This window comes from Oncorhynchus kisutch, linkage group LG30 (genome assembly GCF_002021735.2).
Source record: "Oncorhynchus kisutch isolate 150728-3 linkage group LG30, Okis_V2, whole genome shotgun sequence".
In the NCBI taxonomy this organism is placed as follows: Eukaryota; Metazoa; Chordata; class Actinopteri; order Salmoniformes; family Salmonidae; genus Oncorhynchus; species Oncorhynchus kisutch.
In genome coordinates this window covers 45234941-45307029 of record NC_034203.2, presented here as the reverse complement: position 1 = coordinate 45307029, position 72089 = coordinate 45234941, and the positions used below count along the sequence as shown (strand labels likewise).

The 72089-nt window shown below is 40.9% G+C and overlaps 2 protein-coding genes across 4 annotated transcripts; both read left to right on the top strand.

The window, feature by feature from the left end:
* The first annotated feature begins 25363 nt into the window (after window positions 1-25363).
* Window positions 25364-37432, top strand: clul1 (clusterin-like 1 (retinal)). 2 transcript variants are annotated; one of them, XM_020475797.2, is made up of 11 exons: window positions 25364-25496; window positions 31699-31826; window positions 31993-32141; window positions 32556-32726; window positions 32794-32943; window positions 34699-34993; window positions 35134-35256; window positions 35350-35432; window positions 35521-35652; window positions 36880-37058; window positions 37163-37432. In XM_020475797.2, the coding sequence occupies exons 2-11, from the start codon at window positions 31724-31726 to the stop codon at window positions 37176-37178; spliced, it is 1401 nt and encodes a 466-aa protein (XP_020331386.2). In that variant the 5' UTR covers window positions 25364-25496; window positions 31699-31723; the 3' UTR covers window positions 37179-37432. The 2 variants fall into 2 exon arrangements, with proteins under 2 accessions (XP_020331386.2, XP_020331385.2); XM_020475796.2 differs by lacking the exon at window positions 25364-25496 and adding an exon at window positions 25499-25610.
* Window positions 37433-52339: 14907 nt separating this feature from the next.
* On the top strand, window positions 52340-68058 carry adcyap1b (adenylate cyclase activating polypeptide 1b). 2 transcript variants are annotated; one of them, XM_031809896.1, is made up of 4 exons: window positions 52340-52443; window positions 62182-62313; window positions 65730-65834; window positions 67574-68058. In XM_031809896.1, exons 1-4 carry the CDS (start codon window positions 52340-52342, stop codon window positions 67755-67757), a joined length of 525 nt encoding a protein of 174 aa, XP_031665756.1. In that variant the 3' UTR covers window positions 67758-68058. The 2 variants fall into 2 exon arrangements, with proteins under 2 accessions (XP_031665756.1, XP_031665758.1); XM_031809898.1 differs by lacking the exon at window positions 65730-65834.
* The last annotated feature ends 4031 nt before the right edge of the window (window positions 68059-72089 follow it).

Genomic DNA, 72089 nt, shown 5'->3' with positions numbered 1-72089 from the left:
CTGGTCTGTCATAATATAATAGAGACAGTAGATCTAGCTGGTCTGTCATAATATAATAGAGACAGTAGATCTAGCTGGTCTGTCATAATATAATAGAGACAGTAGATCTAGCTGGTCTGTCATAATAATAGAGACAGTAGATCTAGCTGGTCTGTCATAATATAATAGAGACAGTAGATCTAGCTGGTCTGTCATAATATAATAGAGACAGTAGATCTAGCTGGTCTGTCATAATAATAGAGACAGTAGATCTAGCTGGTCTGTCATAATATATAGAGACAGTAGATCTAGCTGGTCTGTCATAATATAATAGAGACAGTAGATCTAGCTGGTCTGTCATAATATAATAGAGACAGTAGATCTAGCTGGTCTGTCATAATATAATAGAGACAGTAGATCTAGCTGGTCTGTCATAATATAATAGAGACAGTAGATCTAGCTGGTCTGTCATAATATAATAGAGACAGTAGATCTAGCTGGTCTGTCATAATATAATAGAGACAGTAGATCTAGCTGGTCTGTCATAATATAATAGAGACAGTAGATCTAGCTGGTCTGTCATAATATAATAGAGACAGTAGATCTAGCTGGTCTGTCATAATATAATAGAGACAGTAGATCTAGCTGGTCTGTCATAATATAATAGAGACAGTAGATCTAGCTGGTCTGTCATAATATAATAGAGACAGTAGATCTAGCTGGTCTGTCATAATATAATAGAGACAGTAGATCTAGCTGGTCTGTCATAATATAATAGAGACAGTAGATCTAGCTGGTCTGTCATAATATAATAGAGAGTAGATCTAGCTGGTCTGTCATAATATAATAGAGACAGTAGATCTAGCTGGTCTGTCATAATATAATAGAGACAGTAGATCTAGCTGGTCTGTCATAATATAATAGAGACAGTAGATCTAGCTGGTCTGTCATAATATAATAGAGACAGTAGATCTAGCTGGTCTGTCATAATATAATAGACAGTAGATCTAGCTGGTCTGTCATAATATAATAGAGACAGTAGATCTAGCTGGTCTGTCATAATATAATAGAGACAGTAGATCTAGCTGGTCTGTCATAATATATATAGAGACAGTAGATCTAGCTGGTCTGTCATAATATAATAGAGACAGTAGATCTAGCTGGTCTGTCATAATATAATAGAGACAGTAGATCTAGCTGGTCTGTCATAATATAATAGAGACAATAGATCTAGCTGTCTGTCATAATATAATAGAGACAGTAGATCTAGCTGGTCTGTCATAATATAATAGAGACAGTAGATCTAGCTGGTCTGTCATAATATAATAGAGACAGTAGATCTAGCTGGTCTGTCATAATATAATAGAGACAGTAGATCTAGCTGGTCTGTCATAATATAATAGAGACAGTAGATCTAGCTGGTCTGTCATACAATAGAGACAGTAGATCTAGCTGGTCTGTCATAATATAATAGAGACAGTAGATCTAGCTGGTCTGTCATAATATAATAGAGACAGTAGATCTATCTGGTCTGTCAAAATATCATAGAGACAGAATATCTACCTGGTCTGTCATAATATAATAGAGACAGTAGATCTAGCTGGTCTGTCATAATATAATAGAGACAGTAGATCTAGCTGGTCTGTCATATATAATAGAGACAGTAGATCTAGCTGGTCTGTCATAATATAATAGAGACAGTAGATCTAGCTGGTCTGTCATAATATAATAGAGACAGTAGATCTAGCTGGTCTGTCATAATATAATAGAGACAGTAGATCTAGCTGGTCTGTCATAATATAATAGAGACAGTAGATCTAGCTGGTCTGTCATAATATAATAGAGACAGTAGATCTAGCTGGTCTGTCATAATATAATAGAGACAGTAGATCTAGCTGGTCTGTCATAATATAATAGAGACAGTAGATCTAGCTGGTCTGTCATAATATAATAGAGACAGTAGATCTAGCTGGTCTGTCATAATATAATAGAGACAGTAGATCTAGCTGGTCTGTCATAATATAATAGAGACAGTAGATCTAGCTGGTCTGTCATAATATAATAGAGACAGTAGATCTAGCTGGTCTGTCATAATATAATAGAGACAGTAGATCTAGCTGGTCTGTCATAATATAATAGAGACAGTAGATCTAGCTGGTCTGTCATAATAATAGAGACAGTAGATCTAGCTGGTCTGTCATAATATAATAGAGACAGTAGATCTAGCTGGTCTGTCATAATATAATAGAGACAGTAGATCTAGCTGGTCTGTCATAATATAATAGAGACAGTAGATCTAGCTGGTCTGTCATAATATAATAGAGACAGTAGATCTAGCTGGTCTGTCATAATATAATAGAGACAGTAGATCTAGCTGGTCTGTCATAAATAATAGAGACAGTAGATCTAGCTGGTCTGTCATAATATAATAGAGACAGTAGATCTAGCTGGTCGGTCATAATATAATAGAGACAGTAGATCTAGCTGGTCTGTCATAATATAATAGAGACAGTAGATCTAGCTGGTCTGTCATAATATAATAGAGACAGTAGATCTAGCTGGTCTGTCATAATATAATAGAGACAGTAGATCTAGCTGGTCTGTCATAATATAATAGAGACAGTAGATCTAGCTGGTCTGTCATAATATAATAGAGACAGTAGATCTAGCTGGTCTGTCATAATATAATAGAGACAGTAGATCTAGCTGGTCTGTCATAATATAATAGAGACAGTAGATCTAGCTGGTCTGTCATAATATAATAGAGACAGTAGATCTAGCTGGTCTGTCATAATATAATAGAGACAGTAGATCTAGCTGGTCTGTCATAATATAATAGAGACAGTAGATCTAGCTGGTCTGTCATAATATAATAGAGACAGTAGATCTAGCTGGTCTGTCATAATATAATAGAGACAGTAGATCTAGCTGGTCTGTCATAATATAATAGAGACAGTAGATCTAGCTGGTCTGTCATAATATAATAGAGACAGTAGATCTAGCTGGTCTGTCATAATATAATAGAGACAGTAGATCTAGCTGGTCTGTCATAATATAATAGAGACAGTAGATCTAGCTGGTCTGTCATAATATAATAGAGACAGTAGATCTAGCTGGTCTGTCATAATATAATAGAGACAGTAGATCTAGCTGGTCTGTCATAATATAATAGAGACAGTAGATCTAGCTGGTCTGTCATAATATAATAGAGACAGTAGATCTAGCTGGTCTGTCATAATATAATAGAGACAGTAGATCTAGCTGGTCTGTCATAATATAATAGAGACAGTAGATCTAGCTGGTCTGTCATAATATAATAGAGACAGTAGATCTAGCTGGTCTGTCATATATAATAGAGACAGTAGATCTAGCTGGTCTGTCATAATATAATAGAGACAGTAGATCTAGCTGGTCTGTCATAATATAATAGAGACAGTAGATCTAGCTGGTCTGTCATAATATAATAGAGACAGTAGATCTAGCTGGTCTGTCATAATATAATAGAGACAGTAGATCTAGCTGGTCTGTCATAATATAATAGAGACAGTAGATCTAGCTGGTCTGTCATAATATAATAGAGACAGTAGATCTAGCTGGTCTGTCATAATATAATAGAGACAGTAGATCTAGCTGGTCTGTCATAATATAATAGAGACAGTAGATCTAGCTGGTCTGTCATAATATAATAGAGACAGTAGATCTAGCTGGTCTGTCATAATATAATAGAGACAGTAGATCTAGCTGGTCTGTCATAATATAATAGAGACAGTAGATCTAGCTGGTCTGTCATAATATAATAGAGACAGTAGATCTAGCTGGTCTGTCATAATATAATAGAGACAGTAGATCTAGCTGGTCTGTCATAATATAATAGACAGTAGATCTAGCTGGTCTGTCATAATATAATAGAGACAGTAGATCTAGCTGGTCTGTCATAATATAATAGAGACAGTAGATCTAGCTGGTCTGTCATAATATAATAGAGACAGTAGATCTAGCTGGTCTGTCATAATATAATAGAGACAGTAGATCTAGCTGGTCTGTCATAATATAATAGAGACAGTAGATCTAGCTGGTCTGTCATAATATAATAGAGACAGTAGATCTAGCTGGTCTGTCATAATATAATAGAGACAGTAGATCTAGCTGGTCTGTCATAATATAATAGAGACAGTAGATCTAGCTGGTCTGTCATAATATAATAGAGACAGTAGATCTAGCTGGTCTGTCATAATATAATAGAGACAGTAGATCTAGCTGGTCTGTCATAATATAATAGAGACAGTAGATCTAGCTGGTCTGTCATAATATAATAGAGACAGTAGATCTAGCTGGTCTGTCATAATATAATAGAGACAGTAGATCTAGCTGGTCTGTCATAATATAATAGAGACAGTAGATCTAGCTGGTCTGTCATAATATAATAGAGACAGTAGATCTAGCTGGTCTGTCATAATATAATAGAGACAGTAGATCTAGCTGGTCTGTCATAATATAATAGAGACAGTAGATCTAGCTGGTCTGTCATAATATAATAGAGACAGTAGATCTAGCTGGTCTGTCATAATATAATAGAGACAGTAGATCTAGCTGGTCTGTCATAATATAATAGAGACAGTAGATCTAGCTGGTCTGTCATAATATAATAGAGACAGTAGATCTAGCTGGTCTGTCATAATATAATAGAGACAGTAGATCTAGCTGGTCTGTCATAATATAATAGAGACAGTAGATCTAGCTGGTCTGTCATAATATAATAGAGACAGTAGATCTAGCTGGTCTGTCATAATATAATAGAGACAGTAGATCTAGCTGGTCTGTCATAATATAATAGAGACAGTAGATCTAGCTGGTCTGTCATAATATAATAGAGACAGTAGATCTAGCTGGTCTGTCATAATATAATAGAGACAGTAGATCTAGCTGGTCTGTCATAATATAATAGAGACAGTAGATCTAGCTGGTCTGTCATAATATAATAGAGACAGTAGATCTAGCTGGTCTGTCATAATATAATAGAGACAGTAGATCTAGCTGGTCTGTCATAATATAATAGAGACAGTAGATCTAGCTGGTCTGTCATAATATAATAGAGACAGTAGATCTAGCTGGTCTGTCATAATATAATAGAGACAGTAGATCTAGCTGGTCTGTCATAATATAATAGAGACAGTAGATCTAGCTGGTCTGTCATAATATAATAGAGACAGTAGATCTAGCTGGTCTGTCATAATATAATAGAGACAGTAGATCTAGCTGGTCTGTCATATATAATAGAGACAGTAGATCTAGCTGGTCTGTCATAATATAATAGAGACAGTAGATCTAGCTGGTCTGTCATAATATAATAGAGACAGTAGATCTAGCTGGTCTGTCATAATATAATAGAGACAGTAGATCTAGCTGGTCTGTCATAATATAATAGAGACAGTAGATCTAGCTGGTCTGTCATAATATAATAGAGACAGTAGATCTAGCTGGTCTGTCATAATATAATAGAGACAGTAGATCTAGCTGGTCTGTCATAATATAATAGAGACAGTAGATCTAGCTGGTCTGTCATAATATAATAGAGACAGTAGATCTAGCTGGTCTGTCATAATATAATAGAGACAGTAGATCTAGCTGGTCTGTCATAATATAATAGAGACAGTAGATCTAGCTGGTCTGTCATAATATAATAGAGACAGTAGATCTAGCTGGTCTGTCATAATATAATAGAGACAGTAGATCTAGCTGGTCTGTCATAATATAATAGAGACAGTAGATCTAGCTGGTCTGTCATAATATAATAGAGACAGTAGATCTAGCTGGTCTGTCATAATATAATAGAGACAGTAGATCTAGCTGGTCTGTCATAATATAATAGAGACAGTAGATCTAGCTGGTCTGTCATAATATAATAGAGACAGTAGATCTAGCTGGTCTGTCATAATATAATAGAGACAGTAGATCTAGCTGGTCTGTCATAATATAATAGAGACAGTAGATCTAGCTGGTCTGTCATAATATAATAGAGACAGTAGATCTAGCTGGTCTGTCATAATATAATAGAGACAGTAGATCTAGCTGGTCTGTCATAATATAATAGAGACAGTAGATCTAGCTGGTCTGTCATAATATAATAGAGACAGTAGATCTAGCTGGTCTGTCATAATATAATAGAGACAGTAGATCTAGCTGGTCTGTCATAATATAATAGAGACAGTAGATCTAGCTGGTCTGTCATAATATAATAGAGACAGTAGATCTAGCTGGTCTGTCATAATATAATAGAGACAGTAGATCTAGCTGGTCTGTCATAATATAATAGAGACAGTAGATCTAGCTGGTCTGTCATAATATAATAGAGACAGTAGATCTAGCTGGTCTGTCATAATATAATAGAGACAGTAGATCTAGCTGGTCTGTCATAATATAATAGAGACAGTAGATCTAGCTGGTCTGTCATAATATAATAGAGACAGTAGATCTAGCTGGTCTGTCATAATATAATAGAGACAGTAGATCTAGCTGGTCTGTCATAATATAATAGAGACAGTAGATCTAGCTGGTCTGTCATAATATAATAGAGACAGTAGATCTAGCTGGTCTGTCATAATATAATAGAGACAGTAGATCTAGCTGGTCTGTCATAATATAATAGAGACAGTAGATCTAGCTGGTCTGTCATAATATAATAGAGACAGTAGATCTAGCTGGTCTGTCATAATATAATAGAGACAGTAGATCTAGCTGGTCTGTCATAATATAATAGAGACAGTAGATCTAGCTGGTCTGTCATAATATAATAGAGACAGTAGATCTAGCTGGTCTGTCATAATATAATAGAGACAGTAGATCTAGCTGGTCTGTCATAATATAATAGAGACAGTAGATCTAGCTGGTCTGTCATAATATAATAGAGACAGTAGATCTAGCTGGTCTGTCATAATATAATAGAGACAGTAGATCTAGCTGGTCTGTCATAATATAATAGAGACAGTAGATCTAGCTGGTCTGTCATAATATAATAGAGACAGTAGATCTAGCTGGTCTGTCATAATATAATAGAGACAGTAGATCTAGCTGGTCTGTCATAATATAATAGAGACAGTAGATCTAGCTGGTCTGTCATAATATAATAGAGACAGTAGATCTAGCTGGTCTGTCATAATATAATAGAGACAGTAGATCTAGCTGGTCTGTCATAATATAATAGAGACAGTAGATCTAGCTGGTCTGTCATAATATAATAGAGACAGTAGATCTAGCTGGTCTGTCATAATATAATAGAGACAGTAGATCTAGCTGGTCTGTCATAATATAATAGAGACAGTAGATCTAGCTGGTCTGTCATAATATAATAGAGACAGTAGATCTAGCTGGTCTGTCATAATATAATAGAGACAGTAGATCTAGCTGGTCTGTCATAATATAATAGAGACAGTAGATCTAGCTGGTCTGTCATAATATAATAGAGACAGTAGATCTAGCTGGTCTGTCATAATATAATAGAGACAGTAGATCTAGCTGGTCTGTCATAATATAATAGAGACAGTAGATCTAGCTGGTCTGTCATAATATAATAGAGACAGTAGATCTAGCTGGTCTGTCATAATATAATAGAGACAGTAGATCTAGCTGGTCTGTCATAATATAATAGAGACAGTAGATCTAGCTGGTCTGTCATAATATAATAGAGACAGTAGATCTAGCTGGTCTGTCATAATATAATAGAGACAGTAGATCTAGCTGGTCTGTCATAATATAATAGAGACAGTAGATCTAGCTGGTCTGTCATAATATAATAGAGACAGTAGATCTAGCTGGTCTGTCATAATATAATAGAGACAGTAGATCTAGCTGGTCTGTCATAATATAATAGAGACAGTAGATCTAGCTGGTCTGTCATAATATAATAGAGACAGTAGATCTAGCTGGTCTGTCATAATATAATAGAGACAGTAGATCTAGCTGGTCTGTCATAATATAATAGAGACAGTAGATCTAGCTGGTCTGTCATAATATAATAGAGACAGTAGATCTAGCTGGTCTGTCATAATATAATAGAGACAGTAGATCTAGCTGGTCTGTCATAATATAATAGAGACAGTAGATCTAGCTGGTCTGTCATAATATAATAGAGACAGTAGATCTAGCTGGTCTGTCATAATATAATAGAGACAGTAGATCTAGCTGGTCTGTCATAATATAATAGAGACAGTAGATCTAGCTGGTCTGTCATAATATAATAGAGACAGTAGATCTAGCTGGTCTGTCATAATATAATAGAGACAGTAGATCTAGCTGGTCTGTCATAATATAATAGAGACAGTAGATCTAGCTGGTCTGTCATAATATAATAGAGACAGTAGATCTAGCTGGTCTGTCATAATATAATAGAGACAGTAGATCTAGCTGGTCTGTCATAATATAATAGAGACAGTAGATCTAGCTGGTCTGTCATAATATAATAGAGACAGTAGATCTAGCTGGTCTGTCATAATATAATAGAGACAGTAGATCTAGCTGGTCTGTCATAATATAATAGAGACAGTAGATCTAGCTGGTCTGTCATAATATAATAGAGACAGTAGATCTAGCTGGTCTGTCATAATATAATAGAGACAGTAGATCTAGCTGGTCTGTCATAATATAATAGAGACAGTAGATCTAGCTGGTCTGTCATAATATAATAGAGACAGTAGATCTAGCTGGTCTGTCATAATATAATAGAGACAGTAGATCTAGCTGGTCTGTCATAATATAATAGAGACAGTAGATCTAGCTGGTCTGTCATAATATAATAGAGACAGTAGATCTAGCTGGTCTGTCATAATATAATAGAGACAGTAGATCTAGCTGGTCTGTCATAATATAATAGAGACAGTAGATCTAGCTGGTCTGTCATAATATAATAGAGACAGTAGATCTAGCTGGTCTGTCATAATATAATAGAGACAGTAGATCTAGCTGGTCTGTCATAATATAATAGAGACAGTAGATCTAGCTGGTCTGTCATAATATAATAGAGACAGTAGATCTAGCTGGTCTGTCATAATATAATAGAGACAGTAGATCTAGCTGGTCTGTCATAATATAATAGAGACAGTAGATCTAGCTGGTCTGTCATAATATAATAGAGACAGTAGATCTAGCTGGTCTGTCATAATATAATAGAGACAGTAGATCTAGCTGGTCTGTCATAATATAATAGAGACAGTAGATCTAGCTGGTCTGTCATAATATAATAGAGACAGTAGATCTAGCTGGTCTGTCATAATATAATAGAGACAGTAGATCTAGCTGGTCTGTCATAATATAATAGAGACAGTAGATCTAGCTGGTCTGTCATAATATAATAGAGACAGTAGATCTAGCTGGTCTGTCATAATATAATAGAGACAGTAGATCTAGCTGGTCTGTCATAATATAATAGAGACAGTAGATCTAGCTGGTCTGTCATAATATAATAGAGACAGTAGATCTAGCTGGTCTGTCATAATATAATAGAGACAGTAGATCTAGCTGGTCTGTCATAATATAATAGAGACAGTAGATCTAGCTGGTCTGTCATAATATAATAGAGACAGTAGATCTAGCTGGTCTGTCATAATATAATAGAGACAGTAGATCTAGCTGGTCTGTCATAATATAATAGAGACAGTAGATCTAGCTGGTCTGTCATAATATAATAGAGACAGTAGATCTAGCTGGTCTGTCATAATATAATAGAGACAGTAGATCTAGCTGGTCTGTCATAATATAATAGAGACAGTAGATCTAGCTGGTCTGTCATAATATAATAGAGACAGTAGATCTAGCTGGTCTGTCATAATATAATAGAGACAGTAGATCTAGCTGGTCTGTCATAATATAATAGAGACAGTAGATCTAGCTGGTCTGTCATAATATAATAGAGACAGTAGATCTAGCTGGTCTGTCATAATATAATAGAGACAGTAGATCTAGCTGGTCTGTCATAATATAATAGAGACAGTAGATCTAGCTGGTCTGTCATAATATAATAGAGACAGTAGATCTAGCTGGTCTGTCATAATATAATAGAGACAGTAGATCTAGCTGGTCTGTCATAATATAATAGAGACAGTAGATCTAGCTGGTCTGTCATAATATAATAGAGACAGTAGATCTAGCTGGTCTGTCATAATATAATAGAGACAGTAGATCTAGCTGGTCTGTCATAATATAATAGAGACAGTAGATCTAGCTGGTCTGTCATAATATAATAGAGACAGTAGATCTAGCTGGTCTGTCATAATATAATAGAGACAGTAGATCTAGCTGGTCTGTCATAATATAATAGAGACAGTAGATCTAGCTGGTCTGTCATAATATAATAGAGACAGTAGATCTAGCTGGTCTGTCATAATATAATAGAGACAGTAGATCTAGCTGGTCTGTCATAATATAATAGAGACAGTAGATCTAGCTGGTCTGTCATAATATAATAGAGACAGTAGATCTAGCTGGTCTGTCATAATATAATAGAGACAGTAGATCTAGCTGGTCTGTCATAATATAATAGAGACAGTAGATCTAGCTGGTCTGTCATAATATAATAGAGACAGTAGATCTAGCTGGTCTGTCATAATATAATAGAGACAGTAGATCTAGCTGGTCTGTCATAATATAATAGAGACAGTAGATCTAGCTGGTCTGTCATAATATAATAGAGACAGTAGATCTAGCTGGTCTGTCATAATATAATAGAGACAGTAGATCTAGCTGGTCTGTCATAATATAATAGAGACAGTAGATCTAGCTGGTCTGTCATAATTGAGTAGAGACAGTAGATCTAGCTGGTCTGTCATAATATAATAGAGACAGTAGATCTAGCTGGTCTGTCATAATATAATAGAGACAGTAGATCTAGCTGGTCTGTCATAATATAATAGAGACAGTAGATCTAGCTGGTCTGTCATAATATAATAGAGACAGTAGATCTAGCTGGTCTGTCATAATATAATAGAGACAGTAGATCTAGCTGGTCTGTCATAATATAATAGAGACAGTAGATCTAGCTGGTCTGTCATAATATAATAGAGACAGTAGATCTAGCTGGTCTGTCATAATATAATAGAGACAGTAGATCTAGCTGGTCTGTCATAATATAATAGAGACAGTAGATCTAGCTGGTCTGTCATAATATAATAGAGACAGTAGATCTAGCTGGTCTGTCATAATATAATAGAGACAGTAGATCTAGCTGGTCTGTCATAATATAATAGAGACAGTAGATCTAGCTGGTCTGTCATAATATAATAGAGACAGTAGATCTAGCTGGTCTGTCATAATATAATAGAGACAGTAGATCTAGCTGGTCTGTCATAATATAATAGAGACAGTAGATCTAGCTGGTCTGTCATAATATAATAGAGACAGTAGATCTAGCTGGTCTGTCATAATATAATAGAGACAGTAGATCTAGCTGGTCTGTCATAATATAATAGAGACAGTAGATCTAGCTGGTCTGTCATAATATAATAGAGACAGTAGATCTAGCTGGTCTGTCATAATATAATAGAGACAGTAGATCTAGCTGGTCTGTCATAATATAATAGAGACAGTAGATCTAGCTGGTCTGTCATAATATAATAGAGACAGTAGATCTAGCTGGTCTGTCATAATATAATAGAGACAGTAGATCTAGCTGGTCTGTCATAATATAATAGAGACAGTAGATCTAGCTGGTCTGTCATAATATAATAGAGACAGTAGATCTAGCTGGTCTGTCATAATATAATAGAGACAGTAGATCTAGCTGGTCTGTCATAATATAATAGAGACAGTAGATCTAGCTGGTCTGTCATAATATAATAGAGACAGTAGATCTATATGGTCTGTCATAATATAATAGAGACAGTAGATTAGCTGGTCTTGTCATAATATAATAGAGACAGTAGATCTAGCTGGTCTGTCATAATATATAGAGACAGTAGATCTAGCTGGTCTGTCATAATACAATAGAGCAGTAGATTTACGTGGTCTGTATAATACTAATAGAGACAGTAGATCTAGCTGGTCTGTCATAATATAATAGAGACAGTAGATCTAGCTGGTCTGTCATAATATAATAGAGACAGTAGAGCTCGCTGTCGAATATATAGAGATCGTATATCTAGGTGTCTTCATAATATAATAGAGACAGTAGATAGCTGGTCTGTCATAATTAATAGAGACAGTAGATTTAGCTGGTCTGTCATAATATAATGAGAGACAGTAGGATCTAGATGGTCTGTCATAATATAATAGAGACAGTAGATCTAGCTGGTCTGTTAGAATATAATAGAGACAGTAGATCTAGCTGGTCTGTCTAATATATAAAGACAGTAGATTTGGCTGGTCTGTCATAATATAATAGAGAAAGTAGATCTAGCTGGTCTGTCATAATATAATAGAGGACAGTAGATTTAGCTGGTCTGTCAAATGTAATAGAGACAGTAGATCTAGCTGGTCTGTCATAATATAATAGAGACAGTAGATCTAGGCTGGTCTGTCATAATATAATAGAGACAGTAGATCTAGCTGGTCTGTCATAATATAATAGAGACAGTAGATCTAGCTGGTCTGTCATAATATAATAGAGACAGTAGATCTAGCTGGTCTGTCATAATATAATAGAGACAGTAGATCTAGCTGGTCTGTCATAATATAATAGAGACAGTAGATCTAGCTGGTCTGTCATAATATAATAGAGACAGTAGATCTAGCTGGTCTGTCATAATATAATAGAGACAGTAGATCTAGCTGGTCTGTCATAATATAATAGAGACAGTAGATCTAGCTGGTCTGTCATAATATAATAGAGACAGTAGATCTAGCTGGTCTGTCATAATATAATAGAGACAGTAGATCTAGCTGGTCTGTCATAATATAATAGAGACAGTAGATCTAGCTGGTCTGTCATAATATAATAGAGACAGTAGATCTAGCTGGTCTGTCATAATATAATAGAGACAGTAGATCTAGCTGGTCTGTCATAATATAATAGAGACAGTAGATCTAGCTGGTCTGTCATAATCTAATGAGGACAGTAGATACTATCTGGTCTGTATAATAGCTAGAGAGACAGTAGATCTAGCTGGTTCTGTCATAATATAATAGAGACAGTAGATCTAGCTGTTCTGTCATAATACAATAGAGACAGTAGATCTAGCTGGTCTGTCATAATATAATAGAGACAGTAGATTAGCTGGTCTGTCATAATATAATAGAGACAGTAGATCTAGCTGGTCTGTATAAATAATTAGAGACAGTAGATCCAGCTGGTCTGTCATAATATAATAGAGACAGTAGATATAGCTGGTCTGTCATAATAATAATAGAGACAGTAATCCCTAGTGGTCTGTCATAATATAATAGAGACAGTAGATCTAGCTGGTCTGTCATAAACTAATAGAGACAGTAGATCTAGCTGGTCTGTCATAATATAATAGAGACCGTAGATCTAGCTGGTCGTCATAATACAATAGAGAAGTAGATCTAGCGTGGTCTGTCCTAATATAATAGAGACAGTAGATCTAGCTGGTCTGTCATAATACAATAGAGACAGTAGATCTAGCTGGTCTGTCATAATATATAGAGACAGTAGATCTAGCTGGTCTGTCATAATACAAAGAGACAGTAGATCGAGCTGGTCTGTCATACGATTAATAGAGACAGTAGATCTAGCTGGTCTGTCATAATACAATAGAGACAGTAGATCTAAGCTGGTCTTCATATAAATAGAGACAGTAGATCTAGCTGGTCTGTCAATAATATAATATAGAACAAGTAGATCTAGCTGGTCGGTCATAATATAATAGAGACAGTAGATCTAGCTGGTCTGTCATAATATAATAGAGACAGTAGATCTAGCTGGTCTGTCATAATATAATAGAACGTGTCTAGGTTGAAAAAAATATAGACAGTGATCTAGCTGGTCTGTCTATAGAAGATTATATATATGAGACGTAGATAGGTTGTATAATACAATAGCATAGGCTGTCTGTCATAATATAATAGAGACAGTAGATCTAGCTGGTCTGTCATAATAAATAGAGACAACAGATCTAGCTGGTCTGTCATAATATAATAGAGACAGTAGATCTAGCGGTCTGTCAAAATATAATAGAGACAGTAGATCTAGTGGTCGTCATAATACAATAGAGGACAGTAGATCTAAGTGTTGTCTGTCATAATAAATAGAGACCAGTAGATCTAGCTGGTCTGTCGTAATAAAATAGAGACAGTAGATTAGCTGGTCTGTCATATTTAATAAAGACAGTAGATTGCTGGTCTGTCATAATATAATAGAGAAGTAGATCTAGCTGGTCTGTATGTAATAGAAATCAGTGGATTAGTGTCTGCAGAGTTAACAGTAGATCTAGCTGGTCTGTCATAATACAATAGAGACAGTATATCTAGCTGGTCTGTTATAATACAATAGAGACAGTAGATCTAGCTGGTCTGTCATAATATAATAGAGACAGTATATCTAGCTGGTCTGTCATAATATAATAGAGACAGTAGATCTAGCTGGTCTGTCATAATATAGTAGAGACAGTAGATATAGCTGGTCTGTCATAATTTTATAGAGACAGTAGATTTAGCTGGTCTGTCATAATATAATAGAGAAAGTAGGTCAAGCTGGTCTGTCATAATATAATAGAGACAGTAGATCTAGCTGGTCTGTTAGAATATAATAGAGACAGTAGATCTAGCTGGTCTGTCAAAATTTAATAGAGACAGTAGATCTAGCTGGTCTGTCATAATATAACAAAGACAGTAGATATATCTGGTCTGTCATTATATAATAGAGACAGTAAATTTCGCTGGTCTGTCATAATGTAATAGAGACAGTAGATCTAGCTGGTCTGTCGTAATAAAATAGGGACAGTAGATCTAGCTGGTCTGTCATAATATAATAAAGACAGTAGATTTGGCTGGTCTGTCATAATATAATAGAGACAGTAGATCTAGCTGGTCTGTCATAATATAATAGAGACAGTAGATTTAGCTGGTCTGTCATAACATACTAGAGAAAGTAGATCTATCTGGTCTGTCATAATATAATAGAGACAGTGGATCTGGCCGGTCTGTCATAATGTAATAGAGAATCAGTAGATTTAGCTGTTCTGTCATAATTTAATAGAGACAGTAGATCTAGCTGGTCTGTCATAATACAATAGAGACAGTAGATCTAGCTGGTTTGTCATAATATAATAGAGACAGTATATCTAGCTGGTCTGTTATAATACAATAGAGACAGTAGATCTAGCTGGTCTGTCATAATATAATAGAGACAGTAGCTATATCTGGTCTGTCATAATATAATCGAGACAGTAGATTAAGCTGGTCTGTCATAATACAATAGAGACAGTATTTATTTTTATTTTTATTTCACCTTTATTTAACCAGGTAGGCTAGTTGAGAACAAGTTCTCATTTGCAACTGCGACCTGGCCAAGATAAAGCATAGCAGTGTGAACAGACAACACAGAGTTACACATGGAGTAAACAATTAACAAGTCAATAACACAGTACAAAAAAAGGGGAGTCTATATACATTGTGTGCAAAAGGCATGAGGAGGTAGGCGAATAATTACAATTTTGCAGATTAACACTGGAGTGATAAATGATCAGATGGTCATGTAAAGGTAGAGATATTGGTGTGATAGTAGATCTAGCTGGTCTGTCATAATACAATAGAGACAGTAGATCTAGCTGGTCTGTCATAACATAATAGAGACAGTAGCTATATCTGGTCTGTCATAATATAATAGAGACAGTAGATCTAGCTTTGTCTGCCATAATATAAGAGACACAGAGACAGTAGATCTAGCTGGTCTGTCATAATATAATAGAGACAGTAGACAATCACACACACACACACTCACTCACTCACTCACTCACTCACACACACACACACACTCACACACACATAGATGTCAGATATGAAATTAGTCACCTAGAGTGGTTAGGTTTGGTGTTAGGGGTTAGGGGTTAGGGGTTAGGGTTACGTTTGGGGGTTAAGGATTAAGTTAGCCAAGTTATCAATTACCCCTATTCTATGTTCTGAACTAACCTAAACAAATTCTAATATGAGGGCTGCATTAGAACTAGGATTGTTACCTGTTCAATTCAAAATGTAGTAGTTCTAAGTCTTGGCTGGCTATTCTCTTTAGGGTTACAGAATAGAGACTGTGTGGCTTTTATATGGCTCTTCAAACATTGTCCCAATCTCACTCACTGTTTTTTGCTAACTCAAGTATATTTCCAACATCTGTTGTGGATCTGCCAACAGTGAGATCTATCTCCATCCCAAGAGCTGACGGCTTCCCAAAATAACCAATTACTCAACAACCCACAGTACCACCCCTTCCCCGCCTCCTTAACTGTGGGCCTGAAAGTCTCCCCAGTACCACCCCTTCCCCTCCTCCTTCCCTGTGGAACTGAAAGTCTCCCCAGTACCACCCCTTCCCTGTGAGCCTGAATGTCTCCCCCTGTACCACCCCTTCCCCTCCTCCTTCCCTGTGGGCCTGAAAGTCTCCCCAGTACCACACCTTCCCCCCTCCTTCCCTGTGGGCCTGAAAGTCTCCCCAGTACCACACCTTCCCCCCTCCTTCCCTGTGGGCCTGAAAGTCTCACCAGTACCACACCTTACCCCCTCCTTCCCTGTGGGCCTGAAAGTCTCCCCAGTACCACCCCTTCCCCTCCTCCTTCCCTGTCGGCCTGAAAGTCTCCCCTGTACCACCCCTTCCCCTCCTCCCTGTGGGCCCGAAAGTCTCCCCAGTACCACCCCTCCCCCTCCTTCCCTGTGGGCCTGAATGTCTCCCCCGTACCACCCCTTCCCCGCCTCCTTAACTGTGGGCCTGAAAGTCTCCCCAGTACCACACTTTCCCCTCCTCCTTCCCTGTGGGCCTGAAAGTCTCCCCAGTACCACCCCTTCCCCCCTCCTTCCCTGTGAGCCTGAAAGTCTCCCCAGTACCACCCCTCCCCCATCCTTCCCTGTGGGCCTGAAAGTCTCCCCAGTACCACCCCCTTCCCCTCCTTCACTGTGGGCCTGAAAGTCTTCCCAGTACCACCCCCTTTCCCCTCCTTCCCTGTGGGCCTGAAAGTCTCCCCAGTACCACCCCCTCCCTGTGGGCCTGAAAGTCTCCTCAGTACCACCCCTTCCCTGTGGGCCTGAAAGTCTCCCCAGTACCACCACTTCCCTGTGGGCCTGAAAGTCTCCCCAGTACCACCCCCTTCCCCTCCTTCACTGTGGGCCTGAAAGTCTTCCCAGTACCACCCCCTTTCCCCTCCTTCCCTGTGGGCCTGAAAGTCTCCCCAGTACCACCCCCTCCCTGTGGGCCTGAAAGTCTCCTCAGTACCACCCCTTCCCTGTGGGCCTGAAAGTCTCCCCAGTACCACCCCCTTCCCCTCCTTCACTGTGGGCCTGAAAGTCTTCCCAGTACCACCCCCTTTCCCCTCCTTCCCTGTGGGCCTGAAAGTCTCCCCAGTACCACCCCCTCCCTGTGGGCCTGAAAGTCTCCTCAGTACCACCCCTTCCCTGTGGGCCTGAAAGTCTCCCCAGTACCACCACTTCCCTGTGGGCCTGAAAGTCTCCCCAGTACCACCCCTTCCCTGTGGGCCTGACTTTAGAAAGGCAGGGCAGGATGGATAAAGGTCTGTAACAGTTTGAGTCTAGAGTGACTCCCCCTTTGAAGAGGGGGATGACCGCTGCAGCTTTCCAATCTTTAGGAATCTCAGACGATACGAAAGAGAGGTTGAACAGACTAGTAATAGGGGTTGCAAAAATGGCGGCGGATAATTTTAGAAAGCGAGGGTCCAGATTGTCTTGCCCAGCTGATTTGTACGAGTCCAGGTTTTTCAGAACATCTGCTGTCTGGATTTGGGTGAAGGAGAAGCTGGGGAGGCTTGGGCAAGTAGCTGTGGGGGGTGCGGAGCTGCTGGCAGGGCTTGGGGTACATGGCTTGGGGTACAGTTGGAAAACATGGCCAGCAGTAGAGAAATGCTTATTGAAATTCTCGATTATCGTGGATTTGTCGGTGGTGACAGTGTTTCCTCAGTGCAGTGGGCACCTGTGCTTTTTTTTCTCCATGGACTTTGCAGTGTCCCAAAACATTTTGGAGTTAGAGCTACAGGATGCACATTTCTGTTTTATAAAGCTAGCCTTTGCTTTCCTAACTGACTGTGTATATTGGTTCCTAACTTCCCTGATAAATTGCATATCACGGGGGCTATTTGATGCATGGTACGTTTACAAACATATATCATAATAAATGGTAAATTGTGAATTAAGTATAGCCAGTTATAGTTTTAGTGGCGTAGCAGATAATAAGAAAAGACTATCAATATTTACCTGGCTAAAAGAGAGGGAATATAATATCTATTGTTGGAGCATCAGCATTTGTGGGTTCGATTACAGGCTCAAAATGGCCAGAAACAAAGCACTTTCTTCTGAAACCTGTCAGTCTGTTCTTGATCTGAGAAATGAAGGCTATTCCATGCGAGAAATTGCCAAGAAACTGAAGAGCTAATATTAATAATATAGATGTCAATCTCTCCTGGCTCAAAGTGGAGGAGAGATTGACTTCATCACTACTTGTATTTAAGAGAGGTAATGACATGTTGAATGCACTGAGCTGTCTGTTTGAACGACTGGCACACAGCTCAGACATCCATGCATATCACACCAGACATGCAACATGAGGTCTCTTCACAGTCCCCAAGTCCAGAACAGACTATAGGAGGCACACAGTACTACATAGAGCCATGACTACATGGAACTCTGTTCCACATCAAGTAACTGATGAAAGCAGTAAAATTTGATTTTAAAAACAGATACCAAAAACATGTTATGGAACAGCAGGGACTGTGAAACAACACAAACATTAGCACAGACACACACACATACGGATTTAGTACTGTAGATATGCGGTAGTGGTGGAGTAGGGGCCTGAGGGCACACAGTGTGTTGTGAAATCTGTGAATGTATTGTAATATTTTTTAAATTGTATAAACTGCCTTCATTTTGCTGGACCCCAGAAAGAGTAGATGCTGCTTGTTTTGATCATGCAGACTGGAACATGTTTTGGGTAGCCTCAGGGAATAATATAGATTTATATGCTAATTCGGTGAGTGAGTTTATAAGGAAGTGCATAGGAGATGTTGTACCCACCCTAACCAGAAATTGTGGATAGATGTCTGCATTTGAGCAAAACTGAAAGCGCAAACCATAGCATTTAACCATGGAAAGATGACTGGGAGTATGACTGAATATAAACAGTGTAGTTATTCCCTCCGCAAGGCAATCAAACAAGCGAAATGTCAGAATAGGGACAAATTCAGTCACAATTCAACGGCTCAGACACAAGACGTATGTGAAAGGGTCTACAGACAATCACGGACTACAAAACTAAAATCTGCCACATCACGGACATCAACGTCTTGCTTCCAGACAAGCTCAACACCTTCTTTGCCCACTTTGAGGATAATACAGTGCCACCGACGCAACCCGCTACCAGGGACTGTGGGCTCTCCTTCTCCGTGGCCGAAGTGAGTAAGACATTTAAATGTGTTAACCCTCGCAAGGCTGCCAGCCCAGACGGCATCCCTAGCCGCATCCTCAGAGCATGCACAGACCAGCTGGCTGGTGTGTTTCAATCAATCCCTATCCCAGTCTGCTGTCCCCACATGCTTCAAGATGGCCACTGTTGTTCCTGTACCCAATAAGGCAAAGGTAACTGAATTGAATGACTATCGCCCCGTAGAACTCACTCCTGTTATTATGATGTGCTTTGAGAGACTTGTTAAGGACCATATCACCTCCACCTTACCTAGCACCCTAGACCCTAGACCCACTGCAATTTGCATTCCACCCCAATAGGGGCGGCAGCGTAGCCTAGTGGTTAGAGCGTTGACAAGGTCAGCTCGGGGGTTTGTCGTTCTGCCCCTGAACAGGCAGTTAACCCACTGTTCCTAGGCCGTCATTGAAAATAAGAATTTGTTCTTAACTGACTTGCCTAGTTAAATAAAGGTTAAAAAAAGACAATACAATCACCACCACACTGCCCTATCATTCTGGACAAGAGGAATACCTATGTAAGAATACTGTTCATTGACTACAGCTCGGCATTCAACTCCAAGCTCATCATTAAGCTTGAGGCCCTGAGTCTCAACCCCACCGTGTGTGATTGGGTCCTGGACTTCCTGACGGGCTGCCTCCGGTGGTGAAGGTAGGAAACACCATCACCACTTCGCTGATCCTCAACACTGGGGCCCCACAAGGGTGCGTGCTCAGCCCCCTCCTGTACTCTCTGTTCACCCATGACTGCTTGATCACCAACAACGATGAGACAGCCTATAGCGAGAAGGTGAGTGCACTCGGAGTGTGGTGTTAGGACAACAACCTCTCACTCAACAAAACAAAGGAGATGATGGTGGACTTCAGGAAACAGTGGAGTGCAACAGTGCCACCCCAAAATCCACATCGACAGGGACAGCAGTGGAAAAGGTGAAACGTTTTAAGTTCCTCGGCGTACACATCATGGACAAACTGAAATGGTCCACCCACACAGACAGCGTGGTGAAGAAGGTGCAACAGTGCCTCTTCAACCTCAGGAGGCTGAAGAAATGTGGCTTGTCTCCTCACAAACTTTTATAGATGCACAATTGAGAGCATCCTGTCAGGCTGTATCACCACCTGGTACGACAACAGCACCTAACCCTACCGCAGGGTTCTCTAGAGGGTGTTGAGGTCTGCACAACGCATCACCGGGGGAAAACTATCTGCCCTCCAGGACACCTACAGCACCCGATGTCACAGGAAGGCCAAAAAGATCATCAGAGACAACAACCACCCGAGCCACTGCCTTTTCACCTTGCTACCATCCAGATGGCAAGGTCAGTACAGGTGCATCAAAGCTGGGACTGAGAGACTGAAAAACAGCTTCTATCTCAAGGCCATCAGACTGTTCAACAGCCATCACTAACTCAGAGAGACTGCTGCCTACATACAGACCTGAAATCATTGGCCACTCTAACAAATGGAGTCACTTTATTAATGCCACTTTAATCATGATGTTTACATATATTTCATAACTAATCCCATATGTATATTGTATTTTATACCATCTACTGCATCTTGCCTGTGCCACTCGGTCATTGCTCATCCATATATTCATATGTACATATTCTTATTCATTCCCTTTACTTAGATTTGAGTGTATTCGGTAGTTGTTGTGGAATTGTTAGATTACTTGTTGATATTGCTGCACTTTAGGAACTAGAAGCACAAGCATTTGGCTACACTCGCATTAACATCTGCTAACCATGTGTATGTGACCAATACAATTTGATTTGATAAAAATGGTAACATATAACAGCCTAGGAACAGGGGCAGAACGACAGATTTCTACCTTGTCAGCTCGGGGATTCGATCTAGTACTGACCCAATGCTCTAACCACCTGCCGCCCCTATCTAGGAGGCTGTGGAGGGATCCAAATGGTGGATTTAAAAGAAAACCTGAATCATCAACGTACAATGACACCTTTGTTTTTAAGCTCTGGATTTCTAGGCCCTTGATTTTATTGTTGGATCTGATTTTAATAGCCATCATTTCGATGGCCATAATAAATAGATATGCCGATTGTGGACAACCTTGTTTTACTCCTCTTGACAGTTTAAAACGTTCTTAGAAGTAGCCATTATTTACTACTTTACACCTCGGGTTACTGTATATAACTTTAACCCATTGTATAAGAGATTCTCTAAAATGGAAATATTACAGGCATTTAAATACAGTATACATTCCAGCCGTACTTTATCAAAGTCAGCTATGAATTTCAGGCCTGGTTTCCCAGATTTTTCATAGTGTTCTTTTCACACCCTGATCTGTTTCACCTGTCTTGTGCTTGTCTCCCCCCACCACCAGGTGTCTCCTATTTATCCCCATTATCCCTGTGTATTTATACCTGCGTTCTCTGTTCGTCTGTTGCCACTTCATCTTGTTTTGTCAGGTCTTACCAACATGTTTCCCTTTTCTAAAGTTCTTGTTTCTAGTCTTTCCGGTGCTGACCTTTATGCCTGTCCTGACCCTGAGCCTTCCTGCCCTTCTGTCCCTTATTGACTATAACTTGGATTAAGAACCTCTGCCTGCCCTCGACCTGCCCAATGGTGTCAAGAAATATTCCGAGAATCAAACTATCCACCTCCTGTGTCTGCATCTGGGTCAAATCTGGAGTCGTGATAGTTCTATTGTTTCCAGTACTTGTCTTATATTATCTCCAAAGTATCGTCCAAAACTTGTCCGATTAGGATGAATAATATCCAACAATAGCTTTTAAATTCTAAGCGCTATGCACTTTGCTAGAATTGTTGCATCACAACACTGAAGTGTAAGGGGCCTCCAATTTTTTTATTTGATTGATTTACCACTAGGGTCCTGATTCAGTGATAATGAAATAAGATGTTCTTGTTGAGTATCTGATAATCTACCATTTTTATAGGAATGGTTAAAACATGCTCATAACACTTGATCTTTCTTAAATAAGTTCCTCCAATCCTCCAATATATATTTTTTCTCCTAATGCATTCTGTGCATCTATGGTACTGTTTTATTGCTATCTCTATGTACTGTTAATCTCTATTTCCTTTCTCAATATGGATTATTTTCACCTTAATGTATTTTGTTTTAAAGATGAGTATTGAATTGCATGGCCTCTAAAGACAGATGTAAAAGTGTCCCATACAATAAGGGGATCTGCTGTACCTACAGTATGTTATGTAGGAAAAAGTCAGTTATAAATTATTCTGTCCTAGTGAAACAAGTTATCATCCAATAGGCTTTGATTACATTTCCAATATCCTCGCCCATGTGGAAATTCTGTAGGAATAATGTATATGCCAATTATTTTATGGTCCGACCGCATTCTGTCCCCTATCAACACTTTTTAAACTTTTGTTGCCAGAGAGAATTACCTAAGAGAGTAGTCAAGACGACTAGCATTATTGAGCCTTTGCCATGTTTATCTCACTAGGTCAGGATATTTAAGCCTCCATATGTCCACTGGTTCCAATATATCCATGATATTCATGATTTTTAAGTGCATGAGGTTGATAGTTTGTAGTGTGATTTTCTTTACGGTCCATTGAGGTATTTAAAACCGTATTAATTATTCCCACCATAATAATAGAGTCTTGTATTGTTTGTAGGCTTGATAAATTATTATATATATTTTCAAAGTAGCGTGCATCATTATTATTTGGACCGTATAGATTAATGAGCATATCTGTTTAGGGTCCAGTAATGTATTTAAAATAATCCATCTACCTTGGGACTCACGAGTAGCTCAGCAGTCTAAGGCACTGCATCTCAGTGCTAGAGGAGTCACTACAGATCTTGGTTTGATTCCAGGCTGTATCACAGCCGGCCATGATTGGGAGTCCCACAGGGTGGCGCACAAATTGGCCCAGCGTCTTCTGCGTTATGGTTTGGCCGGGGTAGGCTGTCATTTTAAATAAGAATTTGTTCTTAACTGTCTTGTTAAATTAAGGTAAAACAAAAACAACCTTGCAGATCTGTTTGAACAATTTGCATTCGGATCCAAATGTTTTTTAATTATTATCATCACCCCTTTTGAGTTTCTTTGGAGAATAATATTTTACCACCCCAGTCCTTTTTCCACACAACTTCATCTAAAATTCTTGAATGAGTTTCGGATCTTTTCTCTTATTTATATTGTGACTGTCACATTCTGACCTTAGTTCCTTTGTTATGTCTTTGTTTTAGTTTAGTCAGGGCGTGAGTTGGGATGGGTAGTCTATGTTCTTTTTTCTATGTTGTGGTTTTGTGTTTGGCCTGGTATGGTTCTCAATCAGAGGCAGGGGTCGTTCGTTGTCTCTGATTGAGAATCATACTTAGGCAGCCTTTTCCCGCCTATGTTTTGTGGGTGATTATTTCCTGTTTAGTGATTTTTCCATTCACCTTATGGGTCTGTTCATTTGTCGGTTATTGTTTTGTTCAGTATTCAGTTATTTTATAAAAAATATGAACACTTACCACGCTGCGCTTTGGTCCTCACCTTCTTCCACCACAGACGATCGTTACAGTGACAGACCAGCAATATCCACAATCTCAATTTTATTATTACAGACCAACTACATCTATAGTCTATATTAAATTACGACAGCCCAGATAGATCTACTGTCTCTATTATATTATGACAGATTTGCTAGATCTACTGTCTCAATTATGTTATGGGACTCATCTAGTCGAAATAATGACTGTTTTATTGCTTCTTTAATTAGGACAACAGTTTCCATCTGTGCTAACATAATTGCAAAAGGGTTTTCTAATAATCAATTAGCCTTTTAAAATTATCAACTTGGATTAGCTAACACAATTGGAAAACAGTAGTGATGGTTGCTGATAATGGGCCTCTGGACGCCTATGTAGATATTCCATTTAAAAAATCTGCCTTTTCCAGCTACAATAGTCATTTACAACATTAACAATGTCTACACTGTATTTCTGATGATTTTGATGTTATTTTAATGGACAATTAGCTTTTCTTTCAAAAAGAAGGATATTTCTAAATGACCCCAAACTTTGAACAGTAGTGGAAATACCGTACCAGACAAAGGTTTTAGCACACTTACTCGTTCAAGTGTTTTCTTTATTTGTACTATTTTCTCAATTGTAGAATAATAGCGAAGACATAAAACTATGAAAAACTACCTCATGAAGCTGGTGGGGGGAGAATGCCAAGAGTGTGCAAAGCTGTCATCTAGGAAAGGGTGCTACTTTGAAGATTCTCAAATATCAGATATATTTTCTTTAACACTATTTTGGTTACTACATGATTCCATATGTGTTATTTCATAGTTGTGATGCCTTCACTATTGTTCTACAATGTAGAAAATAGTAAAAAGTAATGAACAACCCTTAAACTGGTACTGTATTTAGAAAAATATATATGGCTGCTTTTGTCTTGGATTTAATGTTTGACAGCCGGTTTAAATTGGAGAAGGCGATATATTTGAGTAGCGATGCTTTTAAGTTGATTATGTTGTGCAATGGAAGTTATTTTCTGTTGGTTGTGATAATATATGGTATATTTGTTGTCGTAAGGGGGAAGGTGTTACAGGTTTTGGTTTTCCTACTAAATATTTTAGGTTGGACTTTAGCACGTATCGCTTGTTCTGACAACGATTCCTGGACTAAAAAGCTGTAATCCTAGACTAAATAGTATTTTTTATGGATTCTCTATTTCTTCTTAATCCAAGACTTAATCTGTGTCCAGGAAATAGACCCTATATGTGTTGACTAGTGGATCATCTGTGACCATGAGGTAATAAAGAAACTAATAGGATTACAACTGTCCAGTCTGGAACAGCAGAAGTGGAACAAGACAAGTACAGATCAACAGCACAATCCCTACAGAACAGTAAACACACACACGGGGACACAGTACTCAGAAACACATTACTCAATACCAAGGACAACAACCTGCTAGCTTCTACTGGTGAGTAAACCTTGACACACCTCAGTAATAAGGACAACAACCTGTTAGCTTCTACTGGTGGATACACCTTGACACACCTCAGTAACAAGGACAACAACCTGTTAGCTTCTACTGGTGAGTAGAATACTGAACACACATACTGTCCCATGTTGTCCTTGGGACAGTATGTGAACATGTGAATATGAGAGGGTGAGGTTGTTTGTTGTCCTTGGGTCAATATGTGTATATGTGAATATGACAGGGAGAGGTTGGTTGTTGTCAAAATCAAATCAAATTTTATTTGTCACATACACGTGTTTAGCGGATGTTATTGCGGGTGTAGCGAAATGCTTGTGTTTCTAATTCTAACAGTGCAGTAATACAGTATCTAACAGTAATATTTAACAATTTCACAACAATACACAGAAATGGAATTAAGAATATACTGTATAAATATTCTGTGAGCAATGTCAGAGAGGCAGAACGAGGCAGTATGTGGACATGTGAATATGAGAGGGACTGTTGGTTGTTGTCTTGGGGGCACATTAACTACTGTCATCAAACACAACAAGTGTCACGTTCTGACCTTCATTTTCCTGTGTTTGGTATTTAGTTAGTATGGTCAGGGCGTGAGTTGGGTGGGCAGTCTATGTTTGTTTTTCTATGATTTGGCTATTTCTATGTTTCGGCCTAGTATGGTTCTCAATCAGAGGCAGGTGTCATTAGTTGTCTCTGATTGAGAATCATACTTAGGTAGCCTGGGTTGCACTGTTTGTTTGTGGGTGATTGTCTATGTTGATGGCTTGTTTCAGCGCAGCTCACATTAGCGTCACGGTTGTTATTTTGTTTACTACTTTGGTATAGTGTTTCAGTGTTCAGTTCTTTCTTTATTAAACATTCAACATGAACACATATCACGCTGCATATTGGTCCTCCGATCCTTCTCGCCTCTCCTCTTCAGATGAAGAGGAGGACGACCGTGACAACAAGATGAGTACCAGTGAGATGTTGTGGTGCTGGAAAAAAATGACCTTATACAGTAGCTGGCTATTCTGCTAGAATGGACCTGAGGTAACTACAGTAGTGACCGACCAGCTCGATTCGGTCCTATGTTGCAATATTTGAAATGGTGCTTTTTACATTGGATAATAGTAGAGACTCCGAGCTAGAAAATGGCATACACTGCAGTTGAGGAAAAATGGGAAAGTAATTCTGCTTTGAAAGTTAATAAAACTGCAAACCCTCTTTTGAGAAAATGGCCCTTGAATGTTTTGGCAGACCTACTGGAGAGCTTTTCTTTGTCTACAATCCTTCAGTCTCTTCAAATCAAATCAAATTAAATTTTTCACATGCACCTTTCACATACAACTGGTGTAGACCTTACAGTGAAATGCTTACTTACAAGCACTTAACAACAGTTTTATGAAAAATAAGGGTTAAGAAATTATATACTAAAATAAATAAATAAAAATAGTATGTACATGTAGGTAGAGGTAAAGTGAATATGCATGGTTAATAACGAAGAGTAACAGCAGCGTAAAAAAGGGGGTGGGGTGGGACAATTCAAATAGAACGGGTAGCCATTTGAATAGCTGTTCAGGAGTCTAATGGCTTGAGGGTATGAGTTGTTAAGAAGCCTTTTTGATCTAGACTTGGCACTCCGGTATCGCTTGCCGGGCGGTAGCAGAGAGAACAGTCTATGACCAGGGTGGCTGGGTCTTTGGCCATTTGTAGGGCCTTCCTCTGACACCTCCTGGTATAGATTTCCTGGATGGCAGGAAGCTTAGCCCCAGTGATGTACTGGCTGTACGCACTACCCTCTGTAGTGCCTTGCGGTCGGATGCCGAGTAGTTGCCGTGCAAAGCGGTGATATGGCCAGACAACATGCTCTCAGACACACGCATACACACACAATAACATATGCACTATACACACATGTTCACATGGATTTTGCGTTGTAGATATGTGGTAGTGGAGTAGGGCCTGAGGGCACACACTTAGTGTGTTGTGAATTCTGTAATGAATGTATTGTAATGTTTTTAAAATGGTATAACTGCCTTAATTTTGCCAGACCCCAGGAAGAGTAGCTGCGACCTTGGCATCAGCTAATGGGGATCCATAATAAACCCCAGGAAGAGTAGCTGCTGCCTTGGCAGGAACTAATGGGGGTCCATAATAAACCCCAGGAAGAGTAGCTGCTGCCTTGGCAGGAACTAATGGGGGTCCATAATAAATACAAATACATATTGTCCAGCTGTAGAACTTTTTGAGGATCAGAGGTCCCATGCCAAAGCGTTTCATCCTCCTGAAGGAGAAGAGGCATTTGGACCATGATAGGTCCTTAGCAATGTGGACACTGAGGAACTTGAAGCCCTCGACCCACTCCACTACCCGCTCCACTATATCCCCTTCGTTGTGAATGGGATTGTGTTCAACCCTCTGTTTACTGTAGTCCTTGATAAGCTCCTTTGTGTTATGACGCTGAGAGAGAGGTTGCTTTTCTGGCACCACACTGCCAGGTCTTTGCCCTCCTCCCTATAGTCTCATTGTTGTCTGTGATCAGGCCATCCTCCGTTGTGTCATCGACAAACTTGATTATGGTGTTGGAGTCGTGGGTGAACAGGGAATGAAGGAGGGGAAACAGCACACACCTCTGAGGGGCCCCCGTGTTGAGGGTCAGAGTGGCGGATGTGTTGTTGCCTATCCTCACCACCTGGGGACGTTCCATCAGGAAGTCCAGGATCCAGTTGCAGAGGGATGTGTTCAGTCCAAGGGACCTTAGCTCAGTGATGAGCTTTGAGGGTACTATGGTGTTGAACGCTGAGCTGTAGTCTATGAACAGCATTCTCACGTAGGTGTTCCTTTTGTCCTGGTGGGAAACGTGTGGGATGATGGGATGATGGTGTTGATGTGAGGCATGACCAGCTTTTCAAAGCTCTTCAAGGCTACAGATGTGAGTGCTCTGGGTCGGTTGTCATTTAGACAGGTTACCTTGGCATTCTTGCACATAGGAACTATGGTGGTCTGCTTGAAACATGGGTATTATAGACTAGGTCAGAGAGAGGTTGAAAATGTCAGTGAAGACACTTGCCAGGTGGTCAGCCCATGCTCTGAGTATGTGTCCTGGTAATATATCTGGCCCTACAAACTAATGAATGTTGACCTGTTTAAACTTCTTACTCACATCGACAGAGCGCGTGTTCACACCGTCCAGAACAGCTGTTGCTCTCATACATATTTAATTGTTCCTTGCCTCGAAGCATAGAAGGCATTTAGCTTGTCTTGTCGGCCCACAGCTTGTGGCTGGGCTTCCCTTTATAATCCGTGATAGTTTGCAAGCCCTGCCACATCCAACGAGCATCAGAGCCGGTGTAGTAGGATTAGATCTCAGTTCTGTATTGACGCTTTTGTAACGGGGTTCTTCCTGGGAAGGAGAGGTGGACCAAAATGCAGCATGGTTATAAATCATGGTGCTTTAATAAAGAAACTATACATGAATAAACTGCAAAAACAAGAAACGTGCAAACTCAAAACAGTCCCGGGTGGTGCAAATACTGACACAGGAGACAACCACCCACAAAACCCAACACAAAACAGGCTACCTAAATATGGTTCCCAATCAGAGACAATGACTAACACCTGCCTCTGATTGAGAACCATATCAGGCCAGACATAGAAATAGACAAACTAGACACACAACATAGAATGCCCACTCAGATCACACCCTGACCAAACAAAGCATAGAAACATACAAAGCAAACTATGGTCAGGGTGTGACAGCTTTGCCTGTTTGAAAGTTTGTCGGAGGGTGTAGCGGGATTTCTTATAAGCATACAGATTAGTGTCCCACTCCTTGAAAGAGGCAGCTTTAGCTCAGTGCGGATGTTGCCTGTAATCCATGGCTTCTGGTTGGGATATGTACTTCCTGTCACTGTGGGGACGATGTCGTCAATGCACTTGTTAATGAAGACAGTGACTGATGTGGTAAATTCCTCAACACCACCAGAAGAATCCCAGACCATATTCCAGTCTGTGTGAAACAGTCCTGTAGCTTAACATCCGTTTCATCGGACCACTTCCGTATTGAGTGCGTCACTGGTACTTCCTGTTTGAGTTTTTACTTGTAAGCAGGAATCAGGAGGATAGAGTTGTGGTCAGATTTGCCAAATGTAGGGTGAGCTACAGTAGTTGAGTTATGTTCACATGTAATGATTGGATATAATGATTGTGTAACGAGTTGGAGACAGAAGTGGAGAGGTAGCTCTAGATAACTCGAGGAACAGTCAACAGAATTATGATGTCAGTAAGAGAGAGGCCTGGTGTTTCCATGAGGTTGGGTTAAGTTTAGGGGACCCCTAAACCTCTAACCTTACTTGTCGCCAAACCCTAAAGCTGTTTCACCCCTTTGTCATCCTTTGTTAGTATCCTCATGGTATTCTACTGATCTACTGAATAACTAAACTAACCATCTTATTAACTCAACCTATAAGATAAAATTAATTCCACTAAACTGCTGTTGTTCTCCATCACACTGTACTAATCCAGTATTGTTGCATAGTTCTGTCTGGAAAAGGGATGTTTACCAGCTCAACCTCAAATCTAAATCCTTTTATCTCACAAGATTGGATTAGGGGCTCAATTCAATCTGGATCGCTGAAGCGTTGCAGATTGAGCAATAGTTATGTAAGGGTCATTTCCGATTGAGCCGACATATGCGGCTGTTAAATATGTTTATTAACCTATTCAATCAATACACTCAGCCCATTTCTAAGAATTTGTAAGATACTTATTTGCATAAAATGTACAGAGACCAGTCTCAAAATCAATCAATAGCGTTTGTACTCGAGAGTACTGATCATGGTACAATTTACAACAGGTTATAAACTAAAAATGACGTCATAGGTTTTAAACGGTCCTTCCCCCACTCCGATAGCATGGCAGTATAGTTCACAAGCCTTCCCACATCGTCCACGACCTGTAAAATAATTTTCTACCAGCCCAAGGTCTCTCCTCTCCCTGTGTAAAGATAAGATGTCCCTTAAGGAACACAGCGTTCTAGCCAGTCTGACGATAACTTCATTAGTTTATACCAAGGAACAGACAGTCTTTGTTCTAATTCTTGATTATAATTACACACATTATATTCAGTACTATGATTATAATAAGATTCATACATCCATACAGTAACATATTGTATTCTGTTTAGTCATAGTTCTGATAGAAATGTATACATCATTTAGTCATTATTGTCTCAGCTAACGTGAGAACAATGCCTTCGAATGTCAATCATGCTGTTATGCTGAACTTCCGCTCGCGCCCCTGGTCCAGGCGAACTCGGACGAAAACGTCAAAAAGTCATATTCCAGGTCGAATAAACTGGTCAAACTAAGTAGAGAATCAATCTTCAGGATGTTATTTTCATATATATCCAATAACGTTCCAACCGGAGCATTCGTTTTTGTCTACAGAGTAATGGAATGCAAGGCTATATCAACAGTAATATGCTCAACCAGGAACTGGTATTCTGACAGACTACTGACTCATTCCCCTCCCATCCGGTCCCACATCACACTAGAGGCTTCATTCCATGTTCTACTGACTGTTGACATCTAGTGGAAGGCGTAGGAAGTGCGAACAGATCCATATCTTGTTTGGATGTGAATAGGCGATGACTTGAAATTCAACCAGTCCCAGAATTTCCACTTCCTGTTTGGAAGTTTGCCTGCCCTATGAGTTCTGTTATACTCACAGACATAATTCAAACAGTTTTAGAAACTTCAGAGTGGTTTCTATCCAATAGTAATAATATATGCTTATATTAGCATCTAGGACAGAGTAGGAGGCAGTTTACTATGGGCACGCAATTCATCCAAAGTGAAAATACTGCCTCCTATCCCTAACAGGTTTTAACCCCCTGGAGTCGATTTCTGCGGCCCCATTGAAATGTAATTAGCATAATAATAAGTCCCCATAAAAATCTGGCAGTTTAATTACACAACTTGATGTGTGTGTGTGTGTGTGTGTGTGTGTGTGTGTGTGTGTGTGTGTGTGTGTGTGTGTGTGTGTGTGTGTGTGTGTGTGTGTGTGTGTGTGTGTGTGTGTGTGTGTGTGCACGTGTGTGTGTGTGTGTGGGTGCGTGTGTGTATGTGTGTGTGTCACTTGGCATATAAATGTGGAAGTAAAAGTAACTGGCTCCAGTATTTCATGGTTTCTTTTCTTCCAGACTGAGCTTCCTGTGATCGGGCAAGATGAGGTTTCTGATTGGTTGGGTTGTGTTGGTCATGTCATTGGGGGTCTTGCAATGCGCAGCAGAAGACCCTGCAGCAGGCATCTCAGAGGACACCCTGAAGCGTGAGTCTAACACACACACACACACACACACACACACACACACACACACACACACACACACACACACACACACACACACACACACACACACACACACACACACACACACACACACACACACACACACACACACACACACACACACACCCCTCCTTCTGTCTCTCAGAACTGTCTGATGTTGGGGAGAAGCTGGTGGATGAGGAGGTGAGGAGAGCTCTGTATGGAGTGAAACAGATGAAGGAGGTACTGGTGAAGAATGAGGAGAAACATGAAGACCTGATGAAGTCTCTCCAACACAGCAGTGACAAGAAGAAGGTACGTAATCTTTACCTTTAGGGATTGAAGGCCATATTTACCTTCTAGGGTTTCAAGGCCATATTTACCTTCTAGGGTTTGAAGGCCATCTTTACCTTCTAGGGTTTGAAGTCCATATTTACCTTCTAAGGTTTGAAGGCCAAACTTATCTTCTAGGGTTTGAAGGCCATATTTACCTTCTAGGGTTTGAAGGCCATCTTTACCTTCTAGGGTTTGAAGGCCATATTAACCTCCTAGGGTTTGCAGGCCATCTTTACCTTTCAGGATTTGGGGTCTGTCTTTATCTTCTAGAGTTTGTGGTGAATCTTACTTTAAGGTTTAGGTGGTGGACCAAAGTGGCTATGTTCAGAGCACGAGATGTCAGAGATCAGGGTTAGAGGTCAGACGTTATATAGTATTGTTGTTGTCCATTAGGGTGTGGCCCAGCTATACCAGGAGGTGGAGCTAAAGCTGGAGGAGGCGGAGCATCAGTGCCAGGAGTCTCTAAAGGAGGAATGGGAGGCATGTTGGCTGTGTCTGGAGGACGCCTGTAAGACCTTCTACACCTCCACATGCAGGCAGGGCTTCAGCTCCTTCCAGGCCAAGGTACACACACACACACACACACACACTAAATTAACCTCACCTCACCTAACACCCTCCCCCTGGCCAGGTAGAGAACTTCTTCCGCGGGGTGTCATCTCGGTTCGGCCAGAGAGACCCACGTCCTCTAGATGGAGATATGTTGGTGAACCAGAGTGCTGATAAACCCGACAGGGAGGTAGTTCGCATAGAAGACTCCTTCAACAGCCTCATCGCCAAGGTACTGGACAAGTCCATCTACAGAAAATGTCACCACTAAGTCGGAAGTCAATTTCCATTGTTCTCATTGTCAGTTTATTCTGTTTATCCATCTTGTTTGATGAGCGAGGTAGTGTCAGTTGATTAGTGAGTTAGTGTCAGTTGACCAGCGAGATAGCATCAGTTGACTAGCGAGGTGGTGTCAGTTATCTGGGGAAGTAGGTTCAGTTAACTGGGGAAGTAGTTTCAGTTGACTAATGAAGTATTATAAGTTGACTAGTGAGGCCATGTCAGTTGACTAGTGAGGCAGTGTCAGTTGACTAGTGAGGCCATGTCAGTTGACTAGTGAGGCAGTGTCAGTTGACTAGTGAGGCAGTATCAGTTGACGAGTGAGATAGTGCCAGTTGACTAGTGAGGTAGAGTCAGTTGACTAGTGAGGTAGAGTTAGTTGACTAGTGAGGCAGTGTCAGTTGACTAGTGAGGTATTTTCAGTTGACTAGTGAGGTAGAGTTAGTTGACTAGTGAGGTTGTGTCAGTTGACTAGTGAGGTATTGTCAGTTGCTTTCTGAGGTAGAGTCAGTTGACTAGTGAGGCAGTGTCAGTTGATGAGTGAGATAGTGTCAGTTGACTAGTGAGGTAGAGTCAGTTGAGTAGTGAGATAGAGTTAGTTGACTAGTGAGGTAGAGTTAGTTGACTAGTGAGGCAGTGTCAGTTGACTAGTGAGGTAGTGTCAGTTGATGTTTGAGGTAGTGTCAGTTGACTAGTGATGTAGTGTCAGTTGACTAGTGATGTAGTGCCAGTTGACTAGTGAGGTAGAGTCAGTTGAGTAGTGAGGTAGAGTTAGTTGACTAGTGAGGTAGAGTTAGTTGACTAGTGAGGCAGTGTCAGTTGACTAGTGAGGTATTGTCAGTTGACTAGTGAGGTAGAGTTAGTTGACTAGTGAGGTTGTGTCAGTTGAGTAGTGATATAGTGTCAGTTGACTAGTGAGGTAGAGTTAGTTGACTAGTGAGGTCGTGTCAGTTAACTTGTGAGGTATTGTCAGTTGACAAGGGAGATATTGTCAGTTGCTTTCTGAGGTTGAGTCAGTTGATTAGTTAGGTAGTGTCAGTTCGCTATTGAGGTAGTGTCAGTTGATGTTTGAGGTAGTGTCAGTTGACTAGTGAGGTTTAGTCAGTTGACCAGTGAGGTAGTGTCAGTTGACTAGTGAGGTAGTGTCCGTTGACTAGTGATGTAGTGTCAGTTGATGTTTGAGGTAGTGTCAGTTGATGTTTGAGGTAGTGTCAGTTGACTAGTGATGTAGTGCCAGTTGACTAGTGATGTAGTGCCAGTTGACTAGTGAGGTGGTGTCAGTTAACTGGGGAAGTAGGTTCAGTTAACTGGGGAAGTAGTTGCAGTTGACTAGTGATGTATTGTCAGTTGACTAGTGAGATAGCGAGGAAGTGTCAGTTGACTAGTGAGGTCGTGTCAGTTGACTAGTGAGGCAGTGGCAGTTGACGAGTGAGATAGTGTCAGTTGACTAGTGAGGTAGAGTTAGTTGACTAGTGAGGTAGAGTTAGTTGACTAGTGAGGCAGTGTCAGTTGACTAGTGATGTAGTGTCAGTTGTCTAGTGCTGTAGTGTCAGTTGACTAGTGATGTAGTGTCAGTTGTCTGGTGCTGTAGTGTCAGTTGACTAGTGATGTTGTGTCAGTTGTCTAGTGCTGTAGTGTCAGTTGACTAGTGATGTAGCGTCAGTTGACTAGTGCTGTAGTGTCAGTTGACCTGTTCTCTCCCTCCCAGGTGGGCTCCCTGTTTGAGCGCAGTGTGGTGCTGGTGGACAAGATGCAAGGTAAACTGGACCAAAACCTCCAGAAGGCCTTTGACCCCCAGAGCAGAGGCCAAGCCCAGGGCCAACAGCCTACCCAGGACCCCTTCTTCCTGGGGATGGACTTGGGCTTCATCCACAGAGTGGGGCTGGAGGAGGTGCTGGACTCCTTCTTTAACTTTGGGAAGAGTGTTGTGGAGGACTTTGGGGACGTGGTCACACAAGTGTTTGATGACCTCAAAGACGTTGTGGAGGAGGAGAGGAAGAGAGGTAGCTCTAACACAAAACTAGAAACATTATTTAGATTGTTTTATTACAAAGAGATAACCCTAACCGAACCCAACACAGAACTAGAATCCCTATTGATAGCTATAATAGTTAATGACAGATCATCTGTTCCTCTGGTCCAGAGAGGGAGCTGTTCCCTCATTTCCTCCAGAACAAGAAGTTGTGTAGAGAGTTGAGGAGGCAGACTTCAGAATGCTGGCAGCTGCAGAACCAGTGTCAGTCCTGCCAAGGGGTGCTGCTCACAGGTAACACACACACACACACACAAAAACACACACACACACACAAAAGCACACACACACACTCTCCAACTGCCTCCTGTCCCCTCTGTGTGTCAGAGTGTCCCAGTGTGCGGGAGCTGCATGTGGAACTGGATGAGGTGTCTCAGCTGCGGGACATGTCGAAGGAGCAGTACGATGAGGTAACATAGCATAGTATTGTGTAGCATTCCGTATCATAGCATAGCATAGGATAACATACCATCCGTTCTGTTTAATCCATTACTCCAGGTTCTGAGCATTGTGCAGCAGCACACAGGTGACACGGCGAGCTGGATAAGCAACATGGCTACTGAGTTCAGCTGGGTGACAGAAATGGTCAACAACAACACCACACCTGATACCATATTCCGCATCAGAAAGGTAAGACAGACAGACAGACAGACAGACAGACAGACAGACAGACAGACAGACAGACAGACAGACAGACAGACAGACAGACAGACAGACAGACAGACAGACAGACAGACAGACAGACAGACAGACAGACAGACAGACAGACAGACAGACAGACAGACAGACAGACAGACAGACAGACAGACAGACAGACAGACAGACAGACAGACAGACAGACAGACAGACAGACAGACAGACAGACAGACAGACAGTACATACCGTAAAACTTAGACCGAGGCATTCATTTGCTTAAATCCCTGAACACAACATGCTCTTATTAGAGAAAGGTTTATATTGTGATGTCAGTATATTGTTGTTTCTACCCAGGTGGTGTCAGTATATTGTTGTTTCTACCCAGGTGGTGTCAGTATATTGTTGTTTCTACCCAGGTGGTGTCAGTATATTGTTGTTTCTACCCAGGTGATGTCAGTATATTGTTGTTTCTACCCAGGAGGTGTCAGTATATTGTTGTTTCTACCCAGGTAGTGTCAGTATATTGTTGTTTCTACCCAGGAGGTGTCAGTATATTGTTGTTTCTACCCAGGTGGTGTAAGTATATTGTTGTTTCTACCCAGGAGGTGTCAGTATATTGTTGTTTCTACCCAGGTGGTGTCAGTATATTGTTGTTTCTACCCAGGTGGTGTCAGTATATTGTTGTTTCTACCCAGGTGGTGTCAGTATATTGTTGTTTCTACCCAGATGGTGTCAGTATATTGTTGTTTCTACCCAGATGGTGTCAGTATATTGTTGTTTCTACCCAGGTGGTGTCAGTATATTGTTGTTTCTACCCAGGTGGTGTCAGTATATTGTTGTTTCTACCCAGGTGGTGTCAGTATATTGCTGTTTCTACCCAAGAGGTATCAGTATATTGTTGTTTCTACCCAGGAGGTGTCAGTATATTGTTGTTTCTACCCAGGAGGTGTCAGTATATTGTTGTTTCTACCCAGGTGGTGTCAGTATATTGTTGTTTCTACCCAGGTGGTGTCAGTATATTGTTGTTTCTACCCAGGTGGTGTCAGTATATTGTTGTTTCTACCCAGGTGGTGTCAGTATATTGTTGTTTCTACCCAGGTGTTGTCAGTATGAGTACAGTATGTTGTTTCTACCCAGGTGGTCTCAGCATGATCACAATTTATTGTTGTTTCTACCCAGGTGGTGTCAGTATGAGTACAACACATTGTTGTTTTTACCCAGGTGGTGTCAGAGGGAGTTGATGGCGGCAGCTCGTCAGGGGGAGACACCAAGGTGGAGCTGAACATCCTAAACTCTCCTCCTCTCCTCCTGACCATCCCAGCTGGTGTGGAGCTGCAGGACCCCGCCTTTATCAATTTCGTCACTCAGGAGGCCCTGGGGATGTACAAGCAGATGTTCAGGTAATATATACTACTACTATGTTAAACTAACATTTTTTACCGAACAACATTACATAGCGCCACTGAACATGCCTATGTTGATTAATGCTATTTTCTGCTTTCAGACACAATGACGACTAAGCATGAAGAAAGTTCACTCACTGTCATGTCATAGTTAGTGGACTGTACGCCGTGTGTTTTTGTTTACTAGATTTAATGTATATCGTTTTGTAAACAAATGAATATGTATTTATTTAGGGAACATTTTAAGATTAATGAGACAACTTATTGTAATGTTGGAATTAATTACATGTAAAATTGAACCAAAGTAACTTGTACCAGTTGTCATGTTGCATGTTGTACAATAAAATGAGGAGCTAGATTCAAGTACAACATTTTCATTTAACACTGACTATTTGGCTTCAAACTTCAAAAGTTCAGAACTTTTTTTTCTAGTGGTACTCAGCTATCATACAAAAGCTACAAATGGTGAAATTAACAATGCTTCTCTGTTACAAATTCAGTATTACAGGGATAAATATGTCCCCTCATCACCGATTCTCTGCTGGGTGCGCTATATCATGTTCACCTAGTGTGGTCTCATTCAAATGATCCAAAGTCTATACTATATGAAGAGCATGCTTGAAGAAGCACAGGGCAAAGTTATATTTCTAAGAAAATGTACTTCCTGATTTTTTTTGTGCTGTGTGGTTGATTGAGAGTATAGACGTGGACTTTGGAGGTCAGGTAGTTTTAATTAAGCAGAATTCACTCTCTGCATCCTGCATCTGCATCCAAAAGAAAATAATACATTTATAGAGCACATATGTTCTGCGAATCGTCGCCTCTTTCTCTCATAGTGCATCAAAATTATTTTTGAATCCAAAAATTTGTACAGCTTCTTCTTATTAGGCATCAACACATAACATATATTTTACATAGATAAAACCACATACCTGCATCCAAAAGGAAATAAAACATTTGTTGAGCACATATGGTCTGCGAATCGTCGCCTCTTTCTACAACAGATGCACAATAGGAGGGACTGGGATCATTCGAGGAGCTAGCCATCATTCACACATACAATAGCCTGCTAATACCTTAGCTAGCTATTAACCACATGTTGAATTCAGAATGTTGATATCATCCTAAAAAGTACAATTACATCTTAACAATACCATCCACTTATGAGTAACCTCTTAATCAAATCAAATCAAATCAAAAAAATATATATAGCCCTTCGTACATCAGCTGATATCTCAAAGTGCTGTACAGAAACCCAGCCTAAAACCCCAAACAGCAAGCAATGCAGGTGTAGAAGCACGGTGGCTAGGAAAAACTCCCTAGAAAGGCCAAAACCTAGGAAGAAACCTAGAGAGGAACCAGGCTATGTGGGGTGGCCAGTCCTCTTCTGGCTGTGCCGGGTGGAGATTATAACAGAACATGGCCAAGATGTTCAAATGTTCATAAATGACCAGCATGGTCGAATAATAATAAGGCAGAACAGTTGAAACTGGAGCAGCAGCACAGTCAGGTGGAAGTTGAAACTGGAGCAGCAGCATGGCCAGGTGGACTGGGGACAGCAAGGAGTCATCATGTCAGGTAGTCCTGGGGCATGGTCCTAGGGCTCAGGTCAGTTGAAACTGGAACAGCAGCATGGCCAGGTGGACTGGGGACAGCAGGGAGTCATCATGTCAGGTAGTCCTGGGGCATGGTCCTAGGGCTCAGGTCCTCCGAGAGAGAGAAAGAAAGAGAGAAGGAGAGAATTAGAGAACGCACACTTAGATTCACACAGGACACCGAATAGGACAGGAGAAGTACTCCAGATATAACAAACATTTATATACAACAGTATTCATGAACAGAACACTGTGTGTATGACTTTGTGCTTAAAATAATCAAACTTATCTGAAGGACAGAAAAAGCGTGCCTACCTCTCATAGTGCATCAACATGATTGAGCATGCAGGGCAAAACGTAAGTACACACTCCTCTACTCCCAGGATGCAGGCATGCATAATAACAAATCAACATGACATATTAATATATGAACCTGGTGAAATTAAAAGGGTAGTAAAAGGGTTAACATCAGTCTAACAGTTGTTAAAGCACTGTGTGAATTTCACCAGGTTCATATATCTCCTCACCCCCTATGTCAAGTTGATTTGTTGCCTATCCAATGAGTGTGCTGTGTACGGTGGATCTTCAGCAGGTGAGCAAAAGGCTTCTTCCGAAAATGTAATATTTGTGGATACGAACTAGGCCTACTAATATCCTGTTCAGTTGGTAGTACTACTACAGACTAGTTCTTTAAATGATTTCCAAAGCTTTTTAGGGTCATTTTGGTTTTCAATTATTTTCTCAGCAAAGTAACCCCTCTTAGCTTCATCCATCCTGCTCTGTAAGGGTATGATTCTCTCACTATCATCATTAAACCAAGGGCTAGAGTATGATTCTGTCACTATCATGATTAAGCCAAGGGTATGATTCTGTCACTATCATGATTAAACCAAGGGTATGATTCTGTCACTATCAACTGATGTTCAACATTTCAACAGGCTAATAAACTACACACTAACAGTGAATTAATCAGGAGCAGGGCAGGCAGCCTAAGGAACAAAATGAATTATTTAGGCAATATTATTATTATTATTATTATTATATAGGCTATATTATGATTATTACTTTTATTATTATTATTATTATTTAGGCCATATGACTATTATTTAGGCTATATTATTATCATTATTTCGAGGCTATATTATTATTACTATTATTTAGGCTATATTATTATTATTATTTCAAGTCTATATTATTATTATCATTATTATTTAGGCTATATTACTATTATTATTATTTTTAGGCTATATTATTATTATTATTTAGGCTATATTATTATTAGGGCCTTAGATTTGCGTATGTCATTTAGGGGAAAATTGAAAAAAAGGGAGCCTTGTTTTCGGATTAGCTTTGTTAAAATCCCCAGCTACAATAAATGCAGCCTCAGGATATATGGTTTCCAGTTTACATAGAGTCCAATGAAGTTCTTTCAGGGGGGTCGAGGTGTCTGCTTGGTGGGGATATACACGACTGTGATTATAATCTAATAAAATTATCTTGGCAGATAATGCGGTCGGCATTTGATTGCAAGGAATTCTAGGTCAGGTGAACAAAAGGACTTGAGTTCCTGTATGTAGTTATGATCACACAACAACTCGTTAATAGTGAGGCATGAACCCCCGCATTTCTTCTTACCAGAGAGATGTTTGTTTCTGTCGGCGTGATGAGTGAAGAAACCGGGTGGCTGTACTGACTCTGATAACATATCCGGAGTGAGCCATGTTTCCATAAAACAGAGAATGTTACCATCTCTGATGTCTCTCTGGAAGGCAACCCTTGCTCGATTTTGTCTACCTTGTTGTCAAGAGACTGGACATTGGCGAGTAGAATACTCGGGAGTGGTGAGCAATGAGCCTGTCTACATAGCCTGACAAGAAGACCGCCCCTTCTATGGCGTCTTTGTTTTGGGTCGCCTACTGGGATTCGATCTATTGTCTTGGTGGTGGTCCAAACAGAGGATCCACTTCGGGAAAGTCGTATTCCTGGTTGTAATGTTGGTAAGTTTATCCAAGATGGCGTAGCAGTCAGACGTCTTGTCGTGTCGTGTCCCTTGTATATATCGTTTTTTTTGCATATTTTTTGCATATTTTTCTTCGCATATCTTTTAAAACATTTTGCTAAACCTCAACTTCTAAATGCTCTCCTGCAACCCGCCTCACCCAATGTAGCTATTTTCTCTAAAGTATTTATATCTACTTCGGATCCGGAACCCCTCAACTGAAGCTAGCCAGCTAACTACCAGCTATCAGTCAGCAAACCATTGCTAGCAGTCTTCAGCTAACCGGTCATCAGCTAACCTTTAGCTCGGAAAGCTCTCGCCAGTTCGAACAACGCGACTCTAACCAGAGCATAACGGACCTATTATTTTTTTCCCCGGATTCCCACTGCAAACGGAACATTTTCAGCTGGATCTTCACAACTAGCTAACTAGCTAACCGCAACCCCGGATGATTACTCCTGGCTAGCGTTCCCACCGACTTAGCTTGAAGCTAGCCCGGCCAGAGCTCCTGTGCTACCACCGAAGCATACTCCTGGGCTACAATATCCGGACCCACGACCGGTCTATCGATGTCACCGCATGAAGAGGAATAAACAGACTCACCCTAACTTTCTAGCCCTTGCTATCTCCTTGCTTGCTAATCCGGCCTGCTAACTGCTAGCTTGTTTAGCCCCGGTCCGCTAACTGCTACCTTGTTTAGTCCCGGTCCGCTATCAGCTACCCTGTTCAGCCCCAGCCTACTAACTGTTAGCTTGTTAGCACAGGCCTGCTAACCGTCTGAATTGCCGCACCCCAAACACTCACTGGACCCATATTTACTTTCTATCTCTTTTCGATTTTTTATTTGTTTATACCTTCCGGTAACCTGCCTCACGCAATGTGATACGGAATCGCTATTATTTTTAATTTTTAGAACACACTCAAGAACCTCCAGAAGCTAACCAGCTACAAGCTATTTAGTCATTGTTAGCCACTGCTAGCAGCTTTACCTTTTACCTTCTGCACAGCCAGACAGTTTTTTTTTTTACCTGGATAACACTCGCCAGTCCAGCTTCCCTGCCCCATCCACCGCTGCCCCCTGGACACTGATCACTTGGCTAAGTGCGGCTGATACATGCTGGACTGTCCATTAATCACGGTACTCCATTCTGCTTGTTTATGTTTTATCTGTCGGCCCCAGCCGCACTCAGGCTCTGTGTGTAGTTAATCCGACCCTCCCTGCCTAGTCAACGCCATTTTACCTGCTGTTGTTGTGCTAGCTGATTAGCTGTTGTTGTCTCACCTACTGTTTTAGCTACTGTTCTAGCTAGCTCTCCCAATTCAACACCTGTGATTACTGTATGTCTCGCTGTATGTCTCTCTCAAATGTCAATATGCTTTGTATACTGTTGTTCAGGTTAGTTATCATTGTTAGTTTACAATGGAGCCCCTAGTTCCACTCTTCATACCCCTGATACCTCCTTTGTCCCACCTCCCACACATGCGGTGACCTCACCCATTACAACCAGCATGTCCAGAGATACAACCTCTCTCATCATCACCCAGTGCCTGGGCTTACCTCCGCTGTACCCGCACCCCACCATACCCCTGTCTGCGCATTATGCCCTGAATATATTCTACCATGCCCAGAAATCTGCTCCTTTTATTCTCTGTCCCCAACGCTCTAGGCGACCAGTTTTGATAGCCTTTAGCCGCACCCTCATACTACTCCTCCTCTGTTCCGCGGGTGATGTGGAGGTAAACTCAGGCCCTGCATGTCCCCAGGCACCCTCATTTGTTGACTTCTGTGATCGAAAAAGCCTTGGTTTCATGCATGTCAACATCAGAAGCCTCCTCCCTAAGTTTGTCTTACTCACTGCTTTAGCACACTCTGCTAACCCTGATGTCCTTGCCGTGTCTGAATCCTGGCTCAGGAAGGCCACCAAAAATTCTGAGATTTCCATACCCAAATATAACATCTTCCGTCAAGATAGAACTGCCATATCGCGGGGGCTATTCGATGCTAATGCAGTAAGCCACATGATGTTTTTGTGCTGATCAACGGCAGTCAGGTCTGGAGCGAAGCAAGGGCTATATCTGTTCCTGTTTCTACATTTTTTGAAGGGGGCATGCTTATTTAAGATGGTGAGGAAAGCACTTTTAAAGAATAACCAGGCATCCACTACTGACGGAATGAGGTCAATATCCTTCCAGGATACCTGGGCCAGGTCGATTAAAAAGGCCTGCTCGCTGAAGTGTTTTAGGGACTGTTTGACAGTGATGAGGGGTGGTTGTTTGACCGCGAGCCCATTACAGACGCAGGCAATGAGGCAGTGATCGTGATACTTTGGGTGAGATTGAGGGCATCTAGCTTAGATTGTAGGATGGCCGGGGTGTTAAGCATATCCCAGTTTAGGTCACCTAACATGTATAAACACACTTTAACAAACGCACTATACACACACGTACAGATGGATTTTGTGTTGTAGATATATGGTAGTGGAGTATGGGCCTAAGGGCACACACTTAGTGTTTTGTGAATTCTGTAATGAATTCTGTTTAAAAAATTGTATAACTGCCTTAATTCGCTGGACCCCAGGAAGAGAAGCTGCTACCTTGGCATTAGCTAATGGGGATCCGTTTTTTAAAATGTTTTTATTTTACTAGGCAAGTCAGTTAACAACATATTCTTATATGTATCCATAATAAATACAAATATAGGGAAGATGTCAGAGACAACCTCTCCCTCAATGTGAGCAAGACAAAAGGAGCTGATCGTGGACTATAGGAAAAGGAGGGCCGAACACACCCCCATTAACATCGACAGGGCTGAAGTGGAGTGGGTTGAGAGCTTCAAGTTCCTTGGTGTCCACATCACTAACGAACTATCATGGTCCAAACACACAAAGACAGTTGTGAAGATGGCACGAAAACACCTTTTCCCCCGCAGGAGGCTGAAAATATTTGGCATGGGTCCCCAGATCCTCGAAAAGTTCTACAGCTGCACCATCGAGAGCATCCTGACCGGTTGCATCACTGCCTGGTATGGCAACTGCTCGGTATCTGACCGTAAAGGCGCTACAGATGGTAGTGGGTATGGCCCAGTAAATCACTTGGCCAAGCTTCCTGACATCCAGGACCTATATACTTGGCCGTGTCAGAGAAATGCTCCAAAAATTGTCGAAGACTCCAGTCACCCAAGCCATTTTCTCTGCTACCGCATGGCAAGCGGAACTGGAGAGCTTCTACCCCCAAGCCATAAGACTGCTGAACAATGAATCAAATGGCCACCCGGACTATTTACATTGACCCTCCCCCGCCTTTGTTTTTACACTGCTGCTACTCGCTGTTTATTATGCATAGTCACTTTACCCTTACCTACATGTTCAAATTACCTCAACTAAACTGCACCCCTGCACATTGACTCGGTACCGGTACCCCTGTATATATCCTCGTTGTTGTTATGTAATTATCTTACTTTTAGATAAAAAAACATTTTTTAAATCAATTTAGTTATTTTAGTAAATATTTTCCTAACTCCTTTTCTTGAACTGCATTGTTGGTTAAGTGATTGTAAGTAAGCATTTCAGACTTGTTGTTTTTGGCACATGGAACAAATACCATTTGATTTGATTTGATCAGATCCCTCTGTGGTTTATGGTTAGTTAATCACTCCCAATGGGTCCTTCTGGATCTGGAAGCTGGATGGTCTCATCACTTCACTTAACTTTACTGCTCAGAACTTTCTCTGTCATAGGAACACACTCTTTATTGTCTACACATGCACACATGAACACACACACTCATTCACTCACACACCCGGTCTATTATTTCAACTACAAACAAACAAGTGGATAGTTGTGGGGCTGAGGTTCATATTGATAGTTGTGGGGCTGAGGTTCATATTGATAGTTGTGGGGCGGATGTGGCAGCGAGAGGTGGTTTACAGTAAAGCATTTATCTCTGTGTGCCTCATAATGGTGGTAATACTGAGTTCTGTCTGTCTGTTTGTCTTGTCTGCCTGGCGGTCCGTCTCTAATTGAATTACGGCATTAACTCAATAGACTAGACGACTGATACCATATGAGTTTGAGTTTGAGTTTGAGTTTATTTTTGGCTAAAAGTGCCGGTTTTAGCCAGCCGGCTAATTTTCAACCGCAGTCCCTGGGCAGGTTATTAAAAACAATTACAATATAGACAATAGCAACATAGAACAAGCAAGACATAGCAACATAGGACAAGCAAGACATAGCATACAGACAGAGCAACATAGGACAAGCAAGATGTAGCATACAGACAGAGCAACATAAAACAAAAAGCAGCAAGACAAAATTCATAAAAGCAACAAAGTATTTCCACACCTCACAAGCTACAGACAACAGACAACATGGAGAGCGGCAACACACAGCTAGGGACCATGTTCACAAATCTGATTGACCTTTAGCCATGTCTTCAAGCATTTTGTGAAAGTGTGATATGTGGTGCAGTTATGTGTGTCTGATGGCAGTGTATTCCAGACATGGGAAGCTCTCACAGAGAATGCAGATTTACTAAAGGTGCTTTTCCTTAGGGGAACTATACAGTCACCTCTCATGGCAGACCTTGTGGATCTGCTGCCATATGTCTGGGTTTTCTGTTTAACAAAAATATTGAGTGGAGGGGGAGCCAGGCCATTAAGGATCTTGAATACAAGACATGCGTCGGTGTGTTGCACAAGATTTTCCCAACTCAAGAGCTCATGCTTTCTAAGGATGTGACAATGATGATGGCTATTGGGCTTCCTATCAAGCACTTTGAGAGCCTGTTTGTAGACAGACTGAATAGGTTTTAATGTTGTACAGCAAGCTTGGGCCCAACTAGTCAAGCAGTATGTTAAGTGGGGGAGTATCATAGATTTGAAGTACAGTTTTGCTACCTCTGTAGTCAAACAATTTCGTATAAATCGGAAATTAGCCAGGTTGAATTTGGTTATTTGAATTACCTTTTTCACATGCTTTTTAAAAGAGAAGTTGGAATCAAGTATGATGCCAAGGTACTTAAAATCGGATACCACCTGGAGCTTCTCCCCTGACACATAGACATCTGGCTCAGTAGCATCTGTTGCCCTCTTTGTGAAGAACATGCAAACAGTTTTTTTCACATTGAGATGCAAACACGAGTCACTGAGCCACTTTGTAACCTGTACCATTACAGTAGTGAGTTCTTGTGCAGCTTGTTGTTTGCTCATTGCATGCACATATATCACTGTATCATCTGCATACATTTGAACTTCAGACCCAGTACAGACAGAAGGCAGATCATTAATGTACAGGCTGAACAGGAGGGGCCCCAGTATTGACCCTTGGGGCACACCCACATCATAGCTACGAGTGGGCGACAGCTCATTGCTCACTATGACACACTGAGTTCTGCCTTCAAGGTATGATTTCATCCATCTCAAGGCATCAGGGGAAAAGTTGAACTTGGACAATTTTGTGATGAGAATCTCATGGTTAACAGTATCAAAAGCCTTCCTTAGGTCCAGAAACACAGCCCCAACAGCACCCCCTTTGTCCATCTTGGACTTCACATTTTCAAGAAAAAAGCAGTTGGCCGTTTCTGTGGAGTGTTTCGCTCTGAAGCCATACTGCATGGAGTGTAATGTGAAGGGGCTGTTGTTGAGGTGGGCAATCAGTTGTTCTGCTACACACTTTTCAACAACCTTTGACACCACAGGTAGTATACTAATGGGCCTGTAGTTACTCACGTCAGCAGGGTCGCCTGATTTAAAGATGGCCGTTATTATGGCCGACTTCCATAAGCCTTGGAAACACACCGAGACCAATAGATGTGTTGGTGACCTTAGTAATGGGGCCAATGAGTGACTCTTTGTAGTTTTTAAGAAAGGTAGAGTCCATCCCAAACACATCTTTGGCTTTAGAGTTCTTTAGTGAGCTAATCATCTTGTTCACCTTTGACTCAGAAACCTCCCTTATGACGAAGACAGGTTGAGTGTCATTCACTAGCACTGAGCCCAAGAAACAAGTGGAGGGGTTCTGTGTCAGTACCCTGACAGAGTCAATAAAGTAGGAATTGAAGGCTATTGCTATTTCGACTGCATCCTGTGTTAGATTGTTATTCACCATGATTTCTAGTATTTTTGCAGTGTTACTATGGTCTTTCCCTGTTAACTTTTTTAGATTCTCCCATATCAATTTAGAATTTCCCTTTGCTTCACCAATTATGTTAATAAAAAAGTTTTCCTTGGCCTGTCTGATTTCTTTCATCACCTTATTTCTCAACATGGTAAACCTACGTCTGTCATGCTCTAATTTAGATTTTAAGGCTATTTTTAGAGCATAATCTTGTTCTTTCATCAATTTCCAGATTTCTCCATTTAGCCAAGGAAGAGTGCTCTTTTGGCCAGGTTTGGATTTGATTTTCTTTAGGAAGCCATTTATTGTAGTCTGGATTGTGGATAGAAAAACCTGACTGTCAGCTTCCACGTCTGTATAGGACAAGAGATCATTCCAGTTTATTCCCTTAATTGCTTTTTCAAAATTATTTAATTCACTCTTAGGTATTCTGAGTTGATCCGGCTTTCTAACAGTAGAGAGGTTAAACCTGCTCTTAGACAGCTTTCTGGCTATAAGTGTCAGATTATGATCAGACAGCCCAGTAACCATATTGAATGATTTAGTCACTCTCTCTGGTTTATTACTGAACACCAAATCAATCTGTGTTTTAGAGCAACAAGTCACCCTGGTTGGCCCTTTAACTAGCTGTGTAAGGTCAAAGGTATTAGTGATCCATTTGAGGGTTTTCCTACAACACTTGTCTTCATAATTAATGTTAAAATCTCCCATTAAGATGACCTCTTTCCCAAAATCACATTCCCTAAGCATGGTATTAAACTGATCAAAAAACACACTTTTGGTGGAAGGTGGCCTATACAATCCAATGAGGGTAAAAGACATTTGGGAAGACAGTGTAACGTTCAGGCCGATACATTCTAGTTCATTATCACATGACCACTCAATTTGTTTACATCGGATATGTTCTTTAATGTAAATCATCACACCCCCTCCTCTTCCCTCAATCCTGTCTCTCCTGAAAACATTGTAGCCAGGCACAACCAAAGCAGCACATGGAGAGTGTTTATGGAGCCATGTCTCTGAGAGGCAGAGAAAGTCAAGGTTGGAGTCTGTGAGTAGATGTTGAATTTGATCACTTTTTGGAATGACACTACGAATGTTCAAGTGCCCCCCTAGTAGTCCCTTGGGCTTAGCTCGTGGGTCCCAGATGACTCGAGAGTGATTGACACATTGAAAAAAGTTAAATTTTCTGTGTTTTCTGACGGCTGGGTTTAGGCCGTTTTGTTTCGTTTTGATTAGGGGCAGTTCGGTATCGCAATTAACAATCCCTCCCGCCTGCACTGGATGCGGGGAACTAATTAAAATAGCTTGCGTACCAGAAGCAGAGTCAGGGATCGCATATAGCGACTCTGGTATGTTTGAAGAGTCAAAATCTATCCTGGAGCCGGGTGAGTCGAGAGAAACCATAGGACCATAGCACTCACCCACCTCCACAGCGGCGACACCAGTGGACAAGGCCATCCACCGCTCTCCACTCCGGTGCGTATCACTGGCTCCGTGATATTGGGCCCAGGATTGAGTTGTACATCCCCGGAGAGCAGGAGGGTAGCGAACAGGTAGTTTAACAGTTTCCGATAAATGTTGGACTTGTGTTTGTTACGCCTAAGCGGTTCAGTAGAATAAGGAGCGAGGTAGACTTGGCCATTATTCAGAACATTATGGTATGCTGTGTACTGTCCGCTCCCGTGGAACGGTGAACCAATGTGTTTGGTGTTGATATTCTCCGGTAGTAGACTGATTGTGTCATCCCAGCAAGGACGCACTGAGATTATCAGTAGAGCAGCTACATAACTGACAATCATGGCAGAGTACTGGAGATAAAACACATAATTGCGCTTTAACTCTTTGCATGAGTTACTTAGCTGGGATCGGCGTACACCTGATGGTTTAGATAAAATTACAGCATTCGAATGAGAAGCGGCACTTGCCGCACCACCCTGTCTTCCGTCCGCCATTTTTCTTCCGTCCGCCATCACACTGCTTGTCCCTATATGAATGACAGACTCGGCTACTGATACCATATGAATGACAGACTAGACTACTGATACCATATGAATGATAGACTAGACTACTGATACCATATGAATGACAGACTAGGCTACTGATACCATATGAATGACAGACTAGACTACTGATACCATATGAATGACAGACTAGACTACTGATACCATATGAATAACAGACTAGGCTACTGATACCATATGAATGACCGACTAGACTACTCCACCCACTCAGCGTATTGTGATGTGAAATCTAAGTGGAAAATATATTGGATTCGCAAAAGGTCATCAAACTAAACTGCATATTTGAGGATGAAATTTGAACCACAGAAATATGTATCACTTACAGATGCCACATTATATGTGTGTGTGTGGGCAGTGAATCGGAAGGATTGCAGTATAGACTGTAGTTCAATCTCTTGCCCCCACGATGGCGCCATTCATCCAGACCAGCAGCTTACTGTCAACCTGAAAACTCTTTATCCTCTTCATAGTCCCAGAATGGAACCACAGGTTGTTAAATGGAACCACGTGTTGTTGAATGGAACCACGTGTTGTTGAATGGAACCACGTGTTGTTGAATGGAACCACGTGTTGTTGAATGGAACCACGTGTTGTTGAATGGAACCACGTGTTGTTGAATGGAACCACGTGTTGTTGAATGGAACCACGTGTTGTTGAATGGAACCACGTGTTGTTGAATGGAACCACGTGTTGCTGAAAGGAACCACGTGTTGTGACATGGATTCAGGATGGATTCTTCATGAAGTCAGGAGGCAGACTGTCTACTTATAGTGTTTTATATCTGAAGGCCACCTAATATAACCCGCTTACACTCACCAGGGAATATAGAGTTATGTGGTATGTGTATGTCGGCCATCTTAATATGAAGTCAACTATTTGGTGCGATGTAGTGTGTGTGTATGTCGGCCATCTTAATATGAGGTCAATTGTTTGGTGTAATGTGGTGTGTGTAGGCCGGCCATCTTAATATGAAGTCAATTGTTTGGTGTGATGTAGTGAGTGTATGTCGGCCATCTTAATATGAGGTCAATTGTTTGGTGTAATGTGGTGTGTGTATGTCGGCCATCTTAATATGAGGTCAACTGTTTGGTGTGATGTGGTGTGTGTAAGTCGGCCATCTTAATATGAGGTCAATTGTTTGGTGTGATGTGGTGTGTGTAAGTCGGCCATCTTAATATGAGGTCAACTGTTTGGTGGGATGTTGTGTGTGTATGTGTCGGACATTTTAATATGAAATAATCTAAAGAAAAGCTGCATGACCCGAGTATAGATTGTTGATCTCTATCTATTAAACTATCTGGAACTTTGATTTGATTTATTTATTTATTTATTTATTTATATTTAATTACACGTATACTGTATGCAGACAGCTGATGAAACTGTGGGTTTGCACAACCAAAGAAAATTGTGAACAACTGTCAGAAACCATGTGGTTTGCTGATGTCAACATTGTGAACAGAGTGCCCCATGGAGGCAGCAGGGTTATGGTATGGGCAGGCATAAGCTACGGACAATGAACAAAATTGCATTTTATCGAATCTTTAACAAGATCCTGAGGCCCATTGTAGTGCCATTCATCCGCCGCCATTAAAAAAATCTAATCAAATCCCCCAAAAATGATGCACTGAATTCAACCGTAAAATACTTACTTACAAAGTCTTAACCAACAATGCAGTTTTAAGAAAATAGAGTTATGAAAATATTTACTAAATAAAGGAAGCTTGGACCCAGTGATGTACTGGGCCATACCCACTACCCTCTGTAGTGCCTTACGGTAGGATGCTGAGCAAATGTCATACCAGGCAGTGATGCAACTAGTCAGGATGCTCTCGATGGCGCTGCTGTGTAACTTTTTGAGGATCTGGGGACCCTTGCAAAATCTTTTCCGAAGGGGGAAAGGCGAGGGGGAAAAAACGACATTGTCGTGTCCTCTTCATGATTTTCTCGGTGTGTTTGGACCATGATAGTTTGTTGGTGATGTGGACACCAAGGAACTTGAAACTCTCGACCCGCTCCACTGCAGCACCTTCGATGTGAATGTCGTAAGGATCTGTACACAAATCTTGGAAGCTGAAAATGTCCCAGTTCTTCCATAGCCTGCGTACTCACCAGACTTGTCAACCATTGAGCATGTTTGAGATGCTCTGGATTGATGTGTATGACAACGTTCCCAGGTTACCTTTGCTTTCTTGGGCACAGGGACTATAGTGGTCTGCTTGAAACATGTAGGTATTACAGACTCGGACAGGGAGAGGTTGAAAATGTCAGTGATGCGTGCCTAGAAGCAAGCACAAAAGGCATTTAGCCCAAATGGTAGACTTGCATCATTGGGCAGCTCACGGCTGGGTTTCCCTTTGTAGTTCATAATAGTTTGCAAGGCCTGCCACATCCGACAAGTGTCACCCTACCCTTAGTGTGATGACATCTGTAGAATTTTTTATGTGACTAGTGAAGAAGGCACAGCTGATGATCCGCTGACAGCTAGAATCCGCTGATTCTGCCTTATTATTATTCGACCATGCTGGTCATTTATGAACATTGAACATCTTGACCATGTTCTGTTATAATCTCCACCCGGCACAGCCAGAAGAGGACTGGCCACCCCACATAGCCTGGTTCCTCTCTAGGTTTCTTCCTAGGTATTGGCCTTTCTAGGGAGTTTTTCCTAGCCACCGTGCTTCTACACCTGCATTGCTTGCTGTTTGGGGTTTTAGGCTGGGTTTCTGTACAGCACTTTGAGATATCAGCTGATGTACGAAGGGCTATATAAATACATTTGATTTGATTTGATTTGATTTGATAAAACTTCAGATAACCTGAGATCAGGACTAAAAGTTTCAAAAAAGACATGGACACAAACAACAATGTTCCTTTCTACCGAGGTGGTGTTTGTTCAACTGCATGTTCTATCCCTATTGTGTATGAAAGTGCAGAGGCTGTGTGGAGTGACGCGCTGAGAGAGAGAGAGAGAGAGAGAGAGAGAGAGAGAGAGAGACGAGGAAGAAAGGCGCTACAAGGTGCCATTATAGGAAGAAGAAGATCGGTATCTTTCTATCTAACAACCAACAGCCTGCTTGGACCAGCACATTGCAGCACGCTACTCTGCCTACCTTCTGCGATAAGTACGTTACCCAATCTAGCTTCTGAATTATAAACTAGCTGTTTTCATTTGGGGGAATATGAAGGAGGATCTATAAGTTAAGTTGTGGAATGTATTTTTATGCAGAATGTATCCTCTTGATGCCCAGTTCTGCCCAGTGGAACGGGGTGAAGTGTGCAACACAGCGGCACTCCCAAACTTTATGAAATGGAGAGGAAAGACTCTAAACAGAATTCCTTCTTTGAATGAATATGATACATTATTTTTTATTTAATCTTCAAATTAATTTAGAAGAATACAGAATTATGAATTTCCTGCACATAGACACATTAATATGTTTTTGTGCGGTTCTATTTTTACTTGTTTAATTTAGCAATTTGTGTACAGTATATAATAGTTTGTTTTACCAGTTATATATGAACAGTTAGTGTGTTTTTCCCTTCTAGAATGGCACGGTGTCATAGAGCCACTCTATTGCTGTTGGTCTGCGCCATCCTAATGCACTACAGAATCTACTGCTCGTCTATAGGACTCAGGTATCCCAAGATCAGGTTGGTTATTCATTCCTATTTAAAATAGATATTAGTTCTGATCGGGGTTAATCTCAGAGTGAAGCCATCTCTATTCTTTATCAAGATTTATGAATCAAAGCTAAATTAAACAGTGTTTTTATCAACAGGAATCAGCGTTCAATATTGGAATATTATATGGACATTTTTATGCAGAATAGCACAGGCTATTATAGTTTATGTATTTTATAACACCATTTTAAATGTTTGTTATGGAATAGGCTAAAATGATTGCAAATCATATTTGATCTATATAATATTTTTCATAGGTCTTTATTTTGACTGATAGACTTGAACGTGTGTAACGTCAGCTGGTGTGAGTTTGTTGAAATAGACAGAGGTCCCGTCCAGACAGGACAATAGAACCCGTATTACATTAGAGAAACAGTAGATAGTATAGTAGATGTACTACATCATGACACCCTGAATAAAATGAGAGGTATGAATGAAACCTGCAGGAGCATAGCCCTGCCTGGGATGAAGACGGGGCGCGGGGGAGCCATGGGGAGAGCCGAGGGGAGAGGGGAGAGCCATGGGGAGAGCCGAGGGGAGAGGGGAGAGCCGAGGGGAAAGGGGAGAGCCGAGGGGAGAGGGGAGAACCGAGGGGAGAACCGAGGGGAGAGGGCAGAGCCGTGGGTAGAGCCGAGGGGAAAGGGGAGAGCCGAGGGGAGAGGGCAGAGCCATGGGGAGAGCCGAGGGGAGAGGGGAGAGCCATGGGGAGAGCCATCAGGAGAGCCGTGGGCAGAGCCATGGGGAGAGCCGAGGGGAGAGCTGTGGGGAGAGGGGAGCGCCAAGGGCAGAGCTGTGGGGAGAGGGGAGATCCATGGGGAGAGCCAAGGGAAGAGCTGTGGGGAGAGGGGAGAGCCGAGGGCAGAGCCATGGGCAGAGCCTTGGGGAAATCCAAAGTGAGAGCCAAGGCTCCATCAACATTTATTATATTTATCAGAGTTATCCACAATTTACCTGCATATTTCAATCAATTATTTTGCAGTTGTCAGACAGTCCTTATAGCTTAGAGTTTCAAATTATGGTGGAATTAATAACCTTATTATTGACCTTACTGTTATAATAATGAATGTGTGTGAATAAATCTTTCAAAATGTAGTTAATTAGATATTATTATTTTAAATCCACATTACTAAATGAAGTTTCGACGGAACAATAAATTGCTGCCTTTCTGAACCACGTGGCTGAACAACACCTTGTCATCTGAAGCCTTGGAAGACCATTGCCTAAGACCAGCCAGATCTCTACATTGTTTTGTTTGTTTTTACAGGGTCTTTGAGATTCTTTGTAATGAAAGCACTATATAAAAATATATGTATTAATATTAGCTGACAGAAACACAGTATTGTCATTGTTTGGACACGAAAACGATAGGTTAGTAGGGTACTAGGGGGTAACTAACCTTAAGAACAATGTTTAACTGCTGACACAAAAAAGCAACATTTGGAAAACAAATTGGTATGTGGATGAAGGTCATGCTTTGGTGAATAAACTATAAAGGGAAATAAATGGAATGTTGCTATTAGGAAAGGGCCGTTTTCAGGGGTAACTGCCCCCCCCCCCCCCCATTTAATCAGTTTTATTTAGTAAGTAATACTTAAAAGCTAAAGCTAAGTCTAGTTGTCTTCTTTGATGATTGAAACAAAATATGGGGGGAAATTGTTTTGCCCATGTCACCATTAATATCCTCACTATGAGGAGATTTGATGTAAAGTCCCTCTTTTTAACCCACCTGCACATTCATTTTCTTTGTCTTTGTTTATTGTTCCTTTTCCATACAATCCATTATGTACAATTGCACTAAATATAATTTGAACAATGCAAGATTTTAAATCCCAGCGGTCTTTAAAATTAAATTCAGGAGCAAAAGGTTTTCAATGGTTGTTTTTAATTCATTTAAAAAAAGCATTGGAATATAATATTGGAATGGAATATAAATAAACATTAAATAACATTGGAATATAACCTTTTATAACAATAACTTAACTAATTAACTCAGTGTTACAATGATGGGCCAAATCACTTATGCTCTGCTGTTGCACAATTCTAATATGTACCTGCAGAGGGTTAGACCATTTTCCTTGTATGACTGGTGGAGGAGAGTCAGGCGTGTTCTACTGATGCTGAAAGACAAATTACAGATACAAATATTTTAGCATTATTATACAATAGATATGAAATGGCATTCTGAGATATCACTACACACTTCATACACGTAAGGTTAGCTAGCCAGCCAGCCATCTACCATCACGCAGTCAGTCAGGAAAGCTAAGGCCAGCTTCTTCAGGCAGAAGTTTGCATCCTGTAGCTCCAACTCCAAAAAGTTCTGGGACACCGTGAAGTCCATGGAGAACAAGAGCACCTCCTCCCAGCTGCCCACTGCACTGAGGCTAGGTAACACGGTCACCACTGATAAATCCATGATTATCGAAAACTTCAATAAGCATTTCTCAACGGCTGGCCATGCCTTCCGCCTGGCTACTTCAACCTCGGCCAACAGCTCCGCCCCCCCCGCAGCTCCTCGCCCAAGCCTCTCCAGGTTCTCCTTTAACCAAATCCAGATAGCAGATGTTCTGAAAGAGCTGCAAAACCTGGACCCGTACAAATCAGCTGGGCTTGACAATCTGGACCCTCTATTTCTGAAACTATCTGCCACCATTGTCGCAACCCCTATTACCAGCCTGTTCAACCTCTCTTTCATATCGTCTGAGATCCCCAAGGATTGGAAAGCTGCCGCAGTCATCCCCCTCTTCAAAGGGGGAGACACCCTGGACCCAAACTGTTACAGACCTATATCCATCCTGCCCTGCCTATCTAAGGTCTTCGAAAGCCAAGTCAACAAACAGGTCACTGACCATCTCGAATCCCACCGCACCTTCTCCGCTGTGCAATCTGGTTTCCGAGCCGGTAATGGGTGCACCTCAGCCACACTCAAGGTACTCAACGATATCATAACCGCCATCGATAAAAGACAGTACTGTGCAGCCGTCTTCATCGACCTTGCCAAGGCTTTCGACTCTGTCAATCACCATATTCTTATCGGCAGACTCAGGAGCCTCGGTTTTTCGGATGACTGCCTTGCCTGGTTCACCAATTACTTTGCAGACAGAGTTCAGTGCGTCAAATCGGAGGGCATGCTGTCTGGTCCTCTGGCAGTCTCTATGGGGGTGCCACAGGGTTCAATTCTCGGGCCGACTCTTTTCTCTGTGTATATCAATGATGTTGCTCTTGCTGCGGGCGATTCCCTGATCCACCTCTACGCAGACGACACCATTCTATATACCTTCGGCCCGTCTTTGGACACTGTGCTATCTAACCTCCAAACAAGCTTCAATGCCATACAACACTCCTTCCGTGGCCTCCAACTGCTCTTAAACGCTAGTAAAACCAAATGCATGCTTTTCAACCGGTCGCTGCCTGCACCCGCATGCCCGACTAGCATCACCACCCTGGATGGTTCCGACCTAGAATATGTGGACGTCTATAAGTACCTAGGTGTCTGGCTAGACTGCAAACTCTCCTTCCAGACTCATATCAAACATCTCCAATCGAAAATCAAATCAAGAGTCGGCTTTCTATTCCGCAACAAAGCCTCCTTCACTCACGCCGCCAAGCTTACCCTAGTAAAACTGACTATCCTACCGATCCTCGACTTCGGCGATGTCATCTACAAAATGGCTTCCAACACTCTACTCAGCAAACTGGATGCAGTCTATCACAGTGCCATCCGTTTCGTCACTAAAGCACCTTATACCACCCATCACTGCGACTTGTATGCTCTAGTCGGCTGGCCCTCGCTACATATTCGTCGCCAGACCCACTGGCTCCAGGTCATCTACAAGTCCATGCTAGGTAAAGCTCCGCCTTATCTCAGCTCACTGGTCACGATGGCAACACCCATCCGTAGCACGCGCTCCAGCAGGTGTATCTCACTGATCATCCCTAAAGCCAACACCTCATTTGGCCGCCTTTCGTTCCAGTACTCTGCTGCCTGTGACTGGAACGAATTGCAAAAATCGCTGAAGTTGGAGACTTTTATCTCCCTCACCAACTTCAAACATCAGCTATCTGAGCGGCTAACCGATCGCTGCAGCTGTACATAGTCTATTGGTAAATAGCCCACCCTTTCTCACCTACCTCATCCCCATACTGTTTTTATTTATTTACTTTTCTGCTCTTTTGCACACCAATATCTCTACCTGTACATGACCATCTGATCATTCATCACTCCAGTGTTAATCTGCAAAATTGTAATTATTTGCCTACCTCCTCATGCCTTTTGCACACATTGTATATAGACTCCCCCTTTGGTTTCTACTGTGTTATTGACTTGTTAATTGTTTACTCCATGTGTAACTCTTTGTTGTCTGCTCACACTGCTATGCTTTATCTTGGCCAGGTCGCAGTTGCAAATGAGAACTTGTTCTCAACTAGCCTACCTGGTTAAATAAAGGTGAAATAAAAAATAAAATAAAATAAAATCAGCTAATGTTATCTAGCTAACAGGAAGATTTAACTTGGGGTCTTTGTTAAAAAGTGTAGCTAGTTAAATATTGAACCATAGCTCAATCCATTGAGTACTAGCAATACAAACCGATTGTCATAGCTAGATAAAGTTAACCAAATAAGTTTAATGTTAGCTAGTTAACATTAGGCTACAACTAGCAACGCAGAATAGCATTCTGACAAAACATTACTAACGGTACACAGTTCATAAATGGAAGTTCATTTTAGATAGCAAGCCAGCCATCTGACCTCAGCTAACATTAGCTAGCTAACAACAAGCTTTAAAACTTCTTCAGGATCAGTGTCCTGTCCACGGGACGGTTGAGTTAATGTAGGCTAATGCGATTAGCATGAGGTTGTAAGTAACAAGAAAACTTTCAAGGACATAGACATATCTGATATTGGCAGAAAGCTTAAATTCTTGTTAAAACCTCTTGGAACCACCCACCCCAGATCCTGGATAATTGTCATCAACTACGTTAAATAGCATAGCGCAACGGTCAAATAATCTTACTAGAAAATATTCATATTCATGAAATCACAAGTGAAATATAGCGAAACACAGCTTAGCCTTTTGTTAATCACCCTGTCGTCTCAGATTTTGAAATTATGCTTTACAGCGAAAAACAATGCAAGCGTTTGTGTAAGTTTATCGATATACTAACAAAACATTATGTACACCTAGCGGCAGGTAACTTGGTCACGAAAATCAGAAAAGCAATCAAATTAATCGTTTACCTTTGATGATCTTCGGATGTTTTCACTCACGAGACTCCCAGTTAGACAGCAAATGTTCCTTTTGTTCCATAAAGATATGTTTTATATCCAAATACCTCCGCTAGTTTGATGCGTTATGCCCAGGAATCCACCGGAAATAGCGGTCACGACAACGCAGAAAAAAAATCCTAATTATATCCATAATATCGACAGAAACATGGCAAACGTTTTTTATAATCAATCCTCAAGGTGTTTTTCAAATATCTATTGGATTATATATCAACCGGGACAGTTGGCTTTTCACTAGGACCGGGAGGAAAAATGGCTACCTCTCTGTTTTGCCCAAAAATCACACTGAGAGCCAACAACTGACCACTTACGCAATGTGGACGTTTACACTCATTCTTCAAAATAATGACCTGAAACTACGTCTAAAGGCTTTAGACACCTTAGGGAAGCCACAGAAAAAGGAATCTGGTTGATATCCCTTTCAATGGGCAATAGGGATGCATAGAAAGACAGGGGTTTCAAAATAAGAGTCACTTCCTGATTGGATTTTTCTCAGGCTTTCGCCTGCAATATCAGTTCTGTTAAACTCACAGACAATATTTTCACAGTTTTGGAAACTTTTGTGTGTATTCTATCCTAAGCTGTCAATTATTTGCATATTCTAGCATCTGGTCCTGAGAAATAGGCCGTTTACTTTGGGAACGTTATTTTTCCCAAAATAAAAATAGTGCCTCCTAGCTTCAAGACTCCAATTTACAGTAGCTATTACAGTGAAATAATACCATGCTATTGTTTGAGGAGAGTGCACAATTTTGAACATGAAAAGTTATTAATAAACAAATGATGCACATTTGGGCAGTCTTGATACAAACATTTTAGCATAAATATAATCGTTCATTGGATCAGTCTAAAACTTTGCACATACGCTGCTGCCATCTAGTGGCCAAAATCAAAATTACACCTGGTCTGGAATAATACATTATGGCCTTTCTCTTGCATTTCAAAGATGATGGTACAAAAAAAGTTGTTTTTTATTTGTATTGTCTTTTACAAGATCTATTGTGTTATTTTGAAATCCAAGATGGCAAGATGGCGTAACAGTAGGACGTGTGTATTTATCTTATCTCGTGTCTTATCCCGTGTAAATAGCCGGTCTTTTTCGTATATATCTTAATCTCACATTCTATCTATGAAATAAATATACTTTCCTGCAACCCGTCTCACCCAATGTGGTACGGATCTGCTATTTTTATTCCTTATAACTGGAACTTCCATCAGGAGCTAACTAGCTACTGGTCTTTGTTAGCCACGGCTAGCGGTCTTCACCTTTTTCCTCGGTCACCAGCCAGCCTTAGCTCGCACAACACCTGCCAGTCTGCACAGCGCAATATCAACCCAGAGCATATCGGAATTCTCTCTATCATATCACTGGATTCCTGCCGCTCTGGATCATAACACCGGATCACCACAGCTAGCTAGCTGCAAGCGAGTGGCTAACGCCACTGTCACGAAGCAGGCACCAGCTAGCCTTGAGCTATCTTCGAGCTAGGTCCATATACCAGCTAATTCTTGGGCTTACCTCCTTTGCCAATTAGCCTGGACCCTTTATTGTCGACACGAAGCCCCGCCGATCCATCACGACTGGACTGCCGACGTGATCGCCTGATGTGGTCTCAACAGGCTATTCTGTTACGATGTCGCCGAAGAGCCATCTATTAGCCCCGGCCCGCTAGCTTTTCTGAACGGTGTGTCCCCTTCTCGCCTAGCGTAGTAGTGACTACCGAATGGCATCCCGACTCACCTATTGCTGCTCTTTTGACCCTATAATCACTCGGCTACATAGCTGATGTCCCCTGGACTGTTTCAATAACATGGTACCTCATTTTGTTAACCTGTTGGCCCCAACCTCAAACTCAGGTCCTGTATGTACCTAACTGACTCGCTCTGCCCATTCATCACCCTTTACCCGTTGTTGTCTTAGCTCTCCTGATCAACACCTGTGATTGCTTTATGCCTCTCTCTAATGTCAATATGCCATGTCTAGTGCTGTCTTGGCTAGTTCTTATTGTTTTATTTCACTGTAGATCCCTCAGTCCTGCTCAAAATGACTTAGATAGCTCTTTTGTCCCACCCCACATACATGCGGAGACCTCACCTGGCTTAACTGGTGCCTCCAGAGACGAAACCGCTCACTGTTACTCAACACCTAGGTTTACCTCCACTCACATCCTACCATACCATTGTCTGTACATTATGCCCTGAATCTATTCTAACACGCACAGAAATCTGCTCATTTTATTCTCTGCCCCCAATGCACTAGACAACCAGTTCTTATAGCTTTTAGCCGTAACCTTCTGAGGTTAAAACTCTTGGGGCTCGGTGTCCCGCTAACGGGATAGAAGCCAACCACATCCGGTGAAATTGGAGAGTGCCAAAATATTTTTTTTTAAATCGTAATATTAAACATTCATGGACATACAAGTGTCTTATATAATTTAAAAGCTTAACTTCTAGTTAATCCAATTGCGTTGTCGAATGGCGAAAGCATACCATGCGATTATCTGAGGACAGTGCCCCACATCAAAATATTTTTTCAACAAGCACAGGCTTAACAAAATCACAAATAGCGATTAAATAAATCACTTACATTTGAAGATCTTCCTCTGTTTGCAATCCCAAGGGTCCCAGCTACAATATGAATGGTCGTTTTTTCGATAAAATTGAAAATATATCCTCAAATATCAGTTTAGTTGGCACTCTTTTAACATGCATACAAGAGTCCAAAAAGCTACCACTAAACTTCATCCAAATAAGTCAAACGATGTTTCTATTTGATCCTTGGGTACTCTAAAGTGTAAATAAACTATAATATTTTACACGGAAAGAAGTATGTTCAATAGGATAGCCAAATTTGCAAGTGTGCGCCGAAAGACTGATTTGATCCAGGTGGTCAGCTCACTGAAACTAAAAATACTTGTTCATTTTTCAAATTAGAAACCTGAAACCTCGAATAAAGACTTTTGACATCTAGTGGAAGCCATAAGAATTGCAATTTGGGTGACGGACATAGGGGTTTCATTAGATTTATCAAATAAGAGCCTGGGAGCTGAAAAGAAAACTAATTCTGGGCGGATTTTCTTCTGATTTTCGCTTGCCATATCAGTTCTGTTATAGCCACAGACATTATTTTAACAGTTTTAGAAACTTCAGAGTGTTTTCCATCCAATACTACCATTACCACATTACCATATTATATGCATATACCAGCTTCCGGGCCTGAGTAAGTGTTGAAGGAATTTAATTCCTCTGTTTTAATTCCCAATCAAAATTAAACACTCTGTCAATGCATAAGGCTTTGTAAGACCCTTATTTTATAAGAATGGACAGAGCCCCGGTCTTAAAAGTCAAGTAACAGCCTTTATCAAGAGAGTACTGAGTTCATACACATTTTACCACAGGTTATGAACTGAAAATGACGTCAGCGTTTTCTAAATGTTCCGTCTCTTCTTGACACTGGTAGAAAGGCTCTATAGATCTCAAGCCTTCCCTCCTCGCCTAGAGCCAAGGTCAGTCAGTGTAGATAAGCATTCTAGACAGTCTGGAGATAGTCCGTCCCTGCCATCTGGAGATAGTTCATTCATTTGTATCAAGGAACAGACCGTCATTGTTCCAAACTCTTGACTACATTATATTCAATACTGGGAGCAAGAGAGAAAATTCATACATGTACAGTAACATAATAGTATTCGGATTAGTCAGTCCTGATTGAAATGTATACATAATTAGTCATCATTGATAAAAATTCCCTTAACAGTAAGTTTACTTTGAGCATGTCAGACAGGCAGAAATTCAGGATACTGCCCCCTAGCCCTAAGGAGTTTAACATCAGAAGCCTAAATGTGTTTCATTCACTGCTTTAGCACACTCCGCTAACCCTGATGCCCTGATGCCCTAGCCGTGTCTGAATCCTGGCTTAGGAAGATCACCAAAAACCCTGTAATTTCCATCCCTAACTATAACATTTTCCATCAAGATAGAACTGCCAAAGGGAGTGGAGTTGCAATCTACTGCAGAGATAGCTCTACCTGCACATCATCATCTGCACATTTATCACTCCAGTGTTAATGCTACATTGTAATTATTTCGCCACTATAGCCTATTTATTGCCTTACCTCCCTTATCCTACCTCATTTGCACACACTGTATATAGACATTTTCTATTGTATTATTGACTGTATGTTTGTTTATTCCATGTGTAACTCTGTTGTTGTTTGTGTTGCACTGCTTTGCTTTATCTTGGCCAGGTCACAGTTGTAAATGAGAACTTGTTCTCAACTAGCCTACCTGGTTAAATAAAGGTGAAATAAAAAATATACATATTTTATGTTATAGCCTACGTTTGTTGTTTTCTTTCATGTTTACAGAATGTGTTTTAATGTGTTTACCAGTAGGTTATTTACACCATTGTTTTTGTCATTCCAGACTAGAAAATGAAGTGTATGAAGAGGAGGGGAATATGTTAACAGACATATCTTTTGACAACGATCAGATATCGATACGAAGCCTGCCTTCTTTAGATGACGTTTACACATTGAAGTACCCGACAGAGAAAGGGTAGAGAACTGAATTATGATTCTACAGAAGAATGACGAGCGTAACCTCATTACTGATACCTTTTCGATTTTGCTTATTTGTGACCCACCACCTGGATTTGGTCTTATGTAGCAAAATGTGAAATGGTGTTTTTTACATTAGATAAAAGTAGAGACTCAGAGCTACAATTTTTTTATTTTTTATTTCACCTTTATTTAACCAGGTAGGCTAGTTGAGAACAAGTTATCATTTACAACTGCGACCTGGCCAAGATAAAGCATAGCAGTGTGAACAGACAACAACACAGAGTTACACATGGAGTAAACAATAAACAAGTCAATAACACAGTAGGAAATAAATTGTCTATATACATTGTGTGCAAAAGGCATGAGGAGGTAGGCAATAAATAGGCCATAAGAGCAAATAATTACAATTTAGCAGATTAACACTGGAGTGATACATTATCAGATGATCATGTGCAAGTAGAGATACTGGTGTGCAAAAGAGCAGAAAAGTAAATAAATAAAAACAGTATGGGGATGAGGTAGATAAATTGGATGGGCAATTTACAGATGGACTATGTACAGCTGCAGCGATCAGTTAGCTGCTCAGATAGCAGATGTTTAAAGTTGGTGAGGGAAATAAAAGTCTCCAACTTCAGCGATTTTTGCAATTCGTTCCAGTCACAGGCAGCGGAGAACTGGAAGGAAAAGCGGCCAAATTAGATGTTGGCTTTAGATCATACACTGCATTTGAGGAACAATGTGAAAGCAATTCTGCTTTGAAAGTTGATCAACTTTTATACTCACTTTTGAGAAAATCTCCTTTGAATGTTTTGGTATCTAGTCAAGAGCTCTGCTTTGTCTACACCGATTCAGCATCATTCACAGCCTCTTATTAATCTTTAGCCCCACTCATCTCGTTTCGCTTTCGGAGCACTCTGACCGATGATTTGTTTACATATGGATAACATGAAAACAGCCACACAAACTCTGCTGGCAACAATTTATTTTAGCTTTTTTGCAGACATTTACTGACACCGGACATGTTCAACGGGAGTTGTACAAGTGTTGCGTAACCTCAGCTAACAAGCCAGCCAGCTAACGTTAGCTAGTTAAACAACAATGAACAAAGTGCAAACAATGCTACAATGCTGGGGGCTAACCAAACAGGTTAAACTTAGCTACAGTTGAAGTCGGAAGTTTACACACACCTTAGCCAAATACGTTTAAACTCAGTTTTTCACAGTTCCTGACATTTAATCCTAGTAAAAATTCCCTGTCTTAGGTCAGTTAGGATCACCACTTTATTTTAATAATGTGAAATGTCAGAATAATAGCAGAGAGAATTATTTATTTCAGATTTGATTTCTTTCATCACATTCCCAGTGGGTCAGAAGTTAACATACACTCAATTAGTATTTGGTAGCATTGCCTTTAAATTGTTTAACTTGGGTCAAATGTTTCGGGAAGCCTTCCACAAGCTTCCCACAATAAGTTGGGTGAATTCTGGCCCATTCCTCCTGGCAGAACTGGTGTAACTGAGTCAGGTTTGTAGGCCTCCTTGCTCGCACACGCTTTTTCAGTTCTGCCCACAAATTTTCTATGGGATTGAGGTCAGGGCTTTGTGATGGCCACTCCAATACTTTGACTTTGTTGTCCTTAAGCCATTTTGCCACAACTTTGGAAGTATGCTTGGGGTCATTGTCCATTTGGAAGACCCATTTGTGACCAAGCTTTAACTTCCTGACTGATGCATGAGATGTTGCTTCAATATATCCACGTAATTTTCCTGCCTCATGATGCCATCTATTTTGTGAAGGGCACCAGTCCCTCCTGCAGCAAAGCACCCCTATAACATGATGCTGCCACCCCCGTGCTTCACGGTTGGGATGGTGTTCTTCGTCATTGTGGCCAAACAGTTCTATTTTTGTTTCATCAGACCAGAGGACATTTCTCAAAAACGCACAATCTTTGTCCTCATGTGCAGTTGCAAACCATAGTCTGGCTTTTTTATGGTGGTTTTGGAGCAGTGGCTTCTTCCTTGCTGAGCGGCCTTTCAGGATATGTCGATATAGGACTCATTTTACTGTGGATATAGATACTTTTGTACCTGTTTCATCCAGCATCTTCACAAGGTCCTTTGCTGTTGTTCTGGGATTGATTTGCACTTTTCGCACCAAAGTACGTTCATCTCCAGGAGACAGAATGCGTCTCCTTCCTGAGTGGTATGACAACTGTGTAGTCCCATAGTGTTTATACTTGTGTACTATTGTTTGTACAGATGAACGTGGTACCCTCAGGCATTTGGAAATTGCTGCCCAGGATGAACCAGACTTGTGGAGGTCTACAGTTTTTTCTGAGGTCCTGGCTGATTTCTTTTGATTTTCCCATGATGTCAAGCAAAGAGGCACTGAGTTTGAAGGTAGGCCTTGAAATACATCCACAGGTACACCTCCAATTGACTCAAATGATGTCATTTGGGGTAGCCTAGTGGTTAGAGTGTTGGACTAGTAACTGGAAGGTTGCAAGTTCAAATCCCCGAGCTGACAAGGTACAAATCTGTCATTCTGCTCCTGAACAGGCAGTTAACCCACTGTTCCTAGGCCGTCATTGAAAATAAGAATTTGTTCTTAACTGACTTGTCTAGGTAAAAAAAAAAATGTTTTTTTAAAATTAGCTGATCAGAAGCTTCTAAAGCATGACATCATTTTCTGGAATCTTCCAACCTGTTTAAAGGCACAGTCAACTTAGTGTATGTAAACTTCTGACCCACTGGAATTGTGATATTATACATGAAATAATCTGTCTGTAAACAATTGTTGGAAAGATTACTTGTGTCATACACAAAGTAGATGTCCTAACCGACTTGCCAAAACTATAGTTTGTTCACAAGACATTTGTGGAGTGGTTGAAAATGGGTTTTAATGACTCCAACCTAAGTGTATGTAAACTTCCGACTTCTAACAGGAAAAGCAAACGGCTCTGGGATCTGAATAATAACGCTAGCTACGGAGCTAGCCAGCTAACAGTACACTGTAGTTTAAGACATATAGCTAGCTAGTTAGCTAGCACATGAAAGTTCACATGTTCGAGAAGGCATTTCTGCCCAAAAAGCATTCTGATGTTTCTAGCATTGTGTTGTTGTGTTGTGCCGGGTTTCTGATTGTAATGTGTCTAGGGTTGTGTTGTTGTGTTGTGGTTCTGATTCGTATGTGTCTAGGGTTGTGTTGTTATGTAAGGGTTCTGATTGTAATGTGTCTAGGGTTGTGTTGTTGTGTCTGGGTTCTGATTCTAACATGTCTGGTGTTGTGTTGGGGTTCTGATTCTTATTTGTCGATTGTGTTGCATAGGAGTTCTGATTATAACGTGTCTAGGGTTGTGTTGGTGTGTCAAGTTCTGATTTTAACATGTCTCTGTGTTGTTGTGTTGTCTCAGAACAGAGAGACGTGCGGAGGAGGTGGTAGCTAGAACATTGAGGGAGATTCTGGGCCAGCTGACAGCGAGGCAGTATCTCACTGCACTGATGATGATACCTGTAGGGTAAGAGACCTGTTATTCACTGCTCTGATGATGATGCCTGTTGGGACCTTTTATTCACTGCTCTGATGATACCTGTATGAACCTGTTATTCACTGCTCTGATGATGATACCTGTATAGCCTACAGTAGTATGACCTGTGTGGTAGGAGGATCTACAGTATGTAGTAGGATCTATGCAGTAGGATCGACTGTATGTAGCAGGATCTACTGTATGTAGTAGGATCTATGTAGAAGGATCTACAGTATGTAGTAGGATCTACTGTATGTAGTAGGATCTATGTAGTAGGATCTACTGTATGTAGTAGGATATATGTAGTAGGATCTACAGTATGTAATGGGATATACAGTATGTAGTAGGATCTATGTAGTAGGATCTACAGTATGTAGTAGGATCTACTGTTTGTAGTAGGATCTAGAGTATGTAGTAGGATCTATGTAGTAGGATCTACAGTATGTAGTAGGATCTACTGTATGTAGTAGGATCTATGTAGTAGGATCTACTGTATGTAGTAGGATCTACAGTATGTAGTAGGATCTAATGTAGTAGGATATACTGTATGCAGTAGGATCTATGTAGAAGGATCTACTGTATGTAGTAGGATCTATGTAGTAGGATCTACAGTATGTAGTAGGATCTACAGTATGTAGTAGGATCTATGTAGTATGATCTACAGTATGTAGTAGGATCTACTGTATGTAGTAGGATCTATGTAGTAGGATCTACTGTATGTAGTAGGATCTACGGTATGTAGTAGGATCTAATGTAGTAGGTTCTACTGTTTGTAGTAGGATCTATGTAGTAGGATCTACAGTATGTAGTAGGATCTACTGTATGTAGTAGGATCTATGTAGTAGGATCTACTGTATGTAGTAGGGTCTACTGTATGTAGTAGGATCTACTGTATGTAGTAGGATCTACTGTATGTAGTAGGATCTATGTAGTAGGATCTACAGTATGTAGTAGGATCTATGTAGTAGGATCTACAGTATGTAGTAGGATCTACAGTATGTAGTAGGATCTACTGTATGTAGTAGGATCTACAGTATGTTGTAGGACCTACTGTATGTAGTACGATCTATGTAGTAGGATCTACATTATGTAGTAGGATCTAGAGTTTGTAGTAGGATCTACTGTATGTAGTAGGCTCTATGTAGTAGGATCTACAGTATGTAGTAGGATCTACTGTATGATTATAGGATATATGGAGTAGGATCTATGTGGTAGGATCTATGTAGTAGGATCTATAGTATGTAGTAGGATATATGTAGTAGGATCTACTGTATATAGTAGAATCTATGTAATAGGATCTACTGTATGTAGTAGGGTCTACTGTATGTAGTAGGATCTATGTAGTAGGATCTACTGTATGTAGTAGGATCTACTGTATGTAGTAGGATCTATGTAGTAGGATCTACAGTATGTAGTAGGATCTATGTAGTAGGATCTACTGTGTGTTGTAGGATTTATGTAGTTGGATTTACTGTATGTAGTAGGATCTACTGTGTGTAGGAGGATCTATATAGTACAGTAGGATCTACTGTATGTAGTAGGATCTATGTAGTACAGTAGGATCTAGTGTATGTAGTAGGATCTACTGTATGTAGTAAGATCTATTTAGTAGGATCTATATACTAATATGACATATAGTATGACGTAGTAATATGATGTTTATGTGTTTATTTGAGGAGAGTGTTATGTAGTACCATGCTGTATTAATATGTTGTCCCATGTCAATGCAGTGAGGAGAGTCGAATGGAGGATGAATCGGAGCCGTTATCAAAGCGTCACTCAGATGGCATCTTCACAGACGGCTACAGTCGCTACAGGAAACAGATGGCTATGAAGAAGTACCTGGAGGCAGTGTTGGGGAGAAGGTACAGACAGCGATTTAGGAACAAAGTATGGAGGCTCACATATTCGTAGCGATTCTAGCCCTCCCTTACCCTGACCCTAAACCTAACTCTGACCCTAACTCTGACCCTAACCCTAACTCTGACCCTAACCCTAACTTTGACCCTAACTCTGACCCCAACTCTGACCCTAACTCTCTGTTATATATACTCATCCTTCAAACTACATCCTTATGAATGCTATACTATATCTGACCAAAAAGTGGTTTGTGCCTGTGTTCCTTAAACGTATATTTACAGTTGAAGTCGAAAGCTTGCAGTACATACAATTTAGCCAAAAACATTTAAACTCAGTCTTTCACAATTCCTGACATATAATCATAGTAAAAATTCCATGTCTTAGGTCAGTTAGGATCACCAGTTAATTTTAAGAATGTGAAATGTCAGAATAAATACTAGAGAAAATGATTTATTTCAGCTTTTATTTCTTTCATCACATTCCCAGTGGGTCAGAATTGTACAAACACTCAATTAGTATTTGGTAGCATTGATTTAAATTGTTTAACTTGGGTCAAACGTTTCGGGAAGCCTTCCACAAGCTTCCCACAATAAATTGGGTGATTTTTTGGCCCATTCCTCCTGACAGAGCTGGTGTAACTGAATAAGGTTTGTACATTAGGTCTCCTTGCTCGCACATGCCTTTTCAGTTCTGCCCACAAATGTTCTATGGGATTGAGGTCAGGGCTTTGTGATGGCCACTCCAATACCTTGACTTTGTTGTCCTTAAGCCATTTTGCCACAACTTTGGAAGTATGCTTGGGGTCATTGTCCATTTGGAAGACCCATTTGTGACCGAGTTTTAACTTCCTGACTGATGTCTTGAGATGTTGCTTCAATATATCCACGTAATTTTCCTGCCTCATGATGCCATCTGTTTTCTGAAGGGCACCCGTCCCTCCTGCAGCAAATTACCCCCATAACATGACGCTGCCACCCTCGTGCTTCACGGTTTGGATGGTGTTCTTCGGCTTGCAAGCTTCCCCCTTTTTCCCCCACATGGGCAGTTGCAAACCGTAGTCTGGCTTTTTTGTGGTGGTTTTGGAGCAGTAGCTTCTTCCTTGCTGAGCGGCCTTTCAGGTTATGTCGATATAGGAGTCGTTTTACTGTGGATATAGATACTTTTGTACCGGTTTCCTCATGCATCTTCACAAGGTCCCTTTCTCTTGTTCTGGGATTGATTTGCACTTTTCACACCAAAGTACGTTCATCTCCAGGAGACAGAATGTGTCTCCATTCTGAGCGGTATGGCGGCTGAGTGGTCCCATGGTGTTTATATTTGCGTACTGATGTTTGTACAGATGAATGTAGTACCTTCAGCCATTTGGAATTTGCCATTTCAAATGGTTTACAATTTTTGGTCTTGGCTGATTTGGTCTTGGCAATTTTTGGTCTTGGCTGAGGTCTTGGCTGATTTCTTTTAATTTTCCCATGATGTCAAGCAGAGGCACTGAGTTTGAAGGTAGGCCTTGAAATACATCCACAGGTGCACCTCCAATTGACTGAAATGATGTCAATTAGCTGATCAGAAGCTTACAAAGCCATGACATTTTCTGGAATTTTCCAAGCTGTTTAAAAGCACAGTCAACTTAGTGTATGTAAACTTCTGACCCACTGGAATTGTGATGCAGTGAATTTTAAGTGAAATAATCTGTCAGTAAACCATTTTTGGAAAAATGACTTGTGTCATGCACACAGTTTATGTCCTAACCGACTTGCCGAAACTATAGTTTGTTCACAAGAAATGTGTGGAGTGGTTGAAAAACGAGTTTTAATGACTCCAACCTAAGTGTATGTAAACTTCTGAATTCAACTGCCTATACATACTTGTTTAAGCAATATTGGATGTTCATGTCAATATATATAAAAAACAGATAAAAAGGAAATTGTGCACCTTCAATTTTATGCTCTTGAAATATTTAAGAAGTACTATACATATGCAGAAAATAAAGAGATTTGAAAAAGACAATCAAAGCATTGAATGTTATACTTATTTTTGCAACCAATATTTTATGTTTCCAAGCAGGCCCAAAGAGTAAAACGTATATTTACAAGCAGGTTTCGGTTAGTATAGTATTTGACCAATTCTCTCCTAAGGACCCTTAACCCTGTCATTCCTTTAGGGTCTTATGTAGGGCGTTCCCTTGATAAAATACAGGTCATTTGAGTGAATGTGTGTTATACTCATTATGCATGTACACTCAGACTGGTCTTTGTTTGAATTATTTTGGGAAGATGAACAGAGGTTTAGAGTTAGGATACAGAGGGGGTCAATGCAGTACCCCTAACCAGGTCTGGCTTGTTTGTTCTTCTAGTATGGTAACTGATATGATCCATGTATAGAAACCACAAAGCTGACCTAATTTGAATCTGTATGGTTAGAGAGCATGATAGAGTGAAAGATGTGATAGAATGACAGAGGCCACACATTGTTATGGAATCAGTAGTGTATGGAGACTGGGCAGAGTGAGGTCTGGTCAGTTGCACAACTGAATGCATTCAACCAACATGTGTCTTCTACATTTAACATAACCAGCAGCATACCACCCTGCATCCCAATGATGGCTTGCCTCTGAAGCTATGCAGCACCCTAAACATTGCCCTGTGAGGGTACTGTCTTTCGGATGGGATGTTAAACGGGTGTCCTGATCACTAAAGATCCCATGGCACTTATCGTAAGAGTAGGGGTGCTAAATTCCCAATCTGGCCCTCATATCATCATGGCTACCAGCCTTAAATTTGCTCATTCATCCCCCCTCTTTTAACCTGTAACTATTAAAGCATGTCCAAAGGTCTGGGATGACATGCTGATGAAGCAGACCAACCTTTGTGTCTAGTGTTTGTTAGAGTTGTGAACCAACGACAGTGTTACATGTTGATATCAAGGGATTGTTTAATATTGGCATCAAGTATGAAGGTAAAACCCAGATGCAGACCATGTCGAATAAACAATAGTTTAATGATCCAATAGGGGCAGGCAATAGACAGGTCAATTCAGGCATGCAGAGGTCAACAATCCATAGTGGGGCAAAGGTACAGTTCGGCAGGCAGGCTCAGGGGCAGGCAGAGTGGTCAAGCAGGCGGGCTCAGTGTCAGGACAGGCAAGGGTGAAAACCAGGAGGGCGAGAAAAGAGAGACTGGGAAAAAGCAGGAGCTGAGAAACAAAACGCTGGTTGACTTGACAAACTGTTTGTCCGGTGCCAGTTCGTCTTTGTCAAGTCAGCGGTTTTGTTTCTCAGCTCCTGCTTTTCCCAGTCTTTTTCTCCCCCTCCTGGTTTTCACCCTTTTCCAAAACCACCTTTATTCTACAACATTCTCCTACAACCTTTATTCTACAATCATGTCATAATCCCCAACACTGTCAAGTTAAATTTTATTCGTCACATTAGCCGAATACAACATGTGTAGACCTTACAGTAAAATGCTTACTTTACAAGCCCTTAACCAACAATGCTTTAAGAAGTTAAGATAACAAGTGTTAGGGGAAAAAATAGATAGGTAGAAAATAGAACATTTAAGTAACAAATACTGTCTAACAACCTCTGTCCTACCATCCACAATACTGTCCTACATCTACCTGTATTCAATATTCATATCTACAACACTGTCCTACCAAAACCTTTTTTCTAGCGTCCTATCATCAATCAAATGTATTTATAAAGCCCTTCTTACATCAGCTGATCTCACAAAGTGCTGTACCAGAAACCCAGCCTAAAACCCCAAACAGCGATCAATGCAGGTTTAGAAGCACGGTGGCTATGGGAAACGCCCTAGAAAGGCCGGAACCTAGGAAGAAACCTAGAGAGGAACCAGTCTATGAGGGGTGGCCAGTCCTCTTCTGGCTGTGCCGGGTGGAGATTATAACAGAACATGGCCAAGATGTTCAAATGTTCATAGATGACCAGCAGGGTCAAATAATAATCAGTGGTTGTAGAGGGTGCAACAGGTCAGCACCTCAGGAGTAAATGTCAGTTGGATTTTCATAGCCGATCATTAAGAGTATCTCCACCACTCCTGCTGTCTCTAAAGAGTTGAAAACAGCAGGTCTGTGACAAGGTTGCACGTCTGGTGAACAGGTCAGGGTTCCATAGCTGCAGGCAGAACAGTTGAAACTGGAGCAGCAGCACGACCAGGTGGCCTGGGGACAGCAAGGCAAAGTAGTCCAGGACTACTTGACATCAGGCCAAGTAGTCCTGAGGCATGGTCCTAGGGCTGAGGTCCTCCGAGAGAAAGGAGAAAAGAAAAAAAGAATTTGAGAGAGCATACTTAAATTCACACAGGACACCAGATAAGACTGCAGAAACACTCCAGATATAACAGACTGGCCCTAGCCCCCCGACAAACTATT

Bases quoted from the DNA above. Each gene is read 5' to 3' on its own strand.
- clul1 (XM_020475797.2), top strand. From the start codon at position 31,724: ATGAGGTTTCTGATTGGTTGGGTTGTGTTGGTCATGTCATTGGGGGTC. The intron at 31,827-31,992 runs GTGAGTCTAACA...TCTGTCTCTCAG, and splicing joins CTCAGAGGACACCCTGAAGC to AACTGTCTGATGTTGGGGAG. The intron at 32,142-32,555 runs GTACGTAATCTT...GTTGTCCATTAG, and splicing joins ACAGCAGTGACAAGAAGAAG to GGTGTGGCCCAGCTATACCA.
- adcyap1b (XM_031809896.1), top strand. From the start codon at position 52,340: ATGGCACGGTGTCATAGAGCCACTCTATTGCTGTTGGTCTGCGCCATC. The intron at 62,314-65,729 runs GTAGAGAACTGA...GTGTTGTCTCAG, and splicing joins AAGTACCCGACAGAGAAAGG to AACAGAGAGACGTGCGGAGG. The intron at 65,835-67,573 runs GTAAGAGACCTG...ATGTCAATGCAG, and splicing joins CTGATGATGATACCTGTAGG to TGAGGAGAGTCGAATGGAGG.